This window comes from Lissotriton helveticus (assembly GCF_964261635.1).
Source record: "Lissotriton helveticus chromosome 1_1 unlocalized genomic scaffold, aLisHel1.1 SUPER_1_unloc_46, whole genome shotgun sequence".
Classification (NCBI taxonomy): domain Eukaryota; kingdom Metazoa; phylum Chordata; class Amphibia; order Caudata; family Salamandridae; genus Lissotriton; species Lissotriton helveticus.
The window spans coordinates 1,185,809-1,257,897 of NW_027611688.1; the positions used below are offsets into that span (position 1 = coordinate 1,185,809).

General features: G+C 45.9%; 1 protein-coding gene across 4 annotated transcripts; it reads left to right on the forward strand.

Annotated features, from left to right (window-relative positions):
* The first annotated feature begins 15,691 nt into the window (after nucleotides 1-15,691).
* On the forward strand, nucleotides 15,692-37,799 carry LOC144806110 (uncharacterized). 4 transcript variants are annotated; one of them, XM_078672545.1, is made up of 4 exons: nucleotides 15,692-15,799; nucleotides 19,467-19,534; nucleotides 21,172-21,457; nucleotides 35,483-37,799. In XM_078672545.1, the coding sequence occupies exon 4, from the start codon at nucleotides 36,133-36,135 to the stop codon at nucleotides 37,177-37,179; it is 1,047 nt and encodes a 348-aa protein (XP_078528671.1). In that variant the 5' UTR covers nucleotides 15,692-15,799; nucleotides 19,467-19,534; nucleotides 21,172-21,457; nucleotides 35,483-36,132; the 3' UTR covers nucleotides 37,180-37,799. The 4 variants fall into 4 exon arrangements, with proteins under 4 accessions (XP_078528671.1, XP_078528673.1, XP_078528670.1 ...); XM_078672547.1 differs by lacking the exon at nucleotides 15,692-15,799 and adding an exon at nucleotides 16,044-16,118; XM_078672544.1 differs by lacking the exon at nucleotides 15,692-15,799 and adding an exon at nucleotides 16,088-16,227.
* The last annotated feature ends 34,290 nt before the right edge of the window (nucleotides 37,800-72,089 follow it).

The following is a 72,089-nucleotide window of genomic DNA, read 5'->3' on the forward strand; positions in this document are numbered from 1 at the left end:
AAAGACCTACATTTGTATATATACAATTGTAGAGGGAACCACCCTTATTCTTCTTGCACCACCGACTCTTGTCAATCAATAACAATCTATTGGGCTGATTGGTGTGACAATATTTCTTGCATGTTACAATGGCATTCCAAAGTTGATTATAAGGCTCCTGTGTGCATCAGAACTATTGACAGCCACTGACTTAATTCATCTAGGTGCGGGTCGCCGCCGTGTTCCTTTCAATGACATCGTTCAAGCCCTGTTGGTCCACCCGCTCCTGGTAGATCCAATGGGACTCTTTAGTGGCCAGTCTGTTTTCGATGTTGTATGTGTCTCCCGACACTTTCTCTATTACAACCCACTTCATATCTTTGTAATGGTGTTTCAGTTCAGGGAAGTGGCCCACCAGGAGTGTGAGTCTACGACAAAAGGGTATCTAGGAGTCTAGACAAAATGAAGTCAAATCTCAAACTAACATTGACATGAAAGAATAAGAGAAAGGTGGAAACTACATACATCAAACGCATCACGCGACGACATAGCAATACATTCAGGTGAGGCACCTATTATGGGTGAAAATTTTCCCATCAGTTGTCTAACTGTGCCACCACTGTCACATCATTTGGGTTCTCCTTACCCAGGAGTTGGTACCATCACAGTCACACAGAACGTGAACAGGACTATGAAAATAAGGAGGCCCTACAGTACTGATCTGTTAGGCGGACACAGTAGCAAAAGAAGCAGTGCAAAAAGAGTGACAAGTGAAAATATAAAATTAGGTAAGACTGAGTAGAAGAAAGAAGTTTTAATGGTTTCTCTCAGCTTCCTAACTATAAAAACATAAGTGTAAGAAGCAGATTTAACAAAATATCTGCTCAGCGAGTGGTCAACATGTTTCTGCATATGAGAAAGTACTCATGCATTCGTCAGGACCTAGTTGTTGCTACTGCTGTATTAACAGTGAGAAATATAAAAGGAAAAATGTCACCTGGTTTTCAGGTTCGAATGCTCCACCACAATCCAATTAATGTGGGGCTCGTGCCTCACCTCACCTGGCTGCAGCTCAGGGTAATGAGGAGCACCGCTCTGTTTAGAAAAAACACACGTACACAAAAGCTTTCACTGTTAAACTCAAACAGGTATCAAATAATTAAAACCTAATTAAAACTCAACTTGAACTAGGGTTGCCATTGGCAGTCTCTAATTGTATGGTGGTAATCAGACCTCAGACTATCTCGTTGTGAGGTCATAGTCTACAAGAGGACCCGGGTTCCACATTATCTCTAACTGGCAGTATTAGTCAGTAGTGTCACACATTTGTCACAACAAGAAATAAAGTCTTTCTTGCTTATTTCAAAAGATGATGCAATGCGCGATCTGCTTGGATATGCCCAAGAGGTCTCAAATCATTATCTCCCGGGAGCGCTTAACATAAACAAAGGCTTGGCGCGATCTCTTTAACAAAGCTTAAGCCTCGCGGGGCGTGTCAGTTGGTTGATAGAACACGCTCGCCTGGCCGGGCTGTTTGCGCGCAGACAAAGATTTAATAATTAAGTCTCTTAACACACATAATAGTCGAAAGCGCTTGATGTCTCAGCGTGATCTGAGAGTGTGTTGCTCAGACCTGGACAAGTGAGGAAGCATGAAAGGTGGGCTGCCGTTCGAGGGCAGTACGAAAGCGCTTACCTCTCCGTCAGTGTCTCCCAGCGTTCCTCTGCGCTGGACTTGGGGAGGCACCTAACGGAGGCAACGCTGTCAATTTAATGACTCACATCCTTTCGCGCCCACCTATTAGCGCAGAGGATTATGGTCATTGTAGTGCAGTGTCATGGACAGCATGTTGTTTCAAAAGTGTTAAGGAAAAAAGATACAAATTCGATGGGACCCATATAGCGCCACCAGAAGGAGCCCATTAGACTTGAACCCACATTGTTCTGAATTGTTAACCCCTCACAGTAGCAGATCTATCACGTATTCATGAGGAAGATTAGTGTAGTGGGAAATACATACTCCTACGAAAGAACACGGGAGTACTTGGACAACTAGTGATCAGAGCTCGGATCATATGTATGTGTGCACTGGCAACTCCTACTCGTCATCCCCTGTAAGTACTTAAGTAAAAAGTAAACAGTGCTGCTAGGGTATAAGTGTATGCACTGGCGACTCATACTAGTCAACCTATATGTATGCTTAGTCAGGAATGAGTGGCTAATGTTGGCAATGATAGATGTAAACCATGCCGACTGATCACACATATGTAGAGTGATTTACCCATTGGAATTGCTGCCCTCACCCAGGATTCCCATATATAGCAGTGATTGATGTCTTGGACCCAATGTTAAAGTCACTTTATTCACAATTCAGAGCGACATCCATGGGATAGGTTCGTTTAACCCCTCCTTATCGCTGTTTATCCTGTATACCCATTTTTGTTCTTTTTTGAAGAGAAATTTGGCTATATCAGGACAGTGATCTGGGATTGTAGGTTGTTCCAATATAGTCCACGTAAACTCATTAGGACCATGGCCTACTTCCAGAAAATGTGCAGTTAAGCGTGTCGCTTGTTTGCGGCAACAGATTGTGCTTTTATGCTCGCAAATGTGGGCTCTGGTTTTTCTTGTGGTCATGCCCACATATCTTTTTGAACATGGGCATGTAATGAGATAGATGGTATTCTCACTATTACAATTCGTGAATTTAATCTGTTGCCATGGGCGGCCTGTCCCAATATCGACTGTCGTCGATTTTGTTGTCTGAGGACAGACGGAACAATTTCCACAAGGATGGTGTCCTTGAACAGGAGGGAGATCCCATAGGGTTCCCACCTGTCGAGTCATCCTATTTCTTGGCCGTGTGTGTACCAACTGGTCTTTGATGTTCTGACCTCTCTTGAACGCGAACAGTGGTAAAGGTAGTGTGTCGCCGCCGGTGTCCAGAATGGACTAATGTTTTTTTATGATTTTTTGAACCTGATTGGATCTAATGTGAAAAGTGTTCACGAAAGTCATCCTGTCTGACTTCTCCTTTGGAACTGCCACTTCTAGGAGGGCTTCGCGGTTGTTATTCAATGCCCTTTTCTTCGATTGGCGTATAATTGCAGCTGGATAATTCTTTTCACGTAGTTGTTCTGACAATTTGGCCGAGTGTGTTTCAAACGCCTCTTTGTTGGAACAGTTCCTCTGCAACCTCAGAAACTGTCCGAAGGGTAAGTTGTTCCTTAGAGCTCTTGGATGGCAACTCTCATAGTTAAGGAGCGCATTCCTGGCCATGGGTTTCTTGTATAGTTCTGAGCAAAGGCCATTAGTGGTGGCCAGAATCAAAAGGTCCAAAAATGGTAACTGAGTTCTACTGTATTCGATTGTAAATTTCAAATACATATTGCAGGAATTCAACCATCGGTGAAAATCCATCAGATCCGTTTCAGTGCCTCTCCAGACAACGAAGATGTCATCTATGTATCGCTTCCAAACTCGGAGCGATACATAGTAAGGATTGTCATGGTTGAGTACCTTCGTCTGTTCAAAAACATGGACGTACAAATTAGCTAAACTAGGCGCAAAAACACTCCCCATACTCGTGCCCGACGTTTGGAGATAGGTGGTGTCCTCGAATTTAAAATAACTCTCTTTCATAGTTCGTTCAGCCAAGCTCATGATGAAAGGGACAGGTGTTCGAGATTGTAAATCCCTCCCCTGTAAGATGGTAGCAATGACCTCTAGGGTCTCTGTCTGGGGGATGTATGACGTTACAACGCATACTTTTACCACGCATAGTTTCTTTATAGGGCAAACCTGGCCCACAGGTATAAGACAGCTTTACAAAAGAACCAGACTATGTAACTTTTTTGTCACAAGGAGATTAAATGATTTGCCCAGAATCACATGATGTTGGGTCAAGGTTGAGATTTGAACATACTTTCCGATGGTCCAATGCCATCATTTTTCGTCTTTAGACCAAACTTCTCCTTCCCTAGGCAAACAGCAGCTTAAAGATTTTTTGTTTTGCAGCAACCTAAAATTGCTCCCTTTTCAAGGCTGTTCCGTCTCACTTACAACTATAAAAACCTTTTTGCAATATACAAAAATTGGTACAGCGGCATAATGATGGCTTTCTTTCAAGACTAAGGACTATTAAATCTCACCTCGACACTCTACCTTCTCGCATACGCAGATATCAGACCCGCCAGGTAGAGCTAAATTGCAAATGCCCTTTAGATCAATTGTTTCTTAGCGATTTCCATAGTGACTGCCTTTGTGGTTTTGATATTCTAATAGCGAGACCCGCAACACAAATAATTTTTCTTCGGAATCAGTTTGTCTCTCAATCTTTGAAACAGTTTGATAGAAAACACAATTTATTTATGTTTGCTCTGGGGCATGTCTGCATTCAGGTTTTTTTGGGGAAAACATTGTTATTTGATGATCACAATTGCCATGCTGCATAGAGAATTGGCACACCAGCATAATGGCGCTTTATTATTTGAAATTATCCTTCATACAGTCAATAGGCGAGACAGGGTTCCATGAGAATAGACAGAGAGAAGGGACTAAACTCCGGGGAGAGGCAGCAGGTTTCGTTACAGTGTGGGAGCTGTCTCGCGCGCCTTTTGGGCGCCGTCTGTGTTACATCTATGTATGTTGTATTGTTATGTACCTTAAATTGTTTTAGAACACTGTTGTAGGAATGGGTTAGCTCGTGATAAGAATGTTGGAGGAAGTGAAGAGAGCTGTTACTAGTGACCGCATCTCGGGGGTTTTTATCTGCAATAAACTTTATCCTAAATCATCAGTATTGTGTCAATTCCACTTTGTAAAAGTGGCGACGAGGGAGAAACGGATCCATTTGACCCCCGAGACGAGAAAACAGTTTGGATTTTCATATCGGTGATGGAACGGATAAAAAAAAAGAAGAAAAAGCAAATATTTTTTTTTAAAGCTATGCGATGATTAGCAGTATTCACATGCACATGCCGGTGAGTTGGAAACTATCTTGAGTAGTGCATGTGAAGTGGCATTGTGAACTGAATTCGCTGTAACTGCCGTTCCGCAACTGTTTAACTATTTTCAATCTTTAATCTCTATAAATAACTGCGGAACTGTGAGCTGCCTTATTCTAGAGAACAACACTGTGTGATCTATATACTCGTGTTGAAAATATGATCGATATGAAGCAGTTTGTGGCTCATTTGTGGTGATTTAAACTTACCGTATTTCAGTTGTATTTCTCGAGCCACATCACGAGCTGAGATCGCACGAGCAGCAGTTGGGAGGAGCGTTCATTGTAACTAGCAGTAAACGTCATGATTTGCATGACGTACAGACGCGTATAAAAACATTTGACGTGGTACGTAATGGATATAAAAGAAAACGTGACGGCCATTTTGAGTAATATCTGAGTTGCTTAGTAACCTACTAAGAAACAAAACGAGAAGAAAATTAAAACTGTGCCTTAAACGAAACAAACGATATTGAAAGGTCGGGATTATAGAGTGTGAGTAAAAACCCAGAGCACGTTTTCTCATGCTCATGTCTTCCATTTCGATGTTTTAACACCAGCGCATCACATTGTCGATCTGCAGGGCTTTGTGGGTTGTACATTGCATTCTGATACAGGTTTCCTGATAACTAGACACAGACAAGCATCTGAAACTGCTACAAAGAGAAAATTTCATTAAAGAAAGAAAGTGACAAATGACAACGGTGACTACATTAGTTATATTAGTTTATTATTTTATATATATTTGAATACAACTAGAAGATACAATGACAACGGTGACTACTTTTATTGTGTTCGGTTTTTTTTTGGTAATTCTTTTGGACATTGGACATGGTTATCTTTTATAGTTTATAGTTTGTGTTTATGCTCTTTAGTCATTGCGTTTAGCCAACCATAGTTTTTTTTAGGTTTCACTATGGAGATAAATACCATTTTGGCTCCTCCGAAATTTTTACAAGATTCTGGTGTTCCTTCTATGATATGGGAGGATTGGCAAAAATCCTTTGAAACATATTTAGAAGCCATTGGTGGGGAAGTTTTTCTTCCATCACGCAAATTAGCATTGTTAAAACATAGTCTTGGTGTTGAAGGAAGGAAAGTGTTAAAAACTTTGCCTATACGTGCTTTCAGTGCAAGTGGTTCTACTTTAAAAGTTACTGAAGGTGGGGATGAAAATTCTACTGATGAGGAGGTTGTGTTTGATAGTTCAAAAATAGAGCAATTTATGTCTGATGAGTATCTTGACACGTTAAGAGCGTTAGAAGAAAATTTTGGAAGAAAAACAAGCATTGTTGTTGAGAGGCACAAGTTCTTCTCAAGAGCTCAATTAGCGGGTGAAACAGTAGAACTATATGTTGCTGCTTTAAGAAGATTGGCTGCCACATGTAAATTTAGAGAGTTGCATGAAGAAATTATGAGATCAATTTATCAACAGAACTAACAATGCTAAAATTCAAGAGAAGTTATTAGATTTAAAAGATCCTTCCCTTCAAAAGACTATTAGTGTAGCTAGGAGAGTAGAGAATAATTCTCGTTATGTCAAGGAGTTAAGTGGAGAGCACAGCAAGGATCGTAATGATGTAAGTGGGAAGGATCGTGGTGATGTGTGTGCTGTGGTTAACAACACATCGAAATGTTTTGACAACAAATTCACCTCAAAGCGTGATGTTGTCAAACCTAAACCCCGAACATTCCCTATAAACAACAAAAATACTTTACCGCAAAATAAGTTGTCTTCTAACAAAACACAAAGTTTTAACAAACGTTTTTGTTTTAGGTGTGGGAATAGCAGACATGTAGCTGAAAACTCTTGGTGTCCTGCGTCAAATGTCACATGTTTCAAGTGAAACAAAACTTGGCATTTTGCCAAAATGTGTAGATCTGACAATCCAGGTGCATGGAAAAATGCTGTTAATTTGGTTGATCAGTTTACTTACCAAAGTAGTGATAGTGAAGTTGAGGTTATGGCGATATGGAATAGTGAGGTGAATGAAATATCTGAAGATATCCAACCACCCAAATGTGAGACTTCTATTAACAATTGCAACATGTCCTTGTGGACAGACTCTTGTTCGCCATATACCATAATTGACAAGAACATGTGGGAGTTGTGTGGCAAATGTGATCTTGTTCATCCTGGAAAAACTCCTGTGGGATACTGTGGCGTCAAATTACCAATAATTGGGTGTTTCGTTGGTGATATTTTGTTTAAAGGCAGGAGTACACAAGGAACAGTTTACGTGGTTGAAAAGGGAAAAGCTTTGTTAGGTTGGAAGGAACAAAAGAATTTGGGAATAATTCTAGATCCAAATCATCCTGACCAAGTTCTTTTAACTCCGAGTGATGCAGAATCCAAATGGCACAAGAAAATTCCTGACCAAGTTTTGTTAACTCAAAGTGATGCAGGGTCCAAATGGCATAAAAAATTTCCAGAGTTATTTAGTTCCAAATTGGGATGTCTTAAAAAATTTGAACATCTCATAATCCTCAAACCCTACTGCATACCTGTAGTTCACAAAGTGCGCAATGTTCCTTTAGTGTTAAGGTCACAGTTAAAGATAGAACTGCATAGGTTATGTCAACAAAACATCATTGAGCCCATAGAGGCGTCAGATTGGCTTAGTCCGGTGGTTTTAGCGCGGAAATCCAACGGAAAATTACGCATGTGCGTTGATTTAAGAGACTTGAATAAAAACATTTGGATAGACCCTTATCCTTTACCCCAGATTAACGAAATGGTAGCATCAGTTAAGGACGCAAAGTATTTTTCGTCCATAGATTTATCAAATGCATACCACCAGATAAAATTGCACCTTGAATCTCGCCATTTAACATCTTTTATAACACCAGAGGGAGCATTCCAATTTTTGAGAATGCCTTTCGGTTTGTCTTCAGCATCAGCTGTTTTTCAAAGAGTTATGTGCAGAGTCCTTGAAGGCACATCCAATATGTTGGTGTTTCAAGATGACGTGCTTGTGTGGGGGAAAAGTGAAACAGACCATGATAAAGTTCTAAATGAAGTTTTGTTCAAGCTTCAGTGTGCTGGTTTGACTGTTGCTGCTGATAAATGTAAGTTTGCCACGAGTAAAATCGAGTATCTTGGACATACCTTGTCAGCAGAAGGTGTTAGTCCTAAGAAAATCTTGTTAGATGCTATCAAGAATGCTCCATCGCCTTCTGCCAAAGAACAATTACGTTCTTTTCTAGGGTTAGCGGAGTATTACTCCAAATTTGTGTCCCATTTTGTCTCAAAGGTCTTTTGTTTAAGATTATTAATGAAAAAAGGGGCTAATTTTTCGTGGAGTGCTGAATGCCAATCAGTCTTTGAAAATATTAAGAAGGACATCATAAATGCTGTGACACTTAAACCTTTTGATCCCAACAAAAAATCAATCATTGTAGTGGATGCGAGTGCGTATGGACTGGGTGCTGTATTCATGCAAGGAAAAGACAATTTTGAATGGGCAATAGCATTTGCGTCTCGAACTCTGAAAGGCGCTGAACCATCATATTTGGTCATAGAAAAGGAGGCGTTAGCTTGTTTTTGGGGAGTAAATTATTTCAGGAATTATGTTTGGGGCACAAATTTTGAATTAAGAACCGATCATAAACCCCTTGTGGACATATTTTCAACCAAAGGGGCAGGCAGAGCTACTCCTAGAATTGCCAAGTGGATTTACAAACTGCAGGAATATGATTTCCAAATGATGTTTGTACCCGGCATTAAGAATGTTAATGCTGATTGTTTATCTCGTCTTCCAGTCAACGATGGTGACATTGTAATGGATCAAGATGAGGATTGGTCGGTAGCTACGGTGGATGAAGCTTATAATGGTGCTATTGGTTTGGAAGAGTGGAAACAAGCTGTACAAGATGATACTTTGTTAAAACAAGTGATTTCATGGTTAGCTTCAGAGTGCAATCGTCATTCATGGAGTGATTGTGAACTATCTGAGTATAAAACTGTATGGCCAGAACTTTCTTTTGATCCAGTTGTTGGAGTAGTCAGGAGAGCAGACAAACTTATCGTACCATCAAGCTTACGCAATAGGTTGTTGGATCTTATTCATGAAGGGCATTCAGGTATGTCTGGTATGAAGAGAAGGTGTAGGTGTTATTTCTGGTGGCCTGGCATGGACAAGGATGTTGAAAGGTGTGTTAGGAATTGCATAGCTACTGAAGGTGGGGATGAAAATTCTACTGATGAGGAGGTTGTGTTTGATAGTTCAAAAATAGAGCACTTTATGTCTGATGAATATCTTGACGCGTTAAGAGCGTTAGAAGAAAATTTGGGAAGAAAAACAAGCATTGTTGTTGAAAAGCACAAGTTCTTCTCAAGAGCTCAATTAGCGGGTGAAACAGTAGAACAATATGTTGCTGCTTTAAGAAGATTGACTGCCACATGTAAATTTAGAGAGTTGCATGAAGAAATTATAAGAGATCAATTTATCAACAGAACTAACATTGCTAAAATTCAAGAGAAGTTATTAGATTTAAAATATCCTTCCCTTCAAAAGACTATTAGTGTAGCTAGAAGAGTAGAGAATAATTCTTGTTATGTCAAGGAGTTAAGTGGAGAGCACAGCAAGGATCGTAATGATGTAAGTGGGAAGGATAGTGGTGATATGTGTGCTGTGGTTAACAACACATCGAAATGTTTTGACAACAAATTCACCTCAAAGCGTGATGTTGTCAAACCTAAACCCCGAACATTCCCTATAAACAACAAAAATAGTATACCGTAAAATAAGTAGTCTTCTAACAAAACACAAAGTTTTAATAAACGTTTTTGTTTTAGGTGTGGGAATAGCAGACATGTAGCTGAAAATTCTTGGTGTCCTGCGTCAAATGACACATGTTTCAAGTGTAACAAAACTGGGCATTTTGCCAAAATGTGTAGATCTGACAATACAGGTGCATGGAAAAATTCTGTTAATTTGGTTGATCAGTTTACTTACCAAAGTAGTGATAGTGAAGTTGAGGTTATGGCGATATGTAATAGTTCGGTGAATGAAATATCTGAAGATATCTAACCATCCAAATGTGAGACTTCTATTAACAATTGCAACATGTCCTTGTGGGTAGACTCTTGTTCGCCTTCTACCATAATTGACAAGAACATGTGGGAGTTGTGTGGGAAGTGTGATCTTGTTCATCCTGGAAAAACTCCTGTGGGATACTGTGGCGTCAAATTACCAATATTTGGGTGTTTCGTTGGTGATATTTTGTTTAAAGGCAGGAGTACACAAGGAACAGTTTACGTGGTTGAAAAGGGAAGAGCTTTGTTAGGTTGGAAGGAACAAAAGAATTTGGGAATAATTCTAGATCCAAATCATCCTGACCAAGTTCTTTTAACTCAGAGTGATGCAGAATCCAAATGGCACAAGAAAATTCCTGACCAAGTTTTCTTAACTCAAAGCGATGCAGGGTCCAAATGGCATGAAACATTTCCAGAGTTATTTAGTTCCAAATTGGGATGTCTTAAAAAAATTGAACATTGCATAATCCTCAAACCCGACTGCATACCTGTAGTTCACAAAGTGCACAATGTTCCTTTGGTGTTAAGGTCACAGTTAAAGATAGAACTGCATAGGTTATGTCAATAAAACATCATTGAGCCCATAGAGGCGTCAGATTGGCGTAGTCTGGTGGTTTTGGCGCGGAAATCCAACGGAAAATTACGCATGTGCGTTGATTTAAGAGACTTGAACAAAAACATTTGTATAGACCGTTATCCTTTACCCCTGATTAACGAAATGGTAGCATCAGTTAAGGACGCAAAGTATTTTTCGTCCATAGATTTATCAAATGCATACCACCAGATAAAATTGCACCCTGAATCTCGCCATTTAACATCTTTCATAACACCAGAGGGAGCATTCCAATTTTTGAGAATGCCTTTCGGTTTGTCTTCAGCATCAGCTGTTTTTCAAAGAGTTATATGCAGAGTCCTTGAAGGCACATCCAATATGTTGGTGTTCCAAGATGACGTGCTTGTGTGGGGGAAAAGTGAAACAGACCATGATAAAGTTCTAAATGAAGTTTTGTTCAAGCTTCAGTGTGCTGGTTTGACTGTTGCTGCTGATAAATGTAAGTTTGCCACGAGTAAAATCGAGTATCTTGGACATACCTTGTCAGCAGAAGGTGTTAGTCCTAAGAAAAACTTGTTAGATGCTATCAAGAATGCTCCATCGCCTTCTGACAAAGAACAATTACGTTCTTTTCTAGGTTTAGCGGAGTATTACTCCAAATTTGTGTCCCATTTTGCCTCAAAGGTCTTTTGTTTAAGTTTATTAATGAAAAAAGGGGCTAATTTTTCGTGGAGTGCTGAATGCCAATCAGTCTTTGAAAATATCAAGAAGGACATCATAAATGCTGTGGCACTTAAACCTTTTGATCCCAACAAAAAATCAATCATTGTAGTGGATGCGAGTGCGTATGGACTGGGTGCTGTATTCATGCAAGGAAAAGACAATTTTGAATGGGCAATAGCATTTGCGTCTCGAACTCTGAAAGGTGCTGAACCATCATATTCAGTCATAGAAAAGGAGGCGTTAGCTTATTTTTGGGGAGTAAATTATTTCAGGAATTATGTTTGGGGCACAAATTTTTAATTAAACCGATCATAAACCCCTTTTGGACATATTTTCAACCAAAGGGGCAGGCAGAGCTACTCCTAGAATTGCCAAGTGGATTTACAAACTGCAGGAATATGATTTCCAAATGATGTTTGTACCCGGCATTAAGAATGTTAATGCTGATTGTTTATCTCGTCTTCCAGTCAACGATGGTGACATTGTAATGGATCAAGATGAGGATTGGTCGGTAGCTACGGTGGATGAAGCTTGTAATGGTGCTATTGGTTTGGAAGAGTGGAAACAAGCTGTACAAGATGATACTGTGTTAAAACAAGTGATTTCACGGTTAGCTTCAGAGTGCAATCGTCATTCATGGAGTGATTGTGAACTATCTGAGTATAAACCTGTATGGTCAGAACTTTCTTTTGATCCAGTTGTTGGAGTAGTCAGGAGAGCAGATAAACTTATCGTACCATCAAGCTTACGCAATAGGTTGCTGGATCTTATTCATGAAGGGCATTCAGGTATGTCTGGTATGAAGAGAAGGTGTAGGTGTTATTTCTGGTGGCCTGGCATGGACAAGGATGTTGAAAGGTGTGTTAGGAATTGCATAGCGTGCACTTGTAGTGACAAATCTCACTCTTCACAGTAATCCATCATCAGTTCTATTCCATTTCCAGAAAACCGGGGCAGAAATTGGCTATGGATATTTGTGGTCCTTTTAGTGTTGGTAATATTGCTGGCAAATTTGCTATAGTTTTAATGGATTATCATAGCAAATGGCCTGAGGTGGCATTTGTCAGGGAGATTAAAGCTTCTACTATGATTAGTTTTTGCGAGGAATTGTTCCATAGGGAGGGTTTTCCTGAGATAATTACTACGGATAATGGTCCACAATTTGTAGCTGACGAATTTCAAGATTACTTACCGTCATGTGGTGTAAAACATGTTACTACTGCGGTATATTGTCCTCGGGAAAATGGTATGGTAGAAAGATTCAACGGTGTATTGAAGGAGTGCATACAGTTGGCAGTGGTAGAAGGTGTAGATTGTAAAATTGCTGTTAAGAAAATGATTTGGAGCTAGCGCAATACTCCACACTCTGCCACATTGGTGACTCCATTCAATCTCCTTAAAGGTCGTTCTGTGTGTAGCAAGGTAACTCCGGCATTGATGCTTAAAACTTCTTCCAAACCTGTTTCCAAAGAATGTCTTAATGAAAGAGTGAACGTGTACCAAGATATGTGTGTCCGTAGAGACAATAGTAAAATCAAGAAACGCATATATGAGTTTTGTGTTGGTGATTGGGTGAAATCGTTTCGTGTTGGTTTGTCAAAGGATGGTTCTTCTAAATGGTCCCAACCAAAAAAAAGTTTGAAAGTTTTTGGAAATTGTGTGTTGTTAGATGATGGGCGCAAATGGAATTTCAACAAGTTAACTTTGTGAAATGATTTAGAACGAAACATCTGGTTAAATAAGAGTAAAGATATTACTGTGTCCAAAGATATGTGTGAAGGTGTCCATGGAAGGGTTCAACCAAGTTCTGTAGTTCCTACAAGATCACCATCAACAGCGGAAATAACTATTTCTAATTCTTCAGGTGTTAGAATGTTATCTGGACGTATTGTAGTGAAACCAGTAAGGTTAAATTACTATGTCTTACATTCTTAAATGCATCATCATGAATCTTAGTTACCCTTAGTTTTTATGAATTTAGTTTTTTTTTGTTTTTATTTGTTTTTTTGTAGAAAAGGGGATGTGTTACATCTATGTATGTTGTATTGTTATGTACCTTTAATTGTATTAGAACACTGTTGTAGGAATGGGTTAGCTCGTGATAAGAATGTTGGAGGGAGTGAAGAGAGCAGTTACTAGTGACCGCATCTCGGGGTTTTTTATCTGCAATAAACTTTATCTTAAATCATCAATAGTGTGTCAATTCCACTTTGTAAAAGTCAGAACCTCGAGTCTGTCAGGTAGACAGACATCTCAAGGACTGAAGCGATGTCTCATCCACTGTAGCTTTTATGTACTATCCACATGACTGCCACCTGACACTACTGGCTGTCTCACAGTACTACGCTGCACTGGGTCTGGCCACACTACCATCTCATAGGCACCCGTACTATTCCAGTAACTGAACTCTCCAGAGGAGCCCCTGGCTGCCTGGTTCCCTCTGAAGTACCCAAATGTCTATAGTGGACCTGGTTACACTGCCTACCACTGCCCAGTGCATGCAATAGGTACCACGACCACTTTGTATTTGTTTTAATTTTATTTTTGTCTCGGATTTGGAGCCCCTTTTAAGTTGGCATCACAGCCTGCACTAACTAAATGAAGGGAACGCTGCTGCTGAGAGCAGGGATCCCTTAGCCTGCTGGTACTCTAGGTCTGTAGCATTGTGGGCATCACAGGCTGTAGTGGTTACATTAGTAAGTGGCAGCGAGGCCTGGCACAGCACGATAGCCTGATGCCAGCACTGGCACAGTCCCATTTATTCATGTATGAGCCGCTTTCACGTGCACTTCCTTCCTATTTTGGCACCAACATTAAAGTGGCCCCATTATCGAACCATAAACCTTAACAAGCATTGGTATAGCCAATAGGTCTCGCCTTTGGGACCTTATTAAGTGTTTATCCATGCGACAGTTGATGTTGTTGCACCAAGGATATTGTGCTGCATAACTAAATACTTCTAAGTTTCCAAAGGGGAGACCTATTGGCTATGCCAATGCTTGTTATTTGTTTTCTAGTACAATATATACTATATTGTACTAGAAAACTAATAAAATTGTCAATTTAAATAAATGTGGAAAAATACTAGCTGTAGCGTCGTCTTTTGCTTGTGGCAAAAATAAATGTGGATAAATATAGAAAAAATGGCAAAAAAATAAATACCATAAAACCGGGAACCCTAACTATGATAGAGGGGACTATGTGAAGGAGTAGAATATTTTCGAGTAGTGAAATGCCCCTCCCCTGTTCCTCAGACCAGTAACACCCACTCATCTTTATGATACAATGCAAACTGTGTAAGAAATTTCTGGTTCATACTTGATATCTCTATCTTAGGAATTAGTTGTTTCAAAGATAAATTGCTTTTTTTTTGTCAGTGAATCTTTGTTGAGAGAGGATGGTGGTTACTGTAAACAAAACACCAAAGCCTGAAAGAGGCCGCTATCTTAACCTCATAGCTGCTATGGAACGTCCAGCTCCAGTGCTGGACGTTCCATTGCGCAGGTGCAGTTCGAACGTTCAGCACTTAAGGGGTTAATATTAGAACCTACAATTCAGTCTTGTTCGGGGATATAAAACCGTATCAAATATAAGGAATAAGCCACAGTCACAGGAAAATTAGAAATAAGCTGTTCCTTCAATTGTCGCTTTGACACATGACCTATGCCTCATTGTACTTGATCTGGTGTTTAAAACTCCGTGGTATTTACCTCTGTTTACTTTGCTATCTAGCACGTTGTGGATTTGAAAAACTGCAAATAAATTATTTAAAAGAATAAATAAGCTGTCCAGTTTAATTGCAAAACTGACAGAAATACTCATATATTCATTAAAATACCGATATATTCATTGAAATACAGATATACTCATTGAAATTCAGATATGTTCTTTGAAATACAGACTGTCGCTTCCAGTTGTCACCTTTCTGTAAATACTCTTAAGTCCTTTACATCAGTGTTTGGAAGATGCTCATCTGAAGTGAAGCTATAAATACTTTTTCACAGCGGCAGCCAAGTGTGAGGCCCTATACTTGAACTGTCTGACCCTTAAAAACATTCATGTCTGTGACATCTGAAATCCCAGGTCTTTACAGGTATAAGTGCTTGGTTGTGTGAAATGTATTCACTGCTGGAGCCTGGAGGCAGCAGTTCCGTCAGCGGCCACTAGAGGGTGCTCCTCGCCTGCTGATGAAACCCACTGAGCTGCACTTTGTATGAAAGGAAGATGGGTTTCCTCTTCCGGGTCAGCGGCGGCAGGGACAGCACGAGCAGCGGTGGTGACATCACTTCCTGCCTCTCCTGGTTTGTCCAGCCTGCTGCAGAGGAGGAAGGAGCCCTGTCTGGTGGGCAGTTACCTCCATCTTCAGACCCTAACAGACCCCAGATCTTCCCTTGCCCCCCCTCAGACCCCAGATCTGCCCTTGCCCCCCTCAGACCCGCCCCCCCTCAGACTCCTGATCTGCCCCCAGGAGGAGGAGAGAGCCTTGACAGGTTTCTGCTCAGGTAGGAGAGCTGCTAACTCACTTACCTGCAATTTATGAAGATCCCCCCCCGCACACTCCCCCGGCATTCATGGTGACATCAGGAGAGCTCAGCTCCTCCTGCCGATGAGCCTGAGTGAGGAGCAGAGGAGGACAGGCCTCTCCAAGGGTGCAGAGGAGGTGAGGCCTGTCCAGGGGAGCAGTGTCTCTCTTCGGGGCCTGTGCATAGCTCCATGAGGCTCCGGGCGGAGTCAGAGGTGCTGTATGGGGGAATGAACTCTGGGCTCCTCTGTCCTTAATATGAATCCTTCACCGGGAGGTCTGTCCAGGGAGCAGAGGAGGTGAGGCCCGTCCAGGAGTGCAGAGGAGGAGAGGCCTGTACAGGGAGCAGAGCAAGAGAGGCCTGTCCAGGGAGCAGAGGAAGAGAGGCCTATCCAGGGGACAGAGGAGGTGAGGCCTGTCCAGGGGGGCAGAGGAAGAGAGGCCTGTCCAGGGGACAGAGGAGGTGAGGCCTGTCCAGGGGGGCAGAGGAGGAGAGGCCTGTCCAGGGGTACAGAGGAGGTGAGGCCTGTCCATGTGTGAACAGGAGGTGATGCTTTTCTGGTGGGGGGTTGCAGAAGAGGCCTGTTCTCTGGTGTGGTGCCGTGCAGAGGAGGTGAGGCCTGTACAGAGCTGGGGGGTGCATAATAGGTGAGGCCTGTACAGGGGGGTGCAGAGGAAGTGAGGCCTGTCTAGTGGGGTACAGAGGAGGTTAGGAATGTCCTGGGGTGCGGAGGAGGTGGGGCCTGTCCTGGGAGCTGCATTGTAGGTGAGACCTGTCCAGGGGGGTGCAGTGGAGGGGAAGCCTATCCAGGGGGTTGCAGTGGAGGGGAGGTCTGTCCAGGGGTGCAGAGGAGGTGAGGCCTGTCCAGGGGTGCAGAGGAGGTGAGGCCTGTCCAGGGGTGCAGCCTAGGTGAGACCTGTTTGGGTGGTACAGAGAAGTTGAGACCTGTGGAGAAGGGGTGAGGGGCAAAGGAGGTGAGACCTGTGGAGAGGGGGGAGGGGAAGAGGAGGTGAGACCTGTCCTGTCGGGGGGAGGTTAGAAGAGGTGAAGCCTGTCCAGGGGAGGCACAAAGAAGGTGAGGCCTGTCCAGCAGGTGCAGAGGAGGGGAGGACTGTCCATGGGATGTAGAGGGGGTGAAGCCTGTTTGGAGGTAGCTGCAGAGGAGGCGAGACCTGTCGCGGGATGCAGAGGAAGCAAGGCCTGTCCAGGGGGCTCAGAGGAGGTGAGTGAGGCCTGTTTAGGGGGGTGTAGAGGAGATGAGGCCTGTCCAGGGGTGCAGAGTGGGAGAGGCCTGTTCAGGAGGCTGTAGAGGAGGTGAGGCCTGTCCTGTGTTTGGGTGGTTCAAAGGAGGTGGGGCCACTCCAGGATGGATGCAGTGGAGATTAGGCCTGTTCATCCATGCGGGGTGGTCGAGAGCTGAGTTTAAGTTTGTTAATTGTTGTCCCAAGAGATTTATGGAATGAGTGTAAGTTGCTTGTAAACTGGCCAATTGAAGAGCCACAGAGTGAAGCGCCTCAAAATATTTTATTATATAGTACAAGAGATTAATGCAGAGTTACAGACAATATTGCAAAGGCGAAGACCGGGTAAAAGAGGGCGCATCTTTTAGCGTTGCATCCAGAGGTTAGTCCACATATCCAGCAAAATGTGAGGGGCTAACATTCCGGATGAGATTTTGTTTTACGCAAAGTTCTGTAGTGAGAATGTTGTTCCTAAGCAGAAAAAAAAAATAATGAGCGCTCAGACAAAAATGTTCCATACGGGTGACGATAGTGGTTCTCACGGATTGTATTCTTGTTTTGATTCTGGGTTTGTTGCTGGTGTGAATTTGGATATGCACGGCGTTGGGGTGCAGAGTAATGATGTTCAGTATGTGCAAGGAGGAAATGTTCCTCTGGGTCAGGGCCGGACTGGGAACCCAAACCAGGCCTGACAATTTTGACAGACCAGCCCCCTGCCTCTTTTGTTGCTGAGGGGGGCGATATAGCAGCACCACAGCAAAACCAGCCCCCAGTAACAAATACGTTTCCCAGCACTGAAGAATCAGCCCCCACTCTTCCAGCCCCTCGGGGAAACACCGGAAGCCCGTTACGGCCAGTGCGGCCCTGCTCAGGGTGTAGGTTTTACTGACAGTGGCAATTTAAATACCTCAAACACAAATAGTGTGCAGAATAAGACACGCTCCTTGCGATGTTTGCTGGAACCTGGGAACTGGAACATGAATCAGATGGCACAGAATGGGATGTCACAGTCAATGGTCCCAGCCCAACTGGCCTCTGTGCCGAGCATGCAGAATCAAAGGCAGATATATTGGAACATGCCTTCAGTCCCGATGGCCCCACAGCCCAGTGCAGAATAGAATGCCAAATTCTCAACAAATTCAGGATTTCAACAAAATCCTTCAGTGATTAATAAGGATTTTCCACAACTTGCATCTACACTAGGAGTTTCTACTGGACTGAATCAGACACAATGACTGTGCCTGAGACGGGAGAAGGATTGCATGCTTGGTGCCGTCCTAGAGGTCACCCAGAGGGGCCCTTTTGTAGAAGAAGTAAATGGGAATCCAGCATCACTTTTAATCAATAAATGTGCCTCCCGTTCCACAGTCAGACTGACGGGAGCTCCCAACCCACCCCTCTTGGGAAAGGAGTCCAAGTTGTAGGCATTTCTAATAAACAACTAGTAAGCTGTCAGCAAATGTTCTCGTACAAATTGGGTCAATGATGAATGGCCAGAAACGTATACTGTGATTAAGATCCAGTTAATATGTTAGGGAATTACCTTGTAAAATGACTTGTGGCTTTTTGGGGAAGAGTCACAATTAATTATTCAGTTTGTAGGTGTGGTTTATTAAATTACATTTTGGTGTGCCATGTTTTCATGACTATTCATTGATTGCTGTCATTTTTACCTCATCGTGAACCATGTCAATAATGTGTTCTCTCTGTCTAAAAACGTAAGAACTTTTCCTTGATTCCTAACTGAGCAGATTCTATATCAGTTTGCTATTTGATATTATAAAAAAAAATTCTCATATTTTAGCACACATTTGTTGTGTGTGGTCTGTCTATTGACTTTACAGCTGGAGTTATTTCTAATTCTGGCTTTTGATATACTTTAGAGGTTACCTTTATGTGATCCTCCTGCAAATATTATGATAATTATTTCTCTGACTGAGTAACCATGTTTATGCCTTCAGTAATTATTTGAAACCTTTAATATAGCTTTGAAGCTTGTTGTAGCTCCAAAGGCAAGGGTCTTTACCAGGGAGCGGTCCTTTAATGGGCAGTATCGCCAGCGACGGCTGACTATAAGGTCATTACACTGTTTGCCCCATGAGGGCAGAATGTGTTAATTAATAAAACAACGGTGTCCCAGAGACCGAGGGGCTTGAAACACCGCCGGTACTCTGAAACCTTTGTTTCAAAGCTGTTGCTGTGAAACTTGAACAGTTAACAGCCGCATGTGAGACCACGGTGGTTAATTGTTGAACATTCACAGCAATAGCTGTTAAAGGAGGCTGAAGTCCGCCCCTGGTACTCCCTGGGCTCGGTTGTTTTGTAAATCCAAGACGGTTATTTGTAAAATGTGATGAAGTGTGATTGTCGCCTGATGCAAAATTATTTCTTTACTTCCTTTCAAGGTATTCTGGGATGACAGGCAGTGCAACGTGGCTGCCACTCTTGGGGGAACAAAAAAAATAATTGTCAGGTAAGGATTCCTATAACTTTATGTTTCCTTTTCCTCTGTTTCTTCTTTCTCTCTTCCTTTTCTTGATCTCTGTTTTTTTTAGTCTCTTTAGTTCAACTTTTGACTCTCTCTGTGCACTATTCTTGTTGTTATCAAACTTCTGATAATAATATGATGGAGCCACATTCCACTCTTGGAACATGTTGGGGGTGCAGTGCAGGCCCAGTTCCTTTTTAGGTCAGTTTTGCCCAGCAGTTCCTTAACTATATCACATTTGTCTCCTCCTCTACACCACGTGATGGTGGTTCACCCTGATTAGAGGTGCCACGCTGTTGCGTTGCTACTGCGTTTAGACAGTGACTGTGATTTTAAAATTTTATTGAATCATTGTGTGCGTTCTAATTGGGGGAATGTTTTAAAAACTATTATAATTGCTTACTTGTGTGGGGTTACTGCATACTTTCCAGGTACTCTTCTGCTTTTTAGGTCGAAGCACGACCTCTGCTTCAATGCGAAGCATTGATAGCAGAGTCTGCTTCGACAACTATTGTGATCCGTTATTGGGAATGTGGACAGGAAAGGGTGCACGAGCGCAGAGTAGCTCAGTTTTCACCTCGTGAGCGCGCACGGCGCCGTGCCCCTCCCCTGTCCACATTCCCTTGCGCAAACACTCTACACTCATGCATGCGCACATACACAGGCATACACAGGCACACACACACTGCATACACACACGCAAACACACAGGCAAGCCCACGCGCACACACACAGACACACGCACAGACACATTCGAACACACGCGCGACCCCCACCCCCACCCCCACCCCCACCACTTACCGGGCTCTTTCGGCGTGTTCAGTGTGTCATCTATGGCAGCGCTGGTACCAGGGGGCAGGACTTCACTTCCGGGGCTCCCTCCAGCACCTGGGACCCCGGGATGCGGAGAGGCCATCAGTCGGCCGGCTCCACTTCTTCCTCGGCAGCGGCGGCTGTGGCGGCGGGCGGGACTTCCTGCCGGATTGCAGGCCCCGCCCCCGTCTCAGGCAAAAGTGCCTGACTTCCGTTTTTTTTTTATTGGCTATGAGTGTTCAAACTGAAACGGACATGAGACTGGCGAAAATGCAAGGTGAGGCTGCGCAAGAGCGAGGACACGGGCGGGCTGCAGGCGCAGTTGTTTTGGCCAGTGCTTTTTTATGGAAGGGTTGCTATACTATGCTGCTCAGCGCTGGGTTGCCGACGGGCTGCTGAATTGGAACAGAATCTGAAAAGTACGTGGGTTTTCTTTGTCACCCCTTATTTCAGCCGACCGGTTAACTGAGAAACATAAACCTATCTTTAATTGACCCTGGAAATAAGAACGGTATATTTATTGTCTATGCTATTGATAACATGAAATAATTTTAGGTAAAGCCAGGTTGCTTCTAGCGTACGAATTGTTTATCCCCTGTGCTCGTTTTGCAATACGAGGGCAAAGTCGTGTAAAGCGTCTAAATGCTGTCAGATGTGGGGTTTGAAGTGACCATGGAAAGTTTAAGAGGAACTGAGTGGGAGCGGCTGACTTTCCTCTGGCTGTGGAAATTGTTGCTCTTGCTTCGATGTGCTTTGTGAGCAAAAGATGACTTTGTTAAGTTTGCTCTTCTTCTGTTTGTCTTTTTCAGGGTTGGAGACGCTTTTGACTGAAAGGGAAAACCTGGAACAGCCTCCGCCGGTGTGTGCATGGTGACGGAGAAACCTCACGTGCTAGGGGGGAAACCCCGACATCTGACCCGGGCCGCTGACTCACCAGACGCTCTGACGTCATCTGTGTACAGTCCCGCGAGGAGGCTACGCTGGGGCTTCTCGCGCGCCGCTGGGACCGGGAGATGCGGCACCATGACTTCTGTCGTACAGCAGAATGAGCTGGTTTTTGAGTTCGCCAGTAACGTGATGGAAGATGAGCACCAGGTACTGTCTGAAAAGGCATCATGATACGCACATTTTCATCGGCCTGTGTTTTTTGTGGTAATTGTAAACGGTGGTTAAAATAGAATCACAGAAGTGTAGGTACTCGCTGTTCCAGCGTACCTGTGTGTTCTTGAGAAGTGCAGGTCCTTTCCCATTAAAAGTATTGAACTCCCGCTGATAAGTGCAGGTGCTCGACCTTTCAAATTAAAAAAAGTGCGAGCACCTGCCCATTGAAAGCACCGGTCATTGAAAGCACCGGTTATACAAGATGTCTGAGACCAATATTTACACCAAATGATTGGTGCAAAGTGATAAGCCGACCCAGTGCGTTCTTTGATCAGAACACAAATTTGACGAGGCTGGTTAATCATGACCAGGCCCACTGGAATTATGTGGCAGGGGATGACAAAGCTATACTGCAGGGTTGACTAAATTATGTAACAAGAAAAGGCAAATTAAGCTGTATGATGCGGCACATAGTATAACCTCAATATGTTGTTATCTTTACAATATCTGGTCAAAATTTCACCTCATTAGTACCAGTTTGACACTCGAATACAACAATAAGCAACACAAAGGTGACTAATCAACCTCTCCAAGTGCCTTCCACTGTGCAGCATCAGATACTGCTGCGTTTTTTGTAACTTTTTTTTTTTTCAAAACCAAGTTTTTTGTAACTTTTGATCCGTTTGAGCTACAAACAATTTTTTACGTCGAAATCTTCAGATTATGCAGCAGATGATGCATTATGTTGTAAATCTATAATTATGTGGAAAATGACACAGCTGCAAATCACATAATTCCAGTGTCCTTGACCATGACAAAAGTGTGCAGTGAGGGGGAAGAGACATTCAGAGACATTCAGGCCGGTGCTTCTGTCATCCTTCATTAGGCCAAGGATGACGACTTTTGTGGAGAGATACGCTGTACCATCTTTATTATAGAGACCAGCTTAACATGCTGTCATTAGCAGTGCTTAATTTACCAAAAAAACATAAGTGGCCGGTCCAAAGTTTTGCTTGTGAGTCCCGCTTGCTCTGTCCAGTACTTGGGTTGCGGTGAACAAAGGCTGCCTGATCTTGATTCCATCTCATGCCTATTTCTTCCACTCCCTAACCTAAGCTTCCTGTCTCTTTATCTCACTTTTTCAGGTTCTTTCTCCTTCTTTCACTGTTTTACTATCTTTTATCTTTCTAATTTTATCCCTTTTTTGCCTTTGTCTCTCTTGCTCTGGATCAAATTTTGATGATGAAACATGAATCCTGTTGGCACCTGCAACCACTGGCACAAATTAAGCACTGATGGATGGAAATGGGCACACAATACGAGTAACAAATACCAGAACACTAGATCTTTTCGCAGACCTGAATTTTATTTTAGGTTGGGCCCTGGTGTTTTCTATCTCAATATTATGTGCTTTGACTCCAGTCAGGAGCACCAGGGCTGGTCAGGGGATAACACTGTATTAACTGTTCAGTTGCATTCATTAGTGCACCCTGATACTAGAGTGCAAAGCATTAAACTAAGAAGGAGCAAAAGACGAAAGTATCAGCTGTGTAGGTATAGAAAAGTGATGACAGATAGCACTTGGGTTATCCAGACTACCCACAGCCCATTCTCTTGTTCTAAAGTAGACATCCTTTAATCTCCATCTTTGGATTCACCTGCCATTCCCTGTACCCTATTATGTTTACCACAAGCCCCTATATTTTTGAATTATGTTTGCCACAGGCCTTTACATTTTGGTAATTATTTTTTACATAACCTCTTCTTGCCAGACAGTCGTTTACTACATTAACACTCTTTTTGTCAACGAATAAATTGCTTTTCGCCTTCCCCTGAGATAGTCGAATCTCACGATGCCTAGTTCTTGGAACAGAAGTCCATTGGAATATGCTCTAGTCCTGTACTTTATTTATAACACAGAAGAAGGGGAGTATCTGTCACATTACCCCTCACCTTCCAGATTATACCTATTTAAGTCTTTAAATTGTTAATCATAGACCTGCTAGAGATGCGTGGATGGCTACATAATCTGAACCTGCGAAGTACCATTTTAGGACATGATCTGAGCACAGTTTGGGGTTCATTGGTATCCTGTGAGGTTGCAGAGTTGAAGTGGCTGTAATTTACAACTTTAGCAGTGGTTATTTGTTTGGCAATGGATTTCTAACGGAATGTGTAGCTTTTGGTGGAAAAGGAGCATCACTTTTTAAGGTTGATGAATTAAAACTATGTATCACAACAGTAATAGAGTACAAAACAATAATAACGCAACAGGATATAGGACGATTGTATCGTGGTTTTTGTGTTGAGTGTACTGTTCTGTTGTTTTGCATTATATTCTGCTATTTTGCTTCGTTACTGATTTGTGTTCGCACACTGTTGTGTCAAACTGTTTTGTTTCATTGTGTTTTGTTGTATTCTGTTAGCATGTTTTGTACTGGTATGTTAAGTTGTGTTCTGCTGTTTTATATTTTTGCATTTTTGTGTTATTCCCTTGCGTTTTCTTTCGTGTTGTATTGGTTTTTGTGCATTTTATTTAGTTGTTTTACTGTACATCAATTGCATTCTGAATGTTCAAGTATACCTAAACACGGTTATCGCACAATACAGCTGCCACAAGCCTACTTTCATTACACAAAGGCAAGAGAATATGCACATCACCCACCCTACAATGTTTTTACCAGTGAAGACATTTGATAGTGCCAACCAAAAATGTTCTGTGATGCAGACTGTGGCATCTGGAAGTGGACTGCGTGAGTCTTATAGTGGAAAGGAGACACTCTGTGCCACCCGACATTAATTTTGAATTCCACGTTAATAACTCCCAAATCTCTCACAGTTTAGTGCCAGCAGTACACTCCCCCCCCCCATCTCACTGCCTAGAGTCTTTCTGTCCACAAGGCATGTTTTTGGACGTCTTCAAATTTAGCTGAACTATGATGTTATTTCGTTTCTGTGTCACATACTTATCAATTATATGTCCCTGTAGCACTTTGAAACAAGAGCAAATCACGCAACCTCAATATTTTGAGTTTTCTAAAATAGCATATCAATATTTGTTTTACTTCCTCCTGAGTATCAACCCTGTTCAAGGTTTTAGTGTAACCAAAAAGAGGCACCTTTTTTAGGTCTCGCCTGGAATAGCTTCCGAAGGAAGCGTCCAGGTTGGAGACTTATAGTTATCTGTCTCGAGGGAAGGACGGACGAGAAGGTGTACGAGCTTTCCTTCTCCTGGATTTGACTGCGTGCACGCGCTTTGGCTGTGTAAGCGTGATGTCAGTTTCGTTTTCTCGAGCGCGATCGCTTTAATTGAATTCTTTCGTTTTTGTAGACTGAATGCTTTCGTTCGTTTTTGTCAGACACTCGCTCACACACACACACCCCCTACCCCACAGTCACACACACGCACTCCAAGACACATACACACACACACACGCACGCACACACACACACATACACAGGCCGCCCCCGCACGCGCGCGCGCGCACACACATGCTTCCCCGCCCCTTCGCCCGCCCGCAGCTCAGCAACGCACTCACCGGCTTCCTCTCCTCAGCTGCAAGGCCCGGCAGCAGGACTCTTCTTCCCTCCTTCGGCACCGGGGCGCAGGGTAGGCTCCTGCCTGCTCCGGTGCTCCCAACACGGCTCCAATCGCAGCTCTTCCGTGGGAGGCGGGGTAGGCTCCCGCCCTCCTACTTCCTGTTTCCGGTTGTCGCGCCGGCCTGCCTGACTTCCTGGTCGCAGGCCGGCAGAGTGACGAGGATGTTGGATTTGCGGTATTTATTTATTTAGTTATTTATGCATTTTTATATAGCGCGGACTTTACCCGAAGGCGGTATTTATTTATTCATGTATTTATGCATTTTTATATAGCGCGGACTTTACCCGAAGGCGGTATTTATTTATTCATATATTTACGCATTTTTATATAGCGCGGACTTTACCCGAAGGCGGTATTTATTTATTCATGTATTTATGCATTTTTATATAGCGCGGACTTTACCCGAAGGCGTCGGAGGCTTCACAACAGGAACAGAAATGAAACATAATGAGAAACATTACAAAAGAACAGGTTGCAAAAACATTCGTTACTTACATAAGGTAATAGTGACAATTGTGAGCAACCAAAATACATGAGGTAGTCAAAAGTGCACAAGAGGAAATGAAAGTGACAAGTGTGCAGTTATAAGCGAAAACAGAGTATGACTAGAGGTATAGTCCTGCAATAAGTGCTAGACACTCAGGCTCAGGAACAAGCGTTACATGGGCAAGGTGGCACTTGTGCAAGTATCAAAGGTAAAGACATGTGAGAGGTAGCAGCCGTGTGTTGCAAGGGCAGAGTGGTGTGTGCATGTTACAAAAGGGCACCGAACACCAGTACATGGAAAATACTGCAAAAAGGCAGACCCTCCAATCACAGGCATACACTGGGAAGGCACTTCCATGGTCATGGAAAGTAGAAATTATCAGTAGTGGAAAGTCTTCCTCACAATAGCAAGAGGACGTGAATTACTTTTGGAGGTGTCTCTGGAGGAGGAGAACTTTGAGGTCCCTTTTGAAGAACAGGTTATGCATGGAAATGTACACACCTCGGGGTGCACAATGCTTGTCTCAGGAAGTTCCCGGTGTCTCTGGAGAGCTCCCGTGCCCTGCAGTGTTGACTGGCAGCTATAACCTCTGACGAGTGTTCAGCTTCTCTTTCAATGCTGCCGGTTGGTTTGTGTTCCTGGATGTCTGGTTTCGGATGCGATTCTAGCGCCTCGGACCCGCTTCTAGCGCTTCGGACCCTCTGTCTCTGCTCCGAAACTCAGCAGCGCTTGGTTTTGCTGACAGCTCGTGACGTCATGCAGATGACGACTGAAAAGAGACACCTTCACTCTCTGTCTCCTCCCCTGTGTCTCTCTCTCTCTCCCCTCCCTTCCCTCTCTCCCCTCTCTCTCTCTCGCTCTCTCTCTCCTCCCCTCCCTTCCCTCTCTCTCTCTCTCCTCCCCTCCCCCCAGCCCGGAATACAGTACCACTGTGATCACAAAATTCTTAAGCACCCTGCAACACTGGGGATTTACAGGAATCCAAACACCAGCGTAAAGTACTCGAACAACAATAACGTTTGTCTTATAAATGTCGCAAAAAAATGTTAATATTTCACTTCTGTTCTTGGGTTTTCGTGAAAGTACAACACATATTGCATTACAAATGCTATAGGTGTTACATTTGTGAAAGTTAAAACTATTGGCATTGTAAATGACAAAGCTATTACTTTAGCTATTACTATAGCTATTTTCACAACCAACACATAAATAAAAAAAATGTAATTCACAATACCAATGGCTCAAACTTTCCTAATGCGAGACCTATTGCATTGCAAATGCTTGTTTTTCATCTCGGGGAGGGGGGTTGTGGGGGTCTTTTGCTCCTTCCCCGGTCCACCACGGCTCGCCAATTGTATGGAGGGAAGTGAGTGTTTCACTCTTGCTGCTCTATTCCACTTCCTGTCCCAGATCGATGGGCAGCGCTCTAGTTGTTCATGACTGGCCCAGCTATTTAATCTGAATGCCGGGCCGGACGCGCAGTGAACGCACGCAGCAGGCGCGCCAAAGGCACGCCTGTCTGTGTCAAGTTTATGCCTTGTGCCAGGGACGCTGTCCTTTTTGTTGTAGACCCTGGTAAGCCCCTTGTTTACCCGAGAGGACAGCTCTTGGAGCTTCAAGGATAGAAAGATAGAAGGATGTGCACTGCAGGTCGATGAACTGTGAGCATTGGGCTATATGAGTGTGTTAACTGTAAGACAGTCATTCCATTGGGGGTAGCTAAAAAAAAACAAGGGGATACGTGTCAGCCCTACCCTTACCCATGAATCAATCCTTTTTGTGCCTACTCCTGAACGCCAGATCTCTGATTAAACATAGAGCAGAATTTAATGATTTTGTCTCCTTCCGTAGGCCTGATTGGGTATTTATTACTGAAACCTGGTCTAGAGATTGCTCAGAGCCTGACCTGGTGGAGGCCATCCCCTCAGGGTATGCTCTGTCCAGACTTGATAGGGGGGTTTGGGAGTCCTTTAAAACGACACCTTCTCGTGCTTCACTGAGGCCCTCACCACTCCCTCAGATCCTTGTCAGGCCCTATATTTCTCCTTGAAGATCCTACCCACAGATAGTTTTGTGGGAGTGGTCAGCTACCGGCCTCCCGGACCCAGAGGAATGTTTAATCAGGACTTCAGCAATCGGATTGAGCCTTATTTGGCTAGATCCAATGTCACTCTTTTGGGTGATTTTATCTTCCATTTGGAGACAACTCTGTTCTCTGAAAGGCAGGTTTTCCTGGTAGCAATGGACTCCTGTGGCCTTCCTCAGCTGGTGAGGAGCCCCTCTCATACGGCAGGACACATTCTGGACGGGATATTCTCTAACGATCCGAGGATAGAGGTGAATGATCCCGTCCCACTCTCTTGGTCTCATCATTACGCCATTCCATTTTTTCTGAGAATTGCAGAATCCCACCCAGATCCCAATTTTAAGAACAGGGTGGAGATGAAGAGAAACCGTAGCTGCATAAATAAGGAGGGTCTTCTAATTAAGCTTAGTAATTATTGCTGTCTCCCCCACCTGGATGTGAACTCAATCTATGATGATTTTTCGAACTGGCTCTTGGTGGCTATGGAGCATTATGTGGCCAGAAAATGCCCTTCGGCGCTCTGGTTCACCGAAAGGTTGAGAAACCTAAGGCAGGTATGCGCGCCGTGAGCTTATCCCAGCCGAAAGGGACCTGCATAAACTCAGATTGAAGGAATATAGGCTAGCTATTAATGAGGAAAAGGTTATCTACTATTCCAAGATGACGGAATCCATTAAATCCCAGAGGGAACTCATCACTGTGATTAATTCCCTCCTAGCCCCCTCGGCCTCTGCCAACACCGAGGTTTCCCAGGAGCTATGTGATAAAAAGGCATGCTTTTTTATGATAAAATCAACGATATATATTCCTCCACGCGGCAATATTTTTTTGGGGGGTGTGCAGGATGCTCAGGCCACATGGGTGGGCGGGGGCTGACGTGTGAAGGCGCCGGGAGGCGATCCAATGAAGTCTTTAAGTCACATTCAATTTTTTTCGTCTTTCCCCGGAAGGCGGCGGCAAGTTCTTCGCAGTTAGGCTGTAGATTAAACCCAGAAAGCAGGTTGGGGCTGCCTGTTAGATTGCAATTTAATGAGTTCAAACAGTTTTTTAGGTCGATTCCTGGCATTGTTTAGCTATTTCCTAAAGATGTTTGCTTTTGAGCTATGTATGTGTTTGTTGTAAATGATTCTTAGAGATCTCAGGTGCTGGAGGTGTTTGAGTGGGGAGGAGAATCTCCATGACCCTTCACTCAATCTTAGATTGCATCTTTCAGCGTTGAGACTACCATTGTACCAAGGCTCGGAGTCTTCGGTGGATACTCTTTTTAGTTGGAGGGGTGCCATAGTATAGAATGTTTGTCATTGAATTAGTGTAATGATCAGTAAGGTCATGGACATCTGACATGTCTTCAGGAGGGGGTAGGATGTAATTGCTGTTAGATGTGAGTTCTTTAAGGTTTATGTTTCCAGGGCTCTTTTTCCAGTGTCTGTTTTTTTTATTTGAACCTGTTTTGAGGACAGCGATTCAGTGATGAGCAAAGTGATGCAGTGATGGTCTGTCCAATCAGATGGAATGATAGATTCCAGTTGAATCGAATTAGCTTTAGAGACAATTAGATCCAAGGTCGCTCCCACGTTGTTTGTAGGACTTTCGCATATTTGGATCAAGTTTAGATCAGCTAGGAAGGTTTTTAGGCTAATCACTGATTGGTCATCGGTTCATTCCAGTAGAGGTTGAAGTCACCAAGAAAGATTTGGGCGCAGTATACACTGGAGTTGGTTGTGATGATTTCCATAATTTGCTCAATAAATGGGAGGTTATCTCCTGGAGGTGGGTGTTAACACATACAGTTTGTATCGAGGCCAATCTGTACTCAGGATATCGATGCCTAGATATTGACACGAGATGAGAGTAACATTTTGTGCTTCTTTAATAGAGAGATTATTGCCGTGAGTACAGGGGTTAACTCCACCAGGTCTGTTTCGTCTATCTAATCTGATGATGTCGTAGCTGGGCGGTACTAGAATGTCGATCATTGGTGTGAAGGAGTCATTGAGCCAAGTTTCAGTCAGGACTGCGTGTTTAGATGCCGGTCTGCAGTTGAGTAGCGTACATTTCAAGTAGGGTATGGCTACAGCGGAGGCAGCCTGAGTGATGGGAATTTACTTGAAGTTGGAATTGTTAACTGCTTTGGGATTGGGCCAAGGATCTCAATGTCGATTTGACTGAAAGAGGAGGGAGTAAATATTGTTGTTCAATAGAGTATCTTTCATCCTGATGGGTCGGGTGGAGGCGTGGGGGTAGGGAATTGTCTTCCAGATCACATGAGGAGACATTGCGATTGCTGGGATCCCATTGGATGTGAGGGGTGACTTCTGTCTAACATGATTGTTATTGGATTGCTAAAGGGAGTGTCTATTCTTACCCATCAGCCTGGTGGGACACCAACAATTAGCGAGCTCAGAGGTGAGGGATATTAGGCTTTAAACCTCAACCTTAAGTTGATGAAGCTCTTGAGAAATCTCGGTCAGTTTGGCATCATTAGTAATGTGGGAACAGGAGCTCGTGATGTGGGCCAGGAGGCCAGGTAAGACTGCTCCGGTTTATGGTGTTAGGGAGAAGCTAAGTAGGGAGAACCAGGGGAGGGGGGAATAGAGATGGAGTCATGATTGAGGAGTTGGGGTGTGGGACTCATAAACTGATCGATGAGTAGATAGGCGCCATGTTATTGGTCATGTTAGGGGGTTCCGAGATAGCAAGTGTCAGGGTTTTTCCAGAAAGGGTGTCACAGATGCATCAGTGCTGACAGCGGGGGCTCAGCACTTTCACCCATTCTTTTTAATCTTCTCATGGAGACCCTGGCAAACGCATTGAACTCGGCGAACATTCTATATCACCTATATGCGGACGACGCCCAACTGTTGTTGGTTCGCAATCTGAAAAGCGCCATGAAACCGCGTGGTATAAGCGCGCTTAATAAATGTTTTTAAATTAATTTTTTTTTAAATTCAACTGTATATTAAAATCTCCTCACCAGAAGACTTTATCTCCCTCAACGCTATTCCACAGAATACTCAAAGTTAGCTCACTGGCAACCACCTCTTGCTTAACACCAAAAAAACTGAATTCCTCCTCATCTCCCCACCCAATCACACACCCAAGATAGACTTATGGTTGAAACATCTAACTTCCTTTGACTGTGCTCTACACATCATTGACTCCGGGAAATCCCTGGGAGTCACCACAGACAAACACCTGAACATGCAGGCACAAATCACTAATGCCACCAAGGGAGCTAATCACCAGATGAGTATACGAAGGAAACGTAAACCCTTCCTCCCACAGACCGACTTAAAAATGGCAGTACAAGCCATAGTGCTACCAAGATTAGACTATGTTATGTTATGAAAAAGGGTTAACCCAAACAAAGTCAAAGGGACCTGGGTAGCAAATTGTTATATCTAAAGGGGTCCCAGACTGAAAAGAGGGGACAGAATTAGAAGGAAATAGGTGTGAATAATCAAAAGAGGTAAAAGATAAGATTGTACGATATTTTTATTCACAAGGTACACAGCAACCATAAACTAGGTTAAGCATAACAATTTTTTCAATATTTTTTGTAGCATTTGTGTGCCCACATGCACAACGCGAAGGGAAGGGAAGTGATAGTGCTGTGAAGGGATTTCGGTGAAAAAGTGAAAAAAAGTGTACTTGTTCTTAACAAACAATTAATTTAAATTCTTTAAGTTTAGTCAAAACATTATTCCACGTGGTTCCCCATCGCGGGGCCACAAAAGACAGCAATAAGTCAAGCAAATTCCAAGACCAGGCTCCTATTGTAGCTGTATTAATCTTGCTTGGGGGTAGAAGCTGGTACGGGTGGAATGAGTAGTCTACGTTTCGACCCTGGATTGGGTAGGGAAAGTTACCCTTACAGAACGGGTCTTCCTCAGGACGGAGGGATGTGGTGGGCAGACTACCTAAAGGGAAAAGTTAAAAAGCAAAATTATACTCCGGGTCTATTGAAAAGATCCCTACATTGCCCTGCGCAGGTAAACACCCGCTTGGGTATAAAATGGAGAAATTTGACATACAAAACCAGAGTGACTAACAATCATCGGACCAGGCGTGTGTCGCCCATCGTAGATAGAACTTGGCTTGTATTTGAAGGACATCATCATTGAGTGTGTGTTATGAACCCCATCATAGAGATGCAAATATTTGTAAAGCAAATTACTAGCACACACAGGGCGCGATATGGGTATTAAGTAAGGTCAAGGATATGCCATAATTAGCAGGTCTCTAGAAATGATCACCATTAGTGCCTCGGTAAAAATGCGCATTATCTTACCTCCAGGACCCCATGGTCGGGTTTGCCTGGAACTTCGTGTGAACTCGCTTTCACAATGATCTGCAAGTCAAGTACAGGGGGGAAAAAACGAATTGTAAACAATCCTCGTTCAATAAGCTGGGAAACTAGCCTATTTTAAGTTCAGGACACTTAAAGGGGGGGAGGAGGGAGGATTTACCTATACTGTGATCGGTGTCACGACTTGAGCAGTATTGGTTACGGACGGTAGAAATTCTCTGTGCTGAAATGATGAAAACTGGGCGTCATACGGTGCCTCTGGAAATTGTCATATTATTTATTTATAGTTGTGGAAAGAGAATCGTTGGCAGAAGCCACCACGCCGCCACTTACCTACGTATAAGTCTTAAAAATGGTAACCAAACGCGGGACTGGGCAGGTTGCTCAAAGTTCATGCGGACGGCAAGAATTCCCGTACGTTAACCACCGTGCCTTGCCTGTAACTAGGAAGTATGGTTAGGGGGCATGTCCATCGCGGTTGGAATAATAGAAATTGTCGAAAGACTACGGTTTGCTAAAGAGAAAAGGTACTTTCTCGCAGTTCTCAAGCCTGGCTATTGTCTATCAATAAAACTCTGTTTGCATCTAAAGAGTTGTTTGTAAATTATAATGTGAGCCTTTTGCACTTTTTCACCGAAATCCCTTCACAGCACTATCACTTCCCTTCGCGTTGTGCATGTGGGCACACAAATGCTACTAAAAATATTGAAAAAATTGTTATGCTTAACCTAGTTTATGGTTGCTGAGTACCTTGTGAATAAAAACATCGTACGATCTTATCTTTTACCTCTTGATTATTCACACCTATTTCCTTCTAATTCTGTCCCCTCTTTTCATTATGTGACCCCTTTAGATATAACAAGATTAGACTATGGACGCACCACTCTATGCGGTCTCCCCAAATACTGGCCGGCCCGCTGAGGGCATCGTTAAACGCTGCGGCCAAACTGTTATCAGGAACTGAAAGAAATAACTACATCTCTAAGACCTTGAAAGTTCTGAACTGGCTGCCCTACGAGGCAAGAATACACCTAAAAATTGCTTTCATGGCCCATAAAGCCCTGCATAGCAATACCTCCAGTTACTTCGGTCTAAAGCTAGAGCGATCGGGAGGATGCAGACAACTGCGAAGTGCAACTTCACTACTATTGAAACCACAATCCTTCCATAAAAAGTGAACTGGCTGCAGAGCATTCTCATGGATTGCACCGAAGATTTGGAACTCCCTACCACCAGTGGTACGCGTAATCTCTTCCTTTACCTCCTTCAAAAAAGAAGTAAAAGTGCTTCTAATGAACAAATTCACATCCTAAGACTTTAAATCTATTGTGACCTCTAGACACCTGTGCAATCCATATATTATTGCCTACATCTTTTGTATTGAAGGCGAATACCGAATGTATGTTTACTACTCCAACCACCTAATGTTTAATAACTGTGTATTGTGAAGCGTTCTGATTCCCTCGCGGATCATTCTTTGTTGACTACTAGTCACCCATGCTATCCATACACTACTATCGACCTCTATTGTACTGAATGGCGAATACCGAATGTATGTTTACTACCTCAACCATCTAATGTTTAATAACTGTGTATTGTAAAGCGCTCTGATAGCCTTGTGGGTTCTGTTCGCGCTATATAAAACTTTATAAAAAAATGTTCAGTGGTAAGGGCCAGAGATGATGTGAAGGTGTTAGTATCGAGTCAGTGTATTTCAGTGGTCGCTGCTCTAGGGGTGTGATGAGGGCTCAGGCTATTATGACAAATAATGTCGGTTGAAACAGCTGCAAGGGTAATGGTAAATGAATGCTGTTGGGTAATCTGATGAAGGTGGATAGGGAGGAGGGGAAAGGGGTGGAGCAATACAAGTAGAGGGGAGAGGAGGATACAGAACGTGGTACCCTTGGGATGACTAAAGGGCTAGGATGAGCTCTTGGGTCAGGGAGGAAACGTATTCATCACTGAGAGTTTGATGAGAGGAAAATTTCATCAAGTAAATCTAGGCTGCGTTCAGATGCTTGGATGAGGATAATCCCATTATTATAAAGGGAGATGGTTGCCTCTGCTCGGCCAACTATTGAGGGAGTTACCAAGAGTCTAAGACCGACCGTGGGGGACTTTAGTGGATGCAGTGATCCGGAGCAGAGAGCCAAAGGGCTTTCCTTCATTGTGCGGGTCTTTTAATGCAAAAGATAAGGTCACTTATAGTAGCGCCTTTATTCGTGAAGACATAGGGGGTAGAAATAAGGGTTTCTGGGAGAAATTTGAGAAGCCTGTGATTGAAGTTCTTGAACACGCTTTTAGATAGTTTATGGGGAATATGATAGTTTAGGAATTTCAGGCATATGAAACTAGTTTGGAGTCTAGTGATCTTCGAGAAAAGGAATCCATGGCTAAGGGCACCAAATTTCCAGTGTGGAAAGAGGGGAGGGACCAGAGTACTACATTCTCACGTGGGGAGAAGTGGAGGGGAGTTGAGGAGAAGGGGGTATGGTCAGATGAAGGAAGGAAGGAAGGGATGGAGGGAGCAAACCATGGGGCGGCCGGAGATAAGTTCCTTGACTCCATTCTACAAAGACAGCCCATTAAACATTATCATGACAGAAGATGCCAGGAGAGAAGAAGGTACTCCTTCTGTTTTGGGCTTCCCAGCGTTATATGCATCCGATTACTAGGTGGAAATCAGCAAATCCTGAAGAGAGGGCCCAGCTGCAAATATAAAAAAGGGAAGTTGAAATACATTACGTCAAACTAGATTAAGCAATTAGGAAGACAGAATCCAGATTAGAGGGATAGGGGGGATAGGATGAAGAGTTGCCTAGGATGCACTTGGAAAATCGATAGACCGAGCCAGTCTGGAAATCTAAGCAGAATTAGTAAACAACATCATTCTAAGATCGGCCGCCACTGGAGAAATACTTTGAAGCTATAGAAAATTATAGTCCTTCTTACATGTCCATAAGAAGGACATGCTAAGTCTTATGTCGATATCTAGATTCCTAGAGTCTTATGCCACAAGGGCCCCAAACACAATCAGTGCACAAAAGGCCCCCGTAATCAAGCCTTGAGACAACATCGAGGGGAACCCTCCTGAAAAAAGACTTAGTTGTGAATGAAACCAGTCACCTCCATGAACAATAAGATTTGATTTGTGGCACGACATCCTGATGTCCACCGTGCTGTCTTGAGTCTTCCTGATCCATCTCTTACTCCAAGAGCTGTTCGTGTTCTAACAAAACCTTGACCATATGAATCTACCTAAAGCTGTAACTATATATAACCATATCATATGCGTGCTATGCGAGCGCACTTTTTTTGTTAAGTTACTCTATGAACACCTTTGCTGAAATAAATAAGATGTGGCGTATTCAAAGGAACTTTTATGGAAAGATCTGTGTATGGTTAAATGTGTCTTAAATATGTCTTCATACGTTTCAATAGTAATAAATGAGATGCTTTTACAATCAACAAGAAATTGAATATGCACATTCTGGTATTTTCCATTTAAGTAATTTAAATCTCTTTACATCCGACAGAAAACTATCCTTGACTGCACAAAATGTTTAAGAATAATGAAGATAATACTGTAAATCTGCAAAAGCAAAGTCCGAAACATTGAGTTCCAGTATTCAGGAAAACATAAGTGCCGACAGAGGCAGCCGAACCTGAACATAAACTGACAGATATTTGAAGTACCATCAAGGGCAATTCGGTGGTTCTATGTGTCTCAGCTGTGCACTTCCGTGCCTCAAGATGAAGAAATTACCTCTAGAAAATTAAGGAAACACTGATCAACCACTTCTTGTGTAAACATGTCCAATACCAACTCTGATCATGAGGTGGTTACAGCAGTACTCTGCTTCCTAAAGTGAAATAGGACCACCATTCATAGCTAGAGGTGTATTGTAAACTCCTTCAGGCCATTCCACGGCAACCAGCGAAAAGCACAGTTAACTGAAAGTTCAAAGAAATGGGGGTTCTGCTATATAAAACACAGAGTATATTTACCAAGCCTAAAACTGCATCAGAGAACACACACAGGGGAAAATCCATACAAATGCAATAAATGTCTGAAGAGCTTTAGTCAATTATCAGGCCTTAAAAAGCATCAGCGAACACACACAGGGGAAAAAAAACATATCATTGCAGTGAATGTGGAAGTAGTTTTACGGAATTATCTAAAGTCATGAGTCATCAGCGAACATACACAGGGGAAAAACCATTCAAGTGCAATGAATGTGGGAAGAGCTTTAGTCTATTATCAGACCTAAAACAGCATCAGAGAACACACACTGGAGAAAAACCATATCCTTGCAGTGAATGTCTGAAGAGCTTTAGTCGATTATCACACCTAAAACGGCATCAGAGAACACACACTGGAGAAAAACCATATCCTTGCAGTGAATGTCTGAAGAGCTTTAGTCGATTATCACACCTAAAAAAGCATCAGAGAACACACACAGGGGAAAAAACATATCATTGCTGTGAATGTGGAAGTAGTTTTAGTGACTCATCAACATTAAAGGTTCATCAACTAACACACACTGGAGAAAAACCATATCATTGCAGTGAATGTGGAAGTAGTTTTAGTCACTCATCAACATTAAAGGTTCATCAACGAACACACACTGGAGAAAAACCATACAATTGCAGTGAATGTGGAAGTAGTTATAGATCCTACTCAGGATTAAAGTATCATCAACAAACACACACAGGGGAAAAACCAAATCATTGCAGTGAATGTCTGAAGAGTTTTCATACATTATCGCACCTAAAGCAGCATCTGAAAACGCACACTGGGGAAAAACCATTCCAGTGCAATGATTGTGGGAAGAGATTTTGTGATTTATCAAATCTAAAACTGCATCAGCGAACACACACTGGGGAAAAACCATACCATTGCAGTGAATGTGGAAGTAGTTTTAGTGTATCTTCAACATTAAGGATTCATCAGCGAACACACACTGGAGAAAAACCATACAATTGCAGTGAATGTGGAAGTAGTTTTAATGAATATTCAACATTAAGGAATCATCAGCGAACACACACTGGAGAAAAACCATACCATTGCAGTGAATGTGGGAAGAGATTTTGCCTCTTATCATACCTAAAACAACATCAGAAAACACACACTGGGGAAAAACCATTTCAGTGCAATGTATGTGGGAAGAGATTTTGTGATTTATCAAACCGAAGATGGCATCAGCAAGCACACACTGGGAAAAAACTGTAGTGCGGCCCCTAGGGTCACGCTATTCTTCAATAAAGTTAGCCTTAGCAACTATTTTAGCTGTGTGTCTTTTTATTTTTGTGCACGACACTCTGTATCTTCTTGTGCAAGACGCCTTTGTGCCCACATGAGCTCATATCGTTATAGTTTGCTCACAGCGTACAAGGTTGAAAATCAAGCCACTGTGCTTTCCAGTTCTGGTCAGTTTGTACTACCTAGACATAACATTAGGCACTTCTTGGCACGATTGAGAAAGGCTTGCATTATACTAACATGCAGCACTTCCTCAAGACAGACGGAAGATTTCCTTCTACGAACAAGAGCCTTGCTGAGCCTATGATGTAACCTTGCTCCTACGTTCAATGGTGAGGGATTCCCCAGAATTGTCCCAGAGATCTTCTTTTATATAATATACATAATTCTACCAGGGCAGGGTGATCTAGGCATTATAGTCGTATTATCCACTGGTCATTCAGAATAATCTCCCCCGTCTTATTTTATGGTATTGTAACTTTGATCATTGTTTTTATCTTATGTGTTATTCTGCTGGTGCTAGCTCGTTTACTGCATTATTGAACAACGCACAGAGTTTGTTAGTTGAAAAATAAACATTTTAAACTTTACATAGACTCTGCATTATTTGGTGTGGACAAGCAAGGGTGAGTGAGCCAAAGGGTGCGCATTGCTACCGCGACTGAGAGGTCGAGAGTTCGGTGTTCCTGGTTTGTCTAAGCATCAGGTATCTTCGGAAGATCTGGGGAGCTAACGAGACACTATAGCTAGTCGGTCTAGGGATTGTGGGTTCTTGGGTGTAAGTGCGGAACAACCAATCTTTCACTAACTGCCTATTTTCTTGTGCAGAGTTCTGTATATGCAGAGTCTCTACAACAAAACCATTCAAGTGCAGTGAATGTAGAAGTAGTTTTCATGATTTTTCAACATTAAGGATTCATCAGCGAAGTCACACAGGAGAAAAGCCATATCATGGCAGTGAATGTGCAAAAAGCTTTTGTCAATCTTGAAACCTATAAAAAATCATCGAGCACTCCACCATCACCATCAATAAAAGTGTCTATTCTCTGCTATTGTTTATTTCCCTACAGCTAGGAACAACATGAAATATCAGGAAACCCATTGAGAGACTAGCACAAAGTGGAATAAAAGTAAAGAAACATTGTTGGTTTTTATTCTGTGAGAGAGTTTTAACGAAAGAAATCCAAGAACACCTGACCAGGCTACCTGTAAAATCAACACCATGAACAATGATTGGACTAACAAGGGTATTTTCAGCTAATTTTAGAGATTAGTACTAAAACATATAAACCCAACACACTCAAAACAATTGAACAAGCACAAACTGAAGATTCTTCAGAGCTGACTGTGGTTTTGGTCATTTTATGCATCATTAATGGTTCTGTGACAGCGGCAGCTCTCTGGGTTAACCCTTGCAGTGCTGACATTTACCTCTGAAGCAGGAGAATGTGAGCTGCAGCTCTCTCGGTTAACCCTCGCAGTGCATAACATTTACCTCTGAAGCAGGAGAATGTGAGCTGCAGCTCTCTGGGTTAACCCTCGCAGTGCTGACATTTACCTCTGAAGCAGGAGAATGTGAGCGGCAGCTCTCCGGGTTAACCCTCGCAGTGCTGACATTTACCTCTGAAGCAGGAGAATGTGAGCGGCAGCTCTCAGGGTTAACCCTCGCAGTGCTGACATTTACCTCTGAAGCAGGAGAATGTGAGCTGCAGCTCTCTGGGTTAACCCTCGCAGTGCGTGACATTTACCCCTGAAGCAGGAGAATGTGAGCTGCAGCTCTCTGTTAACCCTCACAGTGCATGACATTTACCTCTGAAGCAGGAGAATGTGAGCTGCAGCTCTCTGGTTAACCCTCGCAGTGCTGACATTTACCTCTGAAGCAGGAGAATGTGAGCTGCAGCTCTCTGGGTTAACCCTCGCAGTGCGTGACATTTACCCCTGAAGCAGGAGAATGTGAGCTGCAGCTCTCTGATAACCCTCACAGTGCATGACATTTACCTCTGAAGCAGGAGAATGTGAGCTGCAGCTCTCTGGTTAACCCTCGCAGTGCATGACATTTACCTCTGAAGCAGGAGAATGTGAGCTGCAGCTCTCTGAGTTAACCCTCGCAGTGCATGACATTTACCTCTGAAGCAGGAGAATGTTAGCTGCAGCTCTCTGGGTTAACCCTCGCAGTGCATGACATTTACCTCTGAAGCAGGAGAATGTGAGCTGCAGCTCTCTGGGTTAACCCTTGCATTGCATGACATTTACCTCTGAAGCATGAGAATGTGAGCTGCAGCTCTCTGGGTTAACCCTTGCAGTGCGTGACATTTACCTCTAAAGCAGGAGAATGTGAGCTGCAGCTCTCCGGGTTAACCCTCGCAGTACATGCCATTTACCTCTGAAGCAAGAGAATGTGAGCAGCAGCTCTCTGGGTTAACCCTCGCAGTGCGTGACATTTACCTCTGAAGCAGGAGAATGTGAGCTGCAGCTCTCTGGGTTAACCCTCGCAGTGCGTGACATTTACCTCTGAAGCTGGAGAATGTGAGCTGCAGCTCGACGGGTTAACCCTCGCAGTGCTGACATTTACCTCTGAAGCAGGAGAATGTGAGCTGCAGCTCTCCGGGTTAACCCTCGCAGTGCATGACATTTACCTCTGAAGCAGGAGAATGTGAGCTGCAGCTCTCTGTGTTAACCCTTGCAGTGCATGACATTTACCTCTGAAGCAGGAGAATGTGAGCTGCAGCTCTCCGGGTTAACCCTCGCAGTGCATGACATTTACCTCTGAAGCAGGAGAATGTGAGCTGCAGCTCTCTGGGTAAACCTTCGCAGTGCATGACATTTACCTCTGAAGCAGGGGAATGTGAGCTGCAGCTCGCTGGGTTAACCCTCGCAGTGCATGATATTTACCTCTGAAGCAGGAGAATGTGAGCTGCAGCTCTCTACGTTAACCCTCGCAGTGCTGACATTTACCTCTGAAGCAGGAGAATGTGAGCTGCAGCTCTCTGGGTTAACCCTCGCAGTGCATAACATTTACCTCTGAAGCAGGAGAATGTGAGCGGCAGCTCTCTGGGTTAACCCTCGCAGTGCGTGACACTTATCTCTGAAGCAGGAGAATGTGAGCTGTAGCTCTCCGGGTTAACCCTCACAGTGCTGACATTTACCTCTGAAGCAGGAGAATGTGAGCTGCAGCTCTCTTGGTTAACCCTCGCAGTGCGTGACATTTACCTCTGAAGCAGGAGAATGTGAGCTGCAGCTCTGGTTTAACCCTCGCAGTGCATGACATTTACCTCTGAAGCAGGAGCATGTGAGCTGCAGCTCTCTGGGTTAACCCTCGCAGAGCATGACATTTACCTCTGAAGCTGGAGAATGTGAGCTGTAGCTCTCTGGGTTAACGTTCGCAGTGCATGACATTTACCTCTGAAGCAGGAGAATGTGAGCTGCAGCTCCTGGGTTGACCCTCGCAGTGCATGACATTTACCTCTGAAGCAGGAGAATGTGAGCTGCAGCTCTCTGGGTTAACGTTCGCAGTGCATGACATTTACCTCTGAAGCTGGAGAATGTGAGCTGTAGCTCTCTGGGTTAACCCTCGCAGTGCTGACATTTACCTCTGAAGCAGGAAGATGTGATCTGCAGCTCTCTGGGTTAACCCTCGCAGTGCTGACATTTACCTCTGAAGCAGGAGAATGTGAGCTGCAGCTCTCTGGGTTAACCCTCGCAGTGCTGACATTTACCTCTGAAGCAGGAGAATGTGAGCTGCAGCTCTCTGGGTTAACGTTCGCAGTGCATGACATTTACCTCTGAAGCAGGAGAATGTGAGCTGCAGCTCCTGGGTTGACCCTCGCAGTGCATGACATTTACCTCTGAAGCAGGAGAATGTGAGCTGCAGCTCTCTGGGTTAACGTTCGCAGTGCATGACATTTACCTCTGAAGCTGGAGAATGTGAGCTGTAGCTCTCTGGGTTAACCCTCGCAGTGCTGACATTTACCTCTGAAGCAGGAAGATGTGATCTGCAGCTCTCTGGGTTAACCCTCGCAGTGCTGACATTTACCTCTGAAGCAGGAGAATGTGAGCGGCAGCTCTCTGGGTTAACCCTCGCAGTGCTTTGCATTTACCTCTGAAGCAGGAGAATGTGAGCTGCAGCTCTCTGGGTTAACCCTCGCAGTGCATGACATTTACCTCTGAAGCAGGAGAATGTGATCTGCAGCTCTCCGGGTTAACCCTCGCAGTGCTGGCATTTACCTCTGAAGCAGGAGAATGTGAGCTGCAGCTCTCTGGGTTAACCCTTGCAGTGCATGACATTTACCTCTGAAGCAGGAGATGTGAGCTGCAGCTCTCTCGGTTAACCCTCGCAGTGCTGACATTTACCTCTGAAGCAGGAGAATGTGAGCGGCAGCTCTCTGGGTTAACCCTTGCAGTGCTGACATTTACCTCTGAAGCAGGAGAATGTGAGCTGCAGCTCTCTCGGTTAACCCTCGCAGTGCATAACATTTACCTCTGAAGCAGGAGAATGTGAGCTCCAGCTCTCTGGGTTAACCCTCGCAGTGCTGACATTTACCTCTGAAGCAGGAGAATGTGAGCTGCAGCTCTCTTGGTTAACCCTCGCAGTGCATGACATTTACCTCTGAAGCCGGAGAATGTGAGCTGCAGCTCTCTGGGTTAACCCTCGCAGCGCTGGCATTTACCTCTGAAGCAGGAGAATGTGAGCTGCAGCTCGCTGGGTTAACCCTCGCAGTGCTGACATTTACCTCTGAAGCAGGAGAATGTGAGCTGCAGCTCTCTTGGTTAACCCTCGCAGTGCATGACATTTACCTCTGAAGCCGGAGAATGTGAGCTGCAGCTCTCTGGGTTAACCCTCGCAGCGCTGGCATTTACCTCTGAAGCAGGAGAATGTGAGCTGCAGCTCGCTGGGTTAACCCTCGCAGTGCTGACATTTACCTCTGAAGCAGGAGAATGTGAGCTGCAGCTCTCTACGTTAACCCTCGCAGTGCATGACATTTACCTCTGAAGCAGGAGAATGTGAGCTGCAGCTCTCTGGGTTAACCTTCGCAGTGCTGACATTTACCTCTGAAGCAGGAGAATGTGAGCTGCAGCTCTCCGGGTTAACCCTCGCAGTGCTGACATTTACCTCTGAAGCAGGAGAATGTGAGCTGCAGCTCTCTACGTTAACCCTTGCAGTGCTGACATTTACCTCTGAAGCAGGAGAATGTGAGCTGCAGCTCTCTACGTTAACCCTTGCAGTGCTGACATTTACCTCTGAAGCAGGAGAATGTGAGCTGCAGCTCTCTACGTTAACCCTTGCAGTGCTGACATTTACCTCTGAAGCAGGAGAATGTGAGCTGCAGCTCTCTACGTTAACCCTCGCAGTGCATGACATTTACCTCTGAAGCAGGAGAATGTGAGCTGCAGCTCTCTGGGTTAACCTTCGCAGTGCTGACATTTACCTCTGAAGCAGGAGAATGTGAGCTGCAGCTCTCCGGGTTAACCCTCGCAGTGCTGACATTTACCTCTGAAGCCGGAGAATGTGAGCTGCAGCTCTTTGGGTTAACCCTCGCAGTGCATGACATTTACCTCTGAAGCAGGAGAATGTGAGCTGCAGCTCTCTGGGTTAACCTTCGCAGTGCTGACATTTACCTCTGAAGCAGGAGAATGTGAGCTGCAGCTCTCTGTGTTAACCCTCGCAGTGCTGACATTTACCTCTGAAGCAGGAGAATGTGAGCTGCAGCTCTCTACGTTAACCCTTGCAGTGCTGACATTTACCTCTGAAGCAGGAGAATGTGAGCTGCAGCTCTCTGGGTTAACCCTCGCAGTGCTGACATTTACCTCTGAAGCAGGAGAATGTGAGCGGCAGCTCTCTGGATTAACCCTCGCAGCGCTGGCATTTACCTCTGAAGCAGGAGAATGTGAGCTGCAGCTCGCTGGGTTAACCCTCGCAGTGCTGACATTTACCTCTGAAGCCGGAGAATGTGAGCTGCAGCTCGCTGGGTTAACCCTCGCAGTGCATGACATTTACCTCTGAAGCAGGGGAATGTGAGCAGCAGCTCTCCGGGTTAACCCTCGCAGTGCATGACATTTACCTCTGAAGCAGGAGAATGTGAGCTGCAGCTTTCTGGGTTAACCCTCGCAGTGCTGACATTTACCTCTGAAGCAGGAGAATGTGAGCTGCAGCTCTCTGGGTTAACCCTCGCAGTGCATGACATTTACTTCTGAAGCAGGAGAATGTGAGCTGCAGCTCTCTGGGTTAACCCTCGCATTGCATGACATTTACCTCTGAAGCAGGAGAATGTGAGCTGCAGCTCTCTGGGTTAACCCTTGCAGTGCATGACATTTACCTCTGAAGCAGGAGAATGTGAGCTGCAGCTCTCTGGGTTAACCCTCGCAGTGCATGACATTTACCTCTGAAGCAGGAGAATATGAGCTGCAGCTCTTTGTTAACCCTCGCAGTGCATGACATTTACCTCTGAAGCAGGAGAATGTGAGCTGCAGCTCGCTGGGTTAACCCTCGCAGCGCTGGCATTTACCTCTGAAGCAGGAGAATGTGAGCTGCAGCTCGCTGGGTTAACCCTCGCAGTGCATGACATTTACCTCTGAAGCAGGAGAATGTGAGCTGCAGCTCTCTGGGTTAACCCTCGCAGTGCTGACATTTACCTCTGAAGCAGGAGAATGTGAGCTGCAGCTCTCTGGGTTAACCCTCGCAGGGCATGACATTTACCTCTGAAGCAGGAGAATGTGAGGTCCAGCTCTCTGGATTAACCCTCGCAGCGCTGGCATTTACCTCTGAAGCAGGAGAATGTGAGCTGCAGCTCGCTGGGTTAACCCTCGCAGTGCTGACATTTACCTCTGAAGCCGGAGAATGTGAGCTGCAGCTCGCTGGGTTAACCCTCGCAGTGCATGACATTTACCTCTGAAGCAGGGGAATGTGAGCTGCAGCTCTCTGGGTTAACCCTCGCAGTACTGATATTTACCTCTGAAGCAGGAGAATGTGAGCTGCAGCTCTCCGGGTTAACCCTTGCAGTGCATGACATTTACCTCTGAAGCAGGAGAATGTGAGCTGCAGCTTTCTGGGTTAACCCTCGCAGTGCTGACATTTACCTCTGAAGCAGGAGAATGTGAGCTGCAGCTCTCTGGGTTAACCCTCGCAGTGCATGACATTTACTTCTGAAGCAGGAGAATGTGAGCTGCAGCTCTCTGGGTTAACCCTTGCAGTGCATGACATTTACCTCTGAAGCAGGAGAATGTGAGGTCCAGCTCTCTGGGTTAACCCTCACAGTGCATGACATTTACCTCTGAAGCAGGAGAATGTGAGCTGCAGCTCTCCGGGTTAACCCTCGCAGCGCTGGCATTTACCTCTGAAGCAGGAGAATGTGAGCTGCAGCTCGCTGGGTTAACCCTCGCAGTGCTGACATTTACCTCTGAAGCCGGAGAATGTGAGCTGCAGCTCGCTGGGTTAACCCTCGCAGTGCATGACATTTACCTCTGAAGCAGGGGAATGTGAGCAGCAGCTCTCCGGGTTAACCCTCGCAGTGCATGACATTTACCTCTGAAGCAGGAGAATGTGAGCTGCAGCTTTCTGGGTTAACCCTCGCAGTGCTGACATTTACCTCTGAAGCAGGAGAATGTGAGCTGCAGCTCTCTGGGTTAACCCTCGCAGTGCATGACATTTACTTCTGAAGCAGGAGAATGTGAGCTGCAGCTCTCTGGGTTAACCCTTGCAGTGCATGACATTTACCTCTGAAGCAGGAGAATGTGAGCTGCAGCTCTCACGGTTAACCCTCGCAGTGCTGACATTTACCTCTGAAGCAGGAGAATGTGAGCTGCAGCTCTCTGGGTTAACCCTCGCAGTGCATGACATTTACTTCTGAAGCAGGAGAATGTGAGCTGCAGCTCTCTGGGTTAACCCTTGCAGTGCATGACATTTACCTCTGAAGCAGGAGAATGAGCTGCAGCTCTCCGGGTTAACCCTCGCAGTGCATGACATTTACCTCTGAAGCAGGAGAATATGAGCTGCAGCTCTCTGGGTTAACCCTCGCAGTGCTGACATTTACCTCTGAAGCAGGAGAATGTGAGCTGCAGCTCTCTGGGTTAACCCTCGCAGTGCATGACATTTACCTCTGAAGCAGGAGAATGTGAGCTGCAGCTCTCTGGGTTAACCCTCGCAGTGCATGACATTTACCTCTGAAGCAGGAGAATGTGAGCTGCAGCTCTTTGTTAACCCTCGCAGTGCATGACATTTACCTCTGAAGCAGGAGAATGTGAGCTGCAGCTCGCTGGGTTAACCCTCGCAGCGCTGGCATTTACCTCTGAAGCAGGAGAATGTGAGCTGCAGCTCTCCGGGTTAACCCTCGCAGTGCATGATATTTACCACTGAAGCAGGAGAATGTGAGCTGCAGCTCTCTGGGTTAACCCTCGCAGTGCTTGACATTTACCTCTGAAGCAGGAGAATGTGAGCTGCAGCTCGCTGGGTTAACCCTCGCAGTGCATGACATTTACCTCTGAAGCAGGAGAATGTGAGCTGCAGCTCTCTGGGTTAACCCTCGCAGTGCTGACATTTACCTCTGAAGCAGGAGAATGTGAGCTGCAGCTCTCTGGGTTAACCCTCGCAGGGCATTACATTTACCTCTGAAGCAGGAGAATGTGAGCTGCAGCTCTCTGGGTTAACCCTCGCAGGGCATGACATTTACCTCTGAAGCAGGAGAACGTGAGCTGCAGCTCTCTGGGTTAACCCTTGCAGTGCTGACATTTACCTCTGGAGGAGAATGTGAGCTGCAGCTCTCCGGGTTAACCCTCGCAGTGCATGACATTTACCTCTGAAGGAGAATGTGAGCTGCAGCTCTCCGGGTTAACCCTCGCAGTGCTGACATTTACCTCTGAAGCAGGAGAATGTGAGCTGCAGCTCTCTGGGTTAACCCTCGCAGTGCATGACATTTACCTCTGAAGCCGGAGAATGTGAGCTGCAGCTCGCTGGGTTAACCCTCGCAGTGCATGACATTTACCTCTGAAGCAGGAGAATGTGAGCTGCAGCTCTCTGGGTTAACCCTCGCACTGCTGACATTTACCTCTGAAGCAGGAGAATGTGAGCTGCAGGTCTCTGGGTTAACCCTCGCAGTGCTGACATTTACCTCTGAAGCAGGAGAATGTGAGCTGCAGCTCGCTGGGTTAACCCTCGCAGTGCATGACATTTACCTCTGAAGCAGGAGAATGTGAGCTGCAGCTCTCTGGGTTAACCCTCGCAGTGCTGACATTTACCTCTGAAGCAGGAGAATGTGAGCTGCAGCTCTGGTTTAACCCTCGCAGTGCATGACATTTACCTCTGAAGCAGGAGCATGTGAGCTGCAGCTCTCTGGGTTAACCCTCGCAGAGCATGACATTTACCTCTGAAGCTGGAGAATGTGAGCTGTAGCTCTCTGGGTTAACGTTCGCAGTGCATGACATTTACCTCTGAAGCAGGAGAATGTGAGCTGCAGCTCCTGGGTTGACCCTCGCAGTGCATGACATTTACCTCTGAAGCAGGAGAATGTGAGCTGCAGCTCTCTGGGTTAACGTTCGCAGTGCATGACATTTACCTCTGAAGCTGGAGAATGTGAGCTGTAGCTCTCTGGGTTAACCCTCGCAGTGCTGACATTTACCTCTGAAGCAGGAAGATGTGATCTGCAGCTCTCTGGGTTAACCCTCGCAGTGCTGACATTTACCTCTGAAGCAGGAGAATGTGAGCTGCAGCTCTCTGGGTTAACCCTCGCAGTGCTGACATTTACCTCTGAAGCAGGAGAATGTGAGCTGCAGCTCTCTGGGTTAACGTTCGCAGTGCATGACATTTACCTCTGAAGCAGGAGAATGTGAGCTGCAGCTCCTGGGTTGACCCTCGCAGTGCATGACATTTACCTCTGAAGCAGGAGAATGTGAGCTGCAGCTCTCTGGGTTAACGTTCGCAGTGCATGACATTTACCTCTGAAGCTGGAGAATGTGAGCTGTAGCTCTCTGGGTTAACCCTCGCAGTGCTGACATTTACCTCTGAAGCAGGAAGATGTGATCTGCAGCTCTCTGGGTTAACCCTCGCAGTGCTGACATTTACCTCTGAAGCAGGAGAATGTGAGCGGCAGCTCTCTGGGTTAACCCTCGCAGTGCTTTGCATTTACCTCTGAAGCAGGAGAATGTGAGCTGCAGCTCTCTGGGTTAACCCTCGCAGTGCATGACATTTACCTCTGAAGCAGGAGAATGTGATCTGCAGCTCTCCGGGTTAACCCTCGCAGTGCTGGCATTTACCTCTGAAGCAGGAGAATGTGAGCTGCAGCTCTCTGGGTTAACCCTTGCAGTGCATGACATTTACCTCTGAAGCAGGAGATGTGAGCTGCAGCTCTCTCGGTTAACCCTCGCAGTGCTGACATTTACCTCTGAAGCAGGAGAATGTGAGCGGCAGCTCTCTGGGTTAACCCTTGCAGTGCTGACATTTACCTCTGAAGCAGGAGAATGTGAGCTGCAGCTCTCTCGGTTAACCCTCGCAGTGCATAACATTTACCTCTGAAGCAGGAGAATGTGAGCTCCAGCTCTCTGGGTTAACCCTCGCAGTGCTGACATTTACCTCTGAAGCAGGAGAATGTGAGCTGCAGCTCTCTTGGTTAACCCTCGCAGTGCATGACATTTACCTCTGAAGCCGGAGAATGTGAGCTGCAGCTCTCTGGGTTAACCCTCGCAGCGCTGGCATTTACCTCTGAAGCAGGAGAATGTGAGCTGCAGCTCGCTGGGTTAACCCTCGCAGTGCTGACATTTACCTCTGAAGCAGGAGAATGTGAGCTGCAGCTCTCTTGGTTAACCCTCGCAGTGCATGACATTTACCTCTGAAGCCGGAGAATGTGAGCTGCAGCTCTCTGGGTTAACCCTCGCAGCGCTGGCATTTACCTCTGAAGCAGGAGAATGTGAGCTGCAGCTCGCTGGGTTAACCCTCGCAGTGCTGACATTTACCTCTGAAGCAGGAGAATGTGAGCTGCAGCTCTCTACGTTAACCCTCGCAGTGCATGACATTTACCTCTGAAGCAGGAGAATGTGAGCTGCAGCTCTCTGGGTTAACCTTCGCAGTGCTGACATTTACCTCTGAAGCAGGAGAATGTGAGCTGCAGCTCTCCGGGTTAACCCTCGCAGTGCTGACATTTACCTCTGAAGCAGGAGAATGTGAGCTGCAGCTCTCTACGTTAACCCTTGCAGTGCTGACATTTACCTCTGAAGCAGGAGAATGTGAGCTGCAGCTCTCTACGTTAACCCTTGCAGTGCTGACATTTACCTCTGAAGCAGGAGAATGTGAGCTGCAGCTCTCTACGTTAACCCTTGCAGTGCTGACATTTACCTCTGAAGCAGGAGAATGTGAGCTGCAGCTCTCTACGTTAACCCTCGCAGTGCATGACATTTACCTCTGAAGCAGGAGAATGTGAGCTGCAGCTCTCTGGGTTAACCTTCGCAGTGCTGACATTTACCTCTGAAGCAGGAGAATGTGAGCTGCAGCTCTCCGGGTTAACCCTCGCAGTGCTGACATTTACCTCTGAAGCCGGAGAATGTGAGCTGCAGCTCTTTGGGTTAACCCTCGCAGTGCATGACATTTACCTCTGAAGCAGGAGAATGTGAGCTGCAGCTCTCTGGGTTAACCTTCGCAGTGCTGACATTTACCTCTGAAGCAGGAGAATGTGAGCTGCAGCTCTCTGTGTTAACCCTCGCAGTGCTGACATTTACCTCTGAAGCAGGAGAATGTGAGCTGCAGCTCTCTACGTTAACCCTTGCAGTGCTGACATTTACCTCTGAAGCAGGAGAATGTGAGCTGCAGCTCTCTGGGTTAACCCTCGCAGTGCTGACATTTACCTCTGAAGCAGGAGAATGTGAGCGGCAGCTCTCTGGATTAACCCTCGCAGCGCTGGCATTTACCTCTGAAGCAGGAGAATGTGAGCTGCAGCTCGCTGGGTTAACCCTCGCAGTGCTGACATTTACCTCTGAAGCCGGAGAATGTGAGCTGCAGCTCGCTGGGTTAACCCTCGCAGTGCATGACATTTACCTCTGAAGCAGGGGAATGTGAGCAGCAGCTCTCCGGGTTAACCCTCGCAGTGCATGACATTTACCTCTGAAGCAGGAGAATGTGAGCTGCAGCTTTCTGGGTTAACCCTCGCAGTGCTGACATTTACCTCTGAAGCAGGAGAATGTGAGCTGCAGCTCTCTGGGTTAACCCTCGCAGTGCATGACATTTACTTCTGAAGCAGGAGAATGTGAGCTGCAGCTCTCTGGGTTAACCCTCGCATTGCATGACATTTACCTCTGAAGCAGGAGAATGTGAGCTGCAGCTCGCTGGGTTAACCCTTGCAGTGCTGACATTTACCTCTGAAGCAGTAGAATGTGAGCTGCAGCTCTCTGGGTTAACCCTTGCAGTGCATGACATTTACCTCTGAAGCAGGAGAATGTGAGCTGCAGCTCTCTGGGTTAACCCTCGCAGTGCATGACATTTACCTCTGAAGCAGGAGAATGTGAGCTGCAGCTCTTTGTTAACCCTCGCAGTGCATGACATTTACCTCTGAAGCAGGAGAATGTGAGCTGCAGCTCGCTGGGTTAACCCTCGCAGCGCTGGCATTTACCTCTGAAGCAGGAGAATGTGAGCTGCAGCTCGCTGGGTTAACCCTCGCAGTGCATGACATTTACCTCTGAAGCAGGAGAATGTGAGCTGCAGCTCTCTGGGTTAACCCTCGCAGTGCTGACATTTACCTCTGAAGCAGGAGAATGTGAGCTGCAGCTCTCTGGGTTAACCCTCGCAGGGCATGACATTTACCTCTGAAGCAGGAGAATGTGAGGTCCAGCTGTCTGGATTAACCCTCGCAGCGCTGGCATTTACCTCTGAAGCAGGAGAATGTGAGCTGCAGCTCGCTGGGTTAACCCTCGCAGTGCTGACATTTACCTCTGAAGCCGGAGAATGTGAGCTGCAGCTCGCTGGGTTAACCCTCGCAGTGCATGACATTTACCTCTGAAGCAGGGGAATGTGAGCTGCAGCTCTCTGGGTTAACCCTCGCAGTACTGATATTTACCTCTGAAGCAGGAGAATGTGAGCTGCAGCTCTCCGGGTTAACCCTTGCAGTGCATGACATTTACCTCTGAAGCAGGAGAATGTGAGCGGCAGCTCTCTGGGTTAACCCTTGCAGTGCATGACATTTACCTCTGAAGCAGGAGAATGTGAGCTGCAGCTCTCTTGGTTAACCCTCGCAGTGCGTGACATTTACCTCTGAAGCAGGAGAATGTGAGCGGCAGCTCTCTGGGTTAACCCTTGCAGTGCATGACATTTACCTCTGAAGCAGGAGAATGTGAGCTGCAGCTCTCTTGGTTAACCCTCGCAGTGCGTGACATTTACCTCTGAAGCAGGAGAATGTGAGCTGCAGCTCTGGTTTAACCCTCGCAGTGCATGACATTTACCTCTGAAGCAGGAGCATGTGAGCTGCAGCTCTCTGGGTTAACCCTCGCAGAGCATGACATTTACCTCTGAAGCTGGAGAATGTGAGCTGTAGCTCTCTGGGTTAACGTTCGCAGTGCATGACATTTACCTCTGAAGCAGGAGAATGTGAGCTGCAGCTCCTGGGTTGACCCTCGCAGTGCATGACATTTACCTCTGAAGCAGGAGAATGTGAGCTGCAGCTCTCTGGGTTAACGTTCGCAGTGCATGACATTTACCTCTGAAGCTGGAGAATGTGAGCTGTAGCTCTCTGGGTTAACCCTCGCAGTGCTGACATTTACCTCTGAAGCAGGAAGATGTGATCTGCAGCTCTCTGGGTTAACCCTCGCAGTGCTGACATTTACCTCTGAAGCAGGAGAATGTGAGCTGCAGCTCTCTGGGTTAACCCTCGCAGTGCTGACATTTACCTCTGAAGCAGGAGAATGTGAGCTGCAGCTCTCTGGGTTAACGTTCGCAGTGCATGACATTTACCTCTGAAGCAGGAGAATGTGAGCTGCAGCTCCTGGGTTGACCCTCGCAGTGCATGACATTTACCTCTGAAGCAGGAGAATGTGAGCTGCAGCTCTCTGGGTTAACGTTCGCAGTGCATGACATTTACCTCTGAAGCTGGAGAATGTGAGCTGTAGCTCTCTGGGTTAACCCTCGCAGTGCTGACATTTACCTCTGAAGCAGGAAGATGTGATCTGCAGCTCTCTGGGTTAACCCTCGCAGTGCTGACATTTACCTCTGAAGCAGGAGAATGTGAGCGGCAGCTCTCTGGGTTAACCCTCGCAGTGCTTTGCATTTACCTCTGAAGCAGGAGAATGTGAGCTGCAGCTCTCTGGGTTAACCCTCGCAGTGCATGACATTTACCTCTGAAGCAGGAGAATGTGAGCTGCAGATCTCTACGTTAACCCTTGCAGTGCTGACATTTACCTCTGAAGCAGGAGAATGTGAGCTGCAGCTCTCTGGGTTAACCCTTGCAGTGCTGACATTTACCTCTAAAGCAGGAGAATGTGAGCTGCAGCTCTCTGGGTTAACGTTCGCAGTGCATGACATTTACCTCTGAAGCTGGAGAATGTGAGCTGTAGCTCTCTGGGTTAACCCTCGCAGTGCTGACATTTACCTCTGAAGCAGGAAGATGTGATCTGCAGCTCTCTGGGTTAACCCTCGCAGTGCTGACATTTACCTCTGAAGCAGGAGAATGTGAGCGGCAGCTCTCTGGGTTAACCCTCGCAGTGCTTTGCATTTACCTCTGAAGCAGGAGAATGTGAGCTGCAGCTCTCTGGGTTAACCCTCGCAGTGCATGACATTTACCTCTGAAGCAGGAGAATGTGAGCTGCAGCTCTCCGGGTTAACCCTCGCAGTGCTGACATTTACCTCTGAAGCAGGAGAATGTGAGCTGCAGCTCTCCGGGTTAACCCTCACAGTGCATGACATTTACCTCTGAAGCAGGAGAATGTGAGCTGCAGATCTCTACGTTAACCCTTGCAGTGCTGACATTTACCTCTGAAGCAGGAGAATGTGAGCTGCAGCTCTCTGGGTTAACCCTCGCAGTGCGTGACATTTACCCCTGAAGCAGGAGAATGTGAGCGGCAGCTCTCCGGGTTAACCCCCACAGTGCATGACATTTACCTCTGAAGCAGGAGAATGTGAGCTGCAGCTCTCTGGGTTAACCCTCGCAGTGCATGACATTTACCTCTGAAGCAGGAGAATGTGAGCGCAGCTCTCTGGGTTAACTCACAGTGCATAACATTTACCTCTGAAGCAGGAGAATGTGAGCTGCAGCTCTCTGGGTTAACCCTCGCAGTGCATGACATTTACCTCTAAAGCAGGAGAATGTGATCTGCAGCTCTCCGGGTTAACCCTCGCAGTGCTGGCATTTATCTCTGAAGCAGGAGAATGTGAGCTGCAGCTCTCTGGGTTAACCCTTGCAGTGCATGACATTTACCTCTGAAGCAGGAGATGTGAGCTGCAGCTCTCTCGGTTAACCCTCGCAGTGCTGACATTTACCTCTGAAGCAGGAGAATGTGAGCGGCAGCTCTCTGGGTTAACCCTTGCAGTGCTGACATTTACCTCTGAAGCAGGAGAATGTGAGCTGCAGCTCTCTCGGTTAACCCTCGCAGTGCATAACATTTACCTCTGAAGCAGGAGAATGTGAGCTCCAGCTCTCTGGGTTAACCCTCGCAGTGCTGACATTTACCTCTGAAGCAGGAGAATGTGAGCTGCAGCTCGCTGGGTTAACCCTCGCAGTGCATGACATTTACCTCTGAAGCAGAAGAATGTGAGCTGCAGCTCTCTGGGTTAACCCTCGCAGTGCTGACATTTACCCCTGAAGCAGGAGAATGTAAGCTGCAGCTCTCTGTGTTAACCCTCGCAGTGCATGACATTTACCTCTGAAGCCGGAGAATGTGAGCTGCAGCTCTCTGGGTTAACCCTCGCAGCGCTGGCATTTACCTCTGAAGCAGGAGAATGTGAGCTGCAGCTCTCTGGGTTAACCCTCGCAGCGCTGGCATTTACCTCTGAAGCAGGAGAATGTGAGCTGCAGCTCTCCGGGTTAACCCTCGCAGTGCATGACATTTACCTCTGAAGCAGGAGAATGTGAGCTGCAGCTCGCTGGGTTAACCCTCGCAGCGCTGGCATTTACCTCTGAAGCAGGAGGATGTGAGCTGCAGCTCTCCGGGTTAACCCTCGCAGTGCATGACATTTACCTCTGAAGCAGGAGAATGTGAGCTGCAGCTCGCTGGGTTAACCCTCGCAGCGCTGGCATTTACCTCTGAAGCCGGAGAATGTGAGCTGCAGCTCGCTGGGTTAACCCTCGCAGTGCATGACATTTACCTCTGAAGCCGGAGAATGTGAGCTGCAGCTCTCTGGGTTAACCCTCGCAGCGCTGGCATTTACCTCTGAAGCAGGAGAATGTGAGCTGCAGCTCGCTGGGTTAACCCTCGCAGTGCATGATATTTACCTCTGAAGCAGGAGAATGTGAGCTGCAGCTCTCTAGGTTAACCCTCGCAGTGCTGACATTTACCTCTGAAGCAGGAGAATGTGAGCTGCAGCTCTCTGGGTTAACCCTCGCAGTGCATGACATTTACCTCTGAAGCCGGAGAATGTGAGCTGCAGCTCGCTGGGTTAACCCTCGCAGTGCATGACATTTACCTCTGAAGCAGGAGAATGTGAGCTGCAGCTCTCTGGGTTAACCCTCGCACTGCTGACATTTACCTCTGAAGCAGGAGAATGTGAGCTGCAGGTCTCTGGGTTAACCCTCGCAGTGCTGACATTTACCTCTGAAGCAGGAGAATGTGAGCTGCAGCTCTCTGGGTTAACCTTCGCAGTGCATGACATTTACCTCTGAAGCAGGGGAATGTGAGCTGCAGCTCGACGGGTTAACCCTCGCAGTGCTGACATTTACCTCTGAAGCAGGAGAATGTGAGCTGCAGCTCTCTGGGTTAACCCTTGCAGTGCTTACATTTACCTCTGAAGCAGGAGAATGTGAGCTGCAGCTCTCTGGGTTAACGTTCGCAGTGCATGACATTTACCTCTGAAGCAGGGGAATGTGAGCTGCAGCTCTCTGGGTTAACCCTTGCAGTGCTGACATTTACCTCTGAAGCAGGAGAATGTGAGCTGCAGCTCTCTGGGTTAACGATCGCAGTGCATGGCAATTACCTCAGAAGCAGGAGAATGTGAGCTGCAGCTCTCCGGGTTAACCCTCGCAGTGCATGACATTTACCTCTGAAACAGGAGAATGTGAGCGGCAGCTCTCCGAGTTAACCCTCACATTGCATGACATTTACCTCTGAAGCAGGAGAATGTGAGCTGCAGCTCTCCGGGTTAACCCTTGCAGTGCATGACATTTACCTCTGAAGCAGGAGAATGTGAGCTGCAGCTCTCTGGGTTAACCCTCGCAGCGCTGGCATTTACCTCTGAAGCAGGAGAATGTGAGCTGCAGCTCTCTGGGTTAACCCTCGCAGTGCATGACATTTACCTCAGAAGCAGGAGAATGTGAGCTGCAGCTCTCTGGGTTAACCCTCGCAGTGCATGACATTTACCTCTGAAGCAGGAGAATGTGAGCTGCAGCTCTCTGGGTTAACCCTCGCAGTGCTTTGCATTTACCTCTGAAGCAGGAGAATGTGAGCTGCAGCTCTCTGGGTTAACCCTCGCAGTGCTGACATTTACCTCTGAAGCTGGAGAATGTGAGCTGCAGCTCTCCGTGTTAACCCTCGCAGTGCATGACATTTACCTCTGAAGCAGAAGAATGTGAGCTGCAGCTCTCTGGGTTAACCCTCGCAGTGCTGATATTTACCTCTGAAGCAGGAGAATGTGAGCTGCAGCTCTCCGGGTTAACCCTCGCAGTGCTGACATTTACCTCTGAAGCAGGAGAATGTGACCTGCAGCTCTCTGGGTTAACCCTCGCAGTGCTGGCATTTACGTCTGAAACAGGAGAATGTGAGCGGCAGCTCTCCGGGTTAACCCTCGCAGTGCTGGCATTTACCTCTGAAACAGGAGAATGTGAGCGGCAGCTCTCCGAGTTAACCCTCACAGTGCATGACAATTACCTCTGAAGCAGGAGAATGTGAGCTGCAGCTCTCTGGGTTAACCCTTGCAGTGCATGACATTTACCTCTGAAGCTGGAGAATGTGAGCTGCAGATCTCTGGGTTAACCCTCGCAGTGCTGACATTTACCTCTGAAGCAGGAGAATGTGAGCTGCAGCTCTCTGGGTTAACCCTCGCAGTGCATGACATTTACCTCTGAAGCAGGGGAATGTGAGCTGCAGCTCTCTGGGTTAACCCTCGCAGTGCATGACATTTACCTCTGAAGCAGGGGAATGTGAGCTGCAGCTCGCTGGGTTAACCCTCGCAGTGCATGATATTTACCTCTGAAGCAGGAGAATGTGAGCTGCAGCTCTCTGGGTTAACCCTCGCAGTGCATGACATTTACCTCTGAAGCAGGGGAATGTGAGCTGCAGCTCTCTGGGTTAACCCTTGCAGTGCTGACATTTACCTCTGAAGCTGGAGAATGTGAGCTGCAGATCTCTGGGTTAACCCTCGCAGTGCTGACATTTACCTCTGAAGCAGGAGAATGTGAGCTGCAGATCTCTGGGTTAACCCTCGCAGTGCATGACATTTACCTCTGAAGCAGGAGAATGTGAGCTGCAGCTCTCTGGGTTAACCCTCGCAGTACATGCCATTTACCTCTGAAGCAAGAGAATGTGAGCTGCAGCTCTCTGGGTTAACCCTCGTAGTGCTGACATTTACCTCTGAAGCAGGAGAATGTGAGCTGCAGCTCTCTGGGTTAACCCTTGCAGTGCTGACATTTACCTCTGAAGCAGGAGAATGTGAGCTGCAGCTCTCTGGGTTAACCCTCGCAGTGCATGACATTTACCTCTGAAGCAGGAGAATGTGAGCTGCAGCTCTCCGGGTTAACCCTCGCACTGCATGACATTTACCTCTGAAGCAGGAGAATGTGAGCTGCAGCTCTCCGGGTTAACCCTCGCAGTGCATGACATTTACCTCTGAAGCAGGAGAATGTGAGCTGCAGCTCTCTGGGTTAACCCTCGCAGTGCATGACATTTACCTCTGAAGCCGGAGAATGTGAGCTGCAGCTCTCCGGGTTAACCCTTGCAGTGCTGACATTTACCTCTGAAGCAGGAGAATGTGAGCTGCAGCTCTCTGGGTTAACCCTCGCAGTGCATGACATTTACCTCTGAAGCAGGAGAATGTGAGCTGCAGCTCTCCGGGTTAACCCTTGCAGTGCTGACATTTACCTCTGAAGCAGGAGAATGTGGGCGGCAGCTCTCCGGGTTAACCATCGCAGTGCATGACATTTACCTCTGAAGCAGGAGAATGTGAGCTGCAGCTCTCTGGGTTAACCCTCGCAGTGCATGACATTTACCTCTGAAGCAGGAGAATGTGAGCTGCAGCTCTCCGGGTTAACCCTCGCAGTGCATGACATTTACCTCTGAAGCAGGAGAATGTGAGCTGCAGCTCTCTGGGTTAACCCTCGCAGTGCTGGCATTTACCTCTGAAGCAGGAGAATGTGAGCTGCAGCTCTCTGGGTTAACCCTCGCAGTGCATGGCATTTACCACTGAAGCAGGAGAATGTGAGCTGCAGCTCTCCGGGTTAACCCTTGCAGTGCATGACATTTACCTCTGAAGCAGGAGAATGTGAGCTGCAGCTCTCTGGGTTAACCCTCGCAGTGCGTGACATTTACCTCTAAAGCAGGAGAATGTGAGCGGCAGCTCTCCGAGTTAACCCCCACAGTGCATGACAATTACCTCTGAAGCAGGAGAATGTGAGCTGCAGCTCTCCGGGTAAACCCTCACAGTGCATGACATTTACCTCTGAAGCAGGAGAATGTGAGCTGCAGCTCTCTGGGTTAACCCTTGCAGTGCATGACATTTACCTCTGAAGCAGGAGAATGTGAGCTGCAGCTCTCTGGGTTAACCCTCGCAGTGCATGACATTTACCACTGAAGCAGGAGAATGTGAGCTGCAGATCTCTGGGTTAACCCTCGCAGTGCTTGACATTTACCACTGAAGCAGGAGAATGTGAGCTGCAGCTCTCTGGGTTAACCCTCGCAGTGCTTGACATTTACCTCTGAAGCAGGAGAATGTGAGCTGCAGATCTCTGGGTTAACCCTCGCAGTGCTTGACATTTACCACTGAAGCAGGAGAATGTGAGCTGCAGCTCTCTGGGTTAACCCTTGCAGTGCATGACATTTACCTCTGAAGCAGGAGAATGTGAGCTGCAGCTCTCTGGGTTAACCCTCGCAGTGCATGACATTTACCTCTGAAGCAGGAGAATGTGAGCGGCAGCTCTCCGGGTTAACCCTCGCAGTGCTGGCATTTACCTCTGAAACAGGAGAATGTGAGCTGCAGCTCTCTGGGTTAACCCTTGCAGTGCTGACATTTACCTCTGAAGCAGGAGAATGTGAGCTGCAGCTCTCTGGGTTAACCCTCGCAGTGCATGACATTTACCTCTGACGCAGGAGAATGTGAGCTGCAGCTCTCTGGGTTAACCCTTGCAGTGCTGACATTTACCTCTGAAGCAGGAGAATGTGGGCGGCAGCTCTCCGGGTTAACCCTCGCAGTGCATGACATTTAGCTCTGAAGCAGGAGAATGTGAGCTGCAGCTCTCCGGGTTAACCCTCGCAGTGCATGACATTTACCTCTGAAGCCGGAGAATGTGAGCTGCAGCTCTCTGGGTTAACCCTCGCAGTGCATGACATTTACCCTGAAGCAGGAGAATGTGAGCTGCAGCTCTCTGGGTTAACCCTCGCAGTGCATGACATTTACCTCTGAAGCCGGAGAATGTGAGCTGCAGCTCTCTGGGTTAACCCTTGCAGTGCTGACATTTACCTCTGAAGCAGGAGAATGTGGGCGGCAGCTCTCCGGGTTAACCCTCGCAGTGCATGACATTTAGCTCTGAAGCAGGAGAATGTGAGCTGCAGCTCTCCGGGTTAACCCTCGCAGTGCATGACATTTACCTCTGAAGCCGGAGAATGTGAGCTGCAGCTCTCTGGGTTAACCCTTGCAGTGCTGACATTTACCTCTGGAGGAGAATGTGAGCTGCATCTCTCTGTGTTAACCCTCCCAGTGCATGACATTTACCTCTGAAGCAGGAGAATGTGAGCTGCAGCTCTCTGGGTTAACCCTCGCAGAGCATGACATTTGCCTCTGAAGCAGGAGAATGTGAGCTGCAGCTCTCTGGGTTAACCCTCGCAGTGCTGACATTTACCTCTGAAGCTGGAGAATGTAAGCTGCAGCTCTCTGTGTTAACCCTCGCAGTGTGTGACATTTACCTCTGAAGCAGGAGAATGTGAGCTGCAGCTCTCCGGGTTAACCCTCGCAGTGCTGACATTTACCTCTGAAGCAGGAGAATGTGAGCTGCAGCTCTCTGGGTTAACCCTCGCAGTGCTGACATTTGAATGTCTGACATAATATCGACAGACAGAATATCGAACTACAAAAATATCGGAGCAAAAATATCGACATCAAAAATATCGGAATGCTATCTCCATAAAGGTAAGTACAAAAATATCGAAAAAAAAATATCGTAGTACAAAAATATCGTAATTACAAATATCGTTTTTTTAAATGTATTAATAATAATGTACAAATAATTGTAAAATACATATAATTTTACAAATATTAAATAAAAATATTAAAACAAAATTAAAACTAATACATATACATATAAAAAAAATAAAACACTTAATAATTTAATGTAATTTTATTTTTTTTATTGTTATTTAATTGATTTAATGTAATATTTTTTTGTTTTTACCCTGTACGCCTGTACCCCAAAAACCCAAAACTGACCCTGAACCCTAAAAATATCCCTGTACCCCAAAAACCCAAAACTGACCCTGAACCCTAAAAATACCCCTTTACCCAAAAACCCAAAACTGACCCTGAACCCTAAAAATACCCCTTTACCCAAAAACTGAAAACTGACCCTGAACCCTAAAAATACCCCTTTACCCAAAAACTGAAAACTGACCCTGAACCCTAAAAATACCCCTTTACCCATGAACGGAAAACTGACCCTGAACTCTAAAAATACCCCTTTACCCAAAAACTGAAAACTGACCCTGAACCCTAAAAATACCCCTTTACCCATGAACTGAAAACTGACCCTGAACCCTAAAAATACCCCTTTACCCATGAACTGAAAACTGACCCTGAACCCTAAAAATACCCCTTTACCCAAGAACTGAAAACTGACCCTGAACCCTAAAAATACCCCTTTACCCATGAACTGAAAACTGACCCTGAACCCTAAAAATACCCCTTTACCCATGAACTGAAAACTGACCCTGAACCCAGAAAATACCCCTTTACCCAAGAACTGAAAACTGACCCTGAACCCTAAAAATACCCCTTTACCCAAAAACTGAAAACTGACCCTGAACCCTAAAAATACCCCTTTACCCATGAACTGAAAACTGACCCTGAACCCTAAAAATACCCCTTTACCCATGAACTGAAAACTGACCCTGAACCCTAAAAATACCCCTTTACCCATGAACTGAAAACTGACCCTGAACCCTAAAAATACCCCTTTACCCAAGAACTGAAAACTGACCCTGAACCCTAAAAATACCCCTTTACCCAAGAACTGAAAACTGACCCTGAACCCTAAAAATACCCCTTTACCCAAGAACTGAAAACTGACCCTGAACCCTAAAAATACCCCTTTACCCATGAACTGAAAACTGACCCTGAACCCTAAAAATACCCCTTTACCCATGAACTGAAAACTGACCCTGAACCCTAAAAATACCCCTTTACCCAAGAACTGAAAACTGACCCTGAACCCTAAAAATACCCCTTTACCCATGAACTGAAAACTGACCCTGAACCCTAAAAATACCCATTTACCCATGAACTGAAAACTGACCCTGAACCCTAAAAATACTCCTTTACACAAAATTAATTAATATAATTTAATTACCAATTAATTATTAATTAACAATAACAATAAAGTAAATATATTAGCACATTAGCTGTAATTAATTTAATTTAATAATTAATATTATTTTTCCCAATTAATTAAATAAGAATATCAAAAAATTATATATAAAAAAATTACTATAATTAATGTAATAAACTAATTAATATTCATTAATTACCAATTAATTATTAATTAAAATATGTACAAACATATAATAATTAATTAATTATTATTAAATTACTTCCCACCCTATCCCCCTATAAACCCATAACCCGCTACAGAACATATAAAATTACTATAATTAATGTAATCAACTAATTAATATTCATTAATTACCAATTAATTATTAATTAAAATATGTACAAACATATATTAATTAATTAATTATAATTAAATTACTTCCCACCCTATCCCCCTATAAACCCATAACCCGCTACAGAACATATTAAATTACTATAATTAATGTAATCAACTAATTAATATTCATTAATTACCAATTAATTATTAATTAAAATATGTACAAACATATATTAATTAATTAATTATAATTAAATTACTTCCCACCCTATTCCCCTATAAACCCATAACCCGCTACAGAACATATTTATCAATTAATCAATTAATTAAAAATAATTAAAAATTAATTCTCAATTAATTAATTAATAATTCCTACTAATTAATAATTAATTTAACATAATTAAATTACTTCCCACCCTATTCCCCTATAAACCCACAACCCGCTACAGTAGTAAAAGACAATATTTAATTAAATTACATTAAAAATAAATAATAAAACATAATAAATACAATATAATATACACTAAATTTATTTAAAAATTGATATTAGTAACATCAAAGTTATTAATTTCGATATTGTTAACATCGATATTTACAACTTCGATATTACTGATATCATACCAATATCGATATTTAGACTGTCGATATTACTTACCTTCGATATTTTTGTATATCGATATTTAAACTTCGATATTTTGGTATATCGATATTTAAAACTCGATATTTTGTCTGTGTACCCTGACATTTACCTCTGAAGCTGGAGAATGTAAGCTGCAGCTCTCTGTGTTAACCCTCGCAGTGTGTGACATTTACCTCTGAAGCAGGAGAATGTGAGCTGCAGCTCTCCGGGTTAACCCTCGCAGTGCATGACATTTACCTCTGAAGCAGGAGAATGTGAGCTGCAGCTCTCTGGGTTAACCCTCGCAGTGCATGACATTTACCTCTGAAGCAGAAGAATGTGAGCTGCAGCTCTCTGGGTTAACCCTCGCAGTGCGTGACATTTACCTCTGAAGCAGGAGAATGTGAGCTGCAGCTCTCTGGGTTAACCCTCGCAGTGCTGATATTTACCTCTGAAGCAGGAGAATGTGAGCTGCAGCTCTCCGGGTTAACCCTTGCAGTGCTGACATTTACTTCTGAAGCAGGAGAATGTGACCTGCAGCTCTCCGGGTTAACCCTCGCAGTGCTGGCATTTACGTCTGAAACAGGAGAATGTGAGCGGCAGCTCTCCGGGTTAACCCTCGCAGTGCTGGCATTTACCTCTGAAACAGGAGAATGTGAGCGGCAGCTCTCCGAGTTAACCCCCACAGTGCATGACAATTACCTCTGAAGCAGGAGAATGTGAGCTGCAGCTCTCCGGGTAAACCCTCACAGTGCATGACATTTACCTCTGAAGCAGGAGAATGTGAGCGGCAGCTCTCTGGGTTAACCCTCGCAGTGCATGGCATTTACCTCTGAAGCAGGAGAATGTGAGCTGCATCTCTCTGGGTTAACCCTCACAGTGCATGACATTTACCTCTGAAGCTGGAGAATGTGAGCTGCAGCTCTCCGGGTTAACCCTCGCAGTGCTGACATTTACCCTGAAGCAGGAGAATGTGAGCTGCAGCTCTCTGGGTTAACCATCGCAGTGCATGACATTTACCTCTGAAGCAGGAGAATGTGAGCTGCAGCTCTCCGGGTTAACCATCGCAGTGCATGACATTTACTTCTGAAGCAGGAGAATGTGAGCTGCAGCTCTCCGGGTTAACCCTCGCAGTGCATGACATTTACCTCTGAAGCAGGAGAATGTGAGCTGCAGCTCTCTGGGTTAACCATCGCAGTGCATGACATTTACCTCTGAAGCAGGAGAATGTGAGCTGCAGCTCTCGGGGTTAACCCTTGCAGTGCATGACATTTACCTCTGAAGCAGGAGAATGTGAGCTGCAGCTCTCTGGGTTAACCCTTGCAGTGCATGACATTTACCTCTGAAGCAGGAGAATGTGAGCTGCAGCTCTCTGGGTTAACCCTTGCAGTGCATGACATTTACCTCTGAAGCAGGAGAATGTGAGCTGCAGCTCTCTGGGTTAACCCTTGCAGTGCATGACATTTACCTCTGAAGCAGGAGAATGTGAGCTGCAGCTCTCCGGGTTAACCATCGCAGTGCATGACATTTACTTCTGAAGCAGGAGAATGTGAGCTGCAGCTCTCTGGGTTAACCCTCGCAGTGCATGACATTTACCTCTGAAGCAGGAGAATGTGAGCTGCAGCTCTCTGGGTTAACCCTCGCAGTACTGACATTTACCTCTGAAGCAGGAGAATGTGAGCTGCAGCTCTCCGGGTTAACCATCGCAGTGCATGACATTTACCTCTGAAGCAGGAGAATGTGAGCGGCAGCTCTCCGGGTTAACCCTCGCAGTGCTGGCATTTACCTCTGAAACAGGAGAATGTGAGCTGCAGCTCTCTGGGTTAACCCTTGCAGTGCTGACATTTACCTCTGAAGCAGGAGAATGTGAGCGGCAGCTCTCCGGGTTAACCCTCGCAGTGCTGACATTTACCTCTGAAGCAGGAGAATGTGATCTGCAGCTCTCTGGGTTAACCCTTGCAGTGCTGACATTTACCTCTGGAGGAGAATGTGAGCTGCATCTCTCTGTGTTAACCCTCCCAGTGCATGCCATTTACCTCTGAAGCAGGAGAATGTGATCTGCAGCTCTCCGGGTTAACCCTCGCAGTGCATGACATTTACCTCTGAAGCAGGAGAATGTGATCTGCAGCTCTCTGGGTTAACCATCGCAGTGCATGACATTTACCTCTGAAGCAGGAGACTGTGAGCTGCAGCTCTCCGGGTTAACCCTCGCAGTGCTTGACATTTACCACTGAAGCAGGAGAATGTGAGCTGCAGCTCTCTGGGTTAACCCTCGCAGTGCTGACATTTACCTCTGAAGCAGAAGAATGTGATCTGCAGCTCTCCGGGTTAACCCTTGCAGTGCATGACATTTACTTCTGAAGCAGGAGAATGTGAGCTGCAGCTCGCTGGGTTAACCCTCGCAGTGCTGACATTTACCTCTGAAGCAGGAGAATGTGAGCTGCAGCTCTCTGGGTTAACCCTCGCAGTGCTGACATTTACCTCTGAAGCAGGAGAATGTGAGCTGCAGCTCTCCGGGTTAACCCTCGCAGTGCTGACATTTACCTCTGAAGCAGGAGAATGTGAGCTGCAGCTCGACGGGTTAACCCTCGCAGTGCATGACATTTACTTCTGAAGCAGGAGAATGTGAGCTGCAGCTCGCTGGGTTAACCCTTGCAGTGCATGACATTTACCTCTGAAGCAGGAGAATGTGAGCTGCAGCTCTCCGGGTTAACCCTCACAGTGCTGACATTTACCACTGAAGCAGGAGAATGTGAGCTGCAGCTCGCTGGGTTAACCCTCGCAGTGCTGACATTTACCACTGAAGCAGGAGAATGTGAGCTGCAGCTCTCTGGGTTAACCCTCGCAGTGCATGACATTTACCTCTGAAGCAGGAGAATGTGAGCTGCAGCTCTCTGGGTTAACCCTCGCAGTGCTGACATTTACCTCTGAAGCAGGAGAATGTGAGCTGCAGATCTCTGGGTTAACCCTCGCAGTGCTTGACATTTACCTCTGAAGCAGGAGAATGTGAGCTGCAGATCTCTGGGTTAACCCTCGCAGTGCTTGACATTTACCACTGAAGCAGGAGAATGTGAGCTGCAGCTCTCTGGGTTAACCCTCGCAGTGCATGACATTTACCTCTGAAGCAGGAGAATGTGAGCTGCAGATCTCTGGGTTAACCCTCGCAGTGCTTGACATTTACCACTGAAGCAGGAGAATGTGAGCTGCAGCTCTCTGGGTTAACCCTTGCAGTGCTGACATTTACCTCTGAAGCAGGAGAATGAGCTGCAGCTCTCCGGGTTAACCCTCGCAGTGCTGACATTTACCTCTAAAGCAGGAGAATGTGAGCTGCAGCTCTCTGGGTTAACCCTTGCAGTGCTGACATTTACCTCTGAAGCAGGAGAATGTGAGCTGCAGCTCTCTGGGTTAACCCTCGCAGTGCATGACATTTACCTCTGAAGCAGGAGAATGTGAGCTGCAGCTCTCTGGGTTAACCCTCGCAGTGCATGACATTTACCTCTGAAGCAGGAGAATGTGAGCTGCAGCTCTCTAGGTTAACCCTCGCAGTGCATGACATGTACCTCTGAAGCAGGAGAATGTGAGCTGCAGCTCTCCGGGTTAACCCTCGCAGTGCTGACATTTGCCTCTGAAGCAGGAGAATGTGAGCTGCAGCTCTCTGGGTTAACCCTCACAGTGCTGACATTTACCTCTGAAGCAGGAGAATGTGAGCTGCAGCTCTCTAGGTTAACCCTCGCAGTGCATGACATGTACCTCTGAAGCAGGAGAATGTGAGCTGCAGCTCTCCGGGTTAACCCTCGCAGTGCTGACATTTGCCTCTGAAGCAGGAGAATGTGAGCTGCAGCTCTCTGGGTTAACCCTCACAGTGCTGACATTTACCTCTGAAGCAGGAGAATGTGAGCTGCAGCTCGCTGGGTTAACCCTCGCAGTGCTGACATTTACCTCTGAAGCAGGAGAATGTGAGCTGCAGCTCTCCGGGTTAACCCTCGCAGTGCTGACATTTACCTCTGAAGCCGGAGAATGTGAGCTGCAGCTCTCTGGGTTAACCCTCGCAGTGCATGACATTTACCTCTGAAGCAGGAGACTGTGAGCTGCAGCTCTCCGGGTTAACCCTCGCAGTGCATGACATTTACCTCTGAAGCAGGAGAATGTGAGCTGCAGCTCTCCGGGTTAACCCTCGCAGTGCATGACATTTACCTCTGAAGCAGGAGAATGTGAGCTGCAGCTCTCTGGGTTAACCCTCGCAGTGCATGACATTTACCTCTGAAGCAGGAGAATGAGCTGCAGCTCTCCGGGTTAACCCTCGCAGTGCATGACATTTACCTCTGAAGCAGGAGAATGTGAGCTGCAGCTCTCTGGGTTAACCCTTGCAGTGCTGACATTTACCACTGAAGCAGGAGAATGTGAGCTGCAGCTCTCTGGGTTAACCCTCGCAGTGCTGACATTTACCTCTGAAGCAGGAGAATGTGAGCTGCAGCTCTCCGGGTTAACCCTCGCAGTGCTTTGCATTTACCTCTGAAGCAGGAGAATGTGAGCTGCAGCTCTCTGGGTTAACCCTCGCAGTGCATGACATTTACCTCTGAAGCAGGAGAATGTGAGCTGCAGCTCTCTGGGTTAACCCTCGCAGTGCTGACATTTACCTCTGAAGCAGGAGAATGTGATCTGCAGCTCTCTGGGTTAACCCTCGCAGTGCTGACATTTACCTCTGAAGCAGGAGAATGTGAGCTGTAGCTCTCCGGGTTAACCCTCACAGTGCTGACATTTACCACTGAAGCAGGAGAATGTGAGCTGCAGCTCTCTGGGTTAACCCTCGCAGTGCATGACATTTAACTCTGAAGCAGGAGAATGTGAGCTGCAGCTCTCTGGGTTAACCCTCGCAGTGCATGACATTTACCTCTGGAGCAGCAGAATGTGAGCTGCAGCTCTCCGGGTTAACCCTCGCAGTGCATGACATTTACCTCTGAAGCAGGAGAATGTGAGCTGCAGCTCTCTGGGTTAACCCTCGCAGTGCATGACATTTACCTCTGAAGCAGGAGAATGTGAGCTGCAGCTCTCTGGGTTAACCCTCGCAGTGCTGACATTTACCTCTGAAGCAGGAGAATGTGAGCTGTAGCTCTCCGGGTTAACCCTCACAGTGCTGACATTTACCACTGAAGCAGGAGAATGTGAGCTGCAGCTCTCTACGTTAACCCTCGCAGTGCATGACATTTAACTCTGAAGCAGGAGAATGTGAGCTGCAGCTCTCTGGGTTAACCCTTGCAGTGCGTGACATTTACCTCTGAAGCAGGAGAATGTGAGCTGCAGCTCTTTGTTAACCCTCGCAGTGCATGACATTTACCTCTGAAGCAGGAGAATGTGAGCTGCAGCTCTTTGTTAACCCTCGCAGTGCATGACATTTACCTCTGAAGCTCTGATGTAGAACAAATGAGGACACGAAATTCTTCAGCCATGAAAATTATGATTACGTTTTAACTGTGAAACTATGTGACAACAATTGAATTGATGTTACTCTTTTGGTCTGTCCTTACGATGTAGCAATTCTTATACAATTATGTTAAAAATTAGACAGTGCATCTATATAGAAATAGGCACTGGATGAATGTGGAAGTATGCCTGTATATCTTCAGTAGGAACCATGTACCAACTATGTGCTGAATATTGATCATCTCCTTCGCAATTGCATTGCAAATGCTTTTTTGATAAACGGTTGGTGCAAATAAACATATATTTTTGAAAACTCATTATACTTGGCTGTTCACAATTTGTCTTTTCCTAATTTAAAGGTCCACTTTGTTATTAAATTTCCTAAATGTTTTTTTCACACTTGAAGAAAAAATGATGATCATAGTCCGAATTTCCGTCGACGAGCCGTACTCGTCAGCACATTACACAACCTCGCATTTCATTAGCGACAAAAAAGTTAAAATCTCAAAGAAACCTGGTCCTACGCTTGGCTAGGAAAAACCCAGGCAACAACTCGTCTCTCGGCAGGTCGGGTAGGATCTCCTTTTACGCCGATGATATTCTCCTGTACCTAGCCAACCCTCGATCCTCAATTCACAGGTTATTGCATATTCTTGCCCTCTTTCGACAGTACTCGGGTTATATAATTAACTGGGACAAGTCATTGATTTATGTCCTCAGTGGAGAGCCCCCACGTCTTCCCCCAGGCTGCAGCGCCGATATAATCACAGGCGGTTTCCGCTATCTGGGCATTTGTGTCACGAGGAATGAGGACATTTTCTATCAGAAGAAACTCCTACCTCCCCTGCATCGCCTCTGGGCTGACGTGAAGCACTGGAAGACACTGTCCCTTACTCTATTGGATAGAGCTGCCCTATTTAAAATGAAGTGGTATGCTCAGACGTGAGTCTCTTGCTCACTTTGCCACTGGATTCAAGCAAGCCGGGCTGAAGACGGCTGAAATGCCAGAAACCGCTCCTCGGAAGCTTGTTTCCGTCCAGGGAAGGCATGGCTTGGCAGTTCGGGCTGGACTGTTCCCATGAGGCACATGGTCAGACTGATTTGCATATGGCCATGTCTGAACTGGGGTGGCAAAGTGGGCTAAAGAACGGTGATGGATTAAACCCAGATCTGTTGACTGGGTGTGAGTGTTTGATTGGTTCAGATGCTCCGTCCATCACCACCCCCATTTGTACCACTTTGTTCGCCATATGTTTCCAGGGTATGCTCAGACGTGAGTCCCTTGCTCACTTTGCAACTGGATTCAAGCAAGCCGGGCTGAAGACGGCTGAAATGCCAGAAACCGGTCCTCGGAAGCTTGTTTCCGGTCCAGGGAAGGCATGGCTTGGCAGTTCGGGCTCGACTGTTCCCATGAGGCACAGGGTCAGACTGATTTGCATATGGCCATGTCTGAACTGGGGTGGCAGAGTGGGCTAAAGAATGGTGATGGATTAAACCCAGATCTGTTGACTGGGTGTGAGTGTTTGATTGGTTCAGAGGCTCCGTCCATCACCACCCCCTTTTATACCACTTTGTTTGCCATAAGTTTAAAGGGTATGCTCAGACGTGAGTCCCTTGCTCACTTTGCAACTGGATTCAAGCAAGCCGGGCTGAAGACGGCTGAAATGCCAGAAACCGGTCCTCGGAGGCTTGTTTCCGGTCCAGCGAAGGCATGGCTTGGCAGTTTGGGCTAGACTGTTCCCATGAGGCACAGGGTCAGACTGATTTGCATATGGCCATGTCTGAACTGGGGTGGCAGAGTAGGCTAAAGAACGGTGATGGATTAAACCCAGATCTGTTGACTGGGTGTGAGTGTTTGATTGGTTCAGATGCTACGTCCATCACCACTCTTATGGATTCAGCATACAGGATGGACGGTCTTAATATATCTGCGGGCAATTACGTACGAGCATTGTATGGAGTGCTCGGACATCTACCCAACTATACTCTGACCTCTACCACAGTTTCGACCTGGCATGCGGCAACCGCCACGCTGTGTTGGAAGGGGAAAATTACGCAGGTTATTTAATTTCTGGAATCGTGCAAATTGGGTATGCTCTAGAGTCATCCAGGGTTTGAAAAGTGGGATTTGATTGGTCTCTCCACGTTTGGGGACCTGTGGGCCAAAGGTGCGGTGGTTCCATTTGGCGAGCTACAATTAAAATACCAACTGCTTGAGGGGGAAACGTTTGGTTATCTTCAGGCAGGTAGTGCATTGTGTAAGGCAATTCCCGAGGGCTCCGATCTACCCGTCTCCTCGCCTCTGGAAGATAGCCTTCTAGACAATTATCTCCCGCATAAGGCCATCGCCCTGACCTACCGTAAAATACTTAATAATTCACCGGAGACTCTCGACAAACTACGCACAAAATGGTGCGATGACGTGGGAGACTTAAGTGACGAAGATTGGAGGAAGGCCCTGGCTTCTCCCCGGGAGGTGGCTGTCTGTTCCTGTTTCAAGCTCATACAGCTTAAAATACTTCACAGGGCCTATTATACCAGCGCGGTACTTGTTAAAATGGGTCTCTCTGATTCCCCACTCTGTTCCCGAGGCTGCGGTTCCACGGGCACCTTCTTACACCAGTGGTGGGACTGTCCTGTTCTTCAACAGTACTGGAGTGCGATTTTGTCCACCATGTCCCAAATATGCCATAAACCTATAGAAACCTCTCTTTGACTTTGTCTCCTAAATATTTGGTACGCAACTGACCTCTCTCGAACTGAACAAAAATGGGTTTTGCTGGGCTCTATAATAGCAAAACTCAACATAGCCAGAACCATTCCTCCAATGGTGCCCCAAAACAGGGACTGGGCGGCCGACATGGACTGGTGCATGCAGGCTGAAAGAGTGGTATAAGAGAGCAAGGGATGCCCAGGTAAATAGACAAAAATATGGGGCCCCTGGAACGAAAGCAGAGGTCTTCTGTGCACTCCCTTTGGTGATGGTTCCCCATTTAATATTGATAACGAGACACTTTAAGGTTTAATACCAGTGTGTGACCGAAATATTATTATATTGATTATAGTTACCTTATGTTTATTTCATGTGATTCGACTATCTTGACAACTGCTGTCTTTTTATGTTTTTGTATTCTTTTTATATTGTTTTTCGTTGCTTCTCTCAATAAAAAAGATTTATCAAAAACATAATAATGAAGGTCGTCGAGGTGCAGCCCTGTGAGAGGCAGGCCGTGCACGCAGCTTTATTTCAGAAGAGTGCGGGATCAATAAGGAAGCAGCAGCTGTGTGATAGCCAGGCCGAGCACACTTCAGGAGAGTGCAGGATCAGTAATGAAGGTCGCAGAACTGCTGCTGTGTGATAGCCAGGCCGAGTAATTCACTTCAGAAGAGTGCAGGATCAATAATGAAGGTCACAGAGCTGCAGCTGTGTGACAGACATACCGAGTACTTCACCCCCGAAGAGTGCAGGATCAATAATAAAGGTACAGAGCTGCAGCTGTGTGATAGCCAGGCCGAGCACACTTTAGAAGAGTGCAGGATCAATAATGAAGGTTGCAGCGCTGCAGCTGTGTGATAGCCAGGCCGAGTACTTCACTACAGGAGAGTGCAGGACCAGTAATGAAGGTCACAGAGCTGCAGCTGTGAGATAGCCAGGCCGAGCACACTTCAGAAGAGTGCAGGATCAATAATGAAGGCCACGAAGCTGCAGCTGTGAGATAGCCAGGCCGAGCACAAGGCTCCACTTCAGAAGAGAGCAGGATCAATAATGAAGGTCGCAGAGCTGCAGCTGTGTGATAGCCAGGCCGAGCACACTTCAGAAGAGTGCAGGATCAATAATGAAGGTCACAGAGCTGCAGCTGTGTGATAGCCAGGCCGAGCACACTTCAGAAGAGTGCCGGATCAATAATGAAGGTCTGAGATCTCCAGCTGTGTGACAGCCAGGCAGAGTACTTCACTACAGAAGAGTGCAGGATCAATAATGAAGGTCACAGAGCTGCAGCTGTGTGATAGCCTGGCCGAGCGCACTTCAGAAGAGTGCCGGATCAATAATGAAGGTCTGAGATCTCCAGCTGTGTGACAGCCAGGCAGAGTACTTCACTACAGAAGAGTGCAGGATCAATAATGAAGGTCACAGAGCTGCAGCTGTGTGATAGCCAGGTCGAGCACGAGGCTTCACTTCAGAAGAGTGCAGGATCAATACTGAAGGTCACAGAGCTGCTGCAGCTGTGTGATAGCCAGACAGACTTCTGTTCACTATAGATGAATTATTAACAAAGTCTCCGACCCACATGCTGTGTGATTGCCGGGCTGAGCACAGGGCTTCTCTGCAGAAGAGTGACGGATCATTAACAAAAGTCAGAGCCTCCCAATGTCTGATAGCAAGGCCGAGCACAAAGTGAACAAAATCACCATTGTACATTCGTGAGTGACAGTTGTAGATGGTAGATGGCAGATGGCTGATGGAGCTGCATTTTGAAATGATTGTTCTAAAAGGAAATTAAAGGAAGCATTGGCATAGCCAATAGATCTCGCCCTTGGGACCTTATAAGTGTTTAGCCATGCAACAGTTGATGTTGTTGCACCAAGGATATTGTGCTGCATACCTAAATACTTATAAGGTCTCAAAGGTGAGACCTATTGGCTATGCGATTGGATGCAATTAATTGATTACTCAAACCCACAGATTAATAAGTATTATAAACATCCATTTTACATAAATGCACATCCTGGATAAACAGAAATGCGGCAGCGAACGTGATATGTCCGTGCTATGTTTGCCAGAGGCTGGAGTTTGGGTGTGCTGGGGTCCATGCACAGCTTCGTGGTACGGACTCATTGCACCTGACATTATCTGTTTACTTGTGTTCACAATAGTTGTACTTCAGAGAGCCAACCTGCCTTCAGGCTTCTGTCATGCCTGCATAGTCAAATCTTTCATTCAAGGCCAAACTCCCCTCATAAAGCACAGCACACTTCAACAAGTACGTCTTTAGAAGAGGAAATCACAAAATCCCACGTGTGTAATGAGTTCTGGAAATCTAAAATGTTGATAGCAATTGTTCCCCCTTGACAAAAAATAAAGAAAAAGAATGCTAAAATCCATCACCCACATTAAAGATAATCGCAAGGCTGCATTGCTGGTAGTGATATTTTAAACACACTATGGCCAACCAGCGTCTTTCCGGTTCCTACTTATAGAAAGTAGATTTATTTCAAGAAAACACTTCCAAGCTGTGTTTATCGGAAGCATTGCTAAGTGGTGCTATTCGTTTAGAGTATTTTCAAGCTGTGAACAGGCCCCAGACGTGAAGAGAGAGGGAGCAAGTGTGAACTGGAGGAGGCACAAGAGATGGGGGTGGAGAGAGATGGAAGGGATTGCAATAGAGGAGAAGGGAAGTGGAACACAGGATGAGAGGGAGAGTGTGGATGAGTGACATCTGGGCACACACCTAGCGCCTCGAAGCCAGCAGCGGTGCAGTGCTTGGTGATGGCTGCACTCCCACGAGTGCTCAGCTGATACAGTGTGCTGTACGTGTGCTGCCTCTAGGCACTATATCTAGTGAGTGTTGCAGCTTCCATTGCAAACCGTGGTAATAAGGCTTTGTGCAGCGCCGAGAGAGCAGCTGTTATTACTGCAAGGCGCTGTCCAAACCTCAGTGGGG

Excerpts from the sequence above, each read along its gene's own strand:
- LOC144806110 (XM_078672545.1), top strand. The coding sequence starts at position 36,133 with ATGAGTCATCAGCGAACATACACAGGGGAAAAACCATTCAAGTGCAAT.